The sequence below is a fragment of the Syngnathus typhle genome, linkage group LG21 (genome assembly GCF_033458585.1).
Source record: "Syngnathus typhle isolate RoL2023-S1 ecotype Sweden linkage group LG21, RoL_Styp_1.0, whole genome shotgun sequence".
Lineage (NCBI taxonomy): Eukaryota > Metazoa > Chordata > Actinopteri > Syngnathiformes > Syngnathidae > Syngnathus > Syngnathus typhle.
In genome coordinates this window covers 7,228,818-7,300,906 of record NC_083758.1, presented here as the reverse complement: position 1 = coordinate 7,300,906, position 72,089 = coordinate 7,228,818, and the positions used below count along the sequence as shown (strand labels likewise).

Below are 72,089 nucleotides of genomic sequence, written 5' to 3'. Positions count from 1 at the left end.
CTATTTTAAACGTCTACTTTAGGTCTATAAATCAACCTAAGGGTCTATAAATCAACCTAATTTAGGTGTCTATTTTAGGTCTATATATCAACCTATTTTAGATCTAAAAATCAACCTATTTTAGACCTCTATTTCTGGTCTATAAATCGTCTACTTTAGGTCTATATATCAACCTATTTTAGATCTAAAAATCAACCTATTTTAGACGTCTATTTCTGGTCTATATATCAACCTATTTTAGATCTATTTTAAACGTCTACTTTAGGTCTATAAATCAACCTAAGGGTCTATAAATCAACCTAATTTAGGCTATTATTTTAGGTCTATATATCAACCTATTTTAGATCTAAAAATCAACCTATTTTAGACGTCTATTTCTGGTCTATTTTAGATTTATAAATTAACCTATTTTAAACGTCTACTTTAGGTCTATAAATCAACCTAAGGGTCTATAAATCAACCTAATTTAGACGTCTATTTTAGGTCTATATATCAACCTATTTTAGATCTAAAAATCAACCTATTTTAGACGTCTATTTCTGGTCCATAAATCAACCTATTTTAGATCTATAAATAAACCTATTTTAAACGTCTACGTTAGGTCTATAAATCAACCTAAGGGTCTATACATCAACCTAATCTAGGCGTCTATTTTAGGTCTATATATTAACCTCTTTTAGATCTAAAAAATCAACCTATTTTAGACGTCTATTTCTGGTCTATAAATCAACCTATTTTAGATCTATAAATGAACCTATTTTAAACGTCTACTTTAGGTCTATAAATCAACCTAAGGGTCTATAAATCAACCTAATTTAGGTGTCTATTTTAGGTCTATATATCAACCTATTTTAGATCTAAAAATCAACCTATTTTAGACGTCTATTTCTGGTCTATAAATCGTCTACTTTAGGTCTATATATCAACCTATTTTAGATCTGAAAATCAACCTATTTTAGACGTCTACTTTAGGTCTATAAATAAACCTAAGGGTCTATAAATCAACCTAATTTAGGCGTCTATTTTAGGTCTATATATCAACCTATTTTAGATCTAAAAATCAACCTATTGTAGACGTCTATTTCTGGTCTATATATCAACCTATTTTAGATCTATTTTAAACGTCTACTTTAGGTCTATAAATCAACTTAAGGGTCTATAAATCAACCTAATTTAGGCGTCTATTTTATGTCTATATATCAACCTATTCTAGATCTAAAAATCAACCTATTTTAGACGTCTATTTCTGGTCTATAAATCAACCTATTTTAGATCTATAAATAAACCTATTTTAAACGTCTACTTTAGGTCTATAAATCAAACTAAGGGTCTATGAATCAACCTAATTTAGGCGTCTTTTTTAGGTCTATATATCAACCTATTTTAGATCTAAAAATAAACCTATTTTAAACGTCTACTTTAGGTCTATAAATCAACCTAAGGGTCTATAAATCAACCTAATTTAGGCGTCTATTTTAGGTCTATATATCAACCTATTTTAGATCTAAAAATCAACCTATTTTAGACGTCTATTTCTGGTCTATATATCAACCTATTTTAGATCTATTTTAAACGTCTACTTTAGGTCTATAAATCAACCTAAGGGTCTATAAATCAACCTAATTTAGGCTATTATTTTAGGTCTATATATCAACCTATTTTAGATCTAAAAATCAACCTATTTTAGACGTCTATTTCTGGTCTATTTTAGATTTATAAATTAACCTATTTTAAACGTCTACTTTAGGTCTATAAATCAACCTAAGGGTCTATAAATCAACCTAATTTAGACGTCTATTTTAGGTCTATATATCAACCTATTTTAGATCTAAAAATCAACCTATTTTAGACGTCTATTTCTGGTCTATAAATCAACCTATTTTAAACGTCTACGTTAGGTCTATAAATCAACCTAAGGGTCTATACATCAACCTAATCTAGGCGTCTATTTTAGGTCTATATATCAACCTCTTTTAGATCTAAAAAATCAACCTATTTTAGACGTCTATTTCTGGTCTATAAATCAACCTATTTTAGATCTATAAATGAACCTATTTTAAACGTCTACTTTAGGTCTATAAATCAACCTAAGGGTCTATAAATCAACCTAATTTAGGTGTCTATTTTAGGTCTATATATCAACCTATTTTAGATCTAAAAATCAACCTATTTTAGACGTCTATTTCTGGTCTATAAATCGTCTACTTTAGGTCTATATATCAACCTATTTTAGATCTAAAAATCAACCTATTTTAGACGTCTACTTTAGGTCTATAAATCAACCTAAGGGTCTATAAATCAACCTAATTTAGGCGTCTATTTTAGGTCTATATATCAACCTATTTTAGATCTAAAAATCAACCTATTGTAGACGTCTATTTCTGGTCTATATATCAACCTATTTTAGATCTATTTTAAACGTCTACTTTAGGTCTATAAATCAACCTAAGGGTCTATAAATCAACCTAATTTAGGCGTCTATTTTATGTCTATATATCAACCTATTTTAGATCTAAAAATCAACCTATTTTAGACGTCTATTTCTGGTCTATTTTAGATCTATAAATAAACCTATTTTAAACGTCTACTTTAGGTCTATAAATCAAACTAAGGGTCTATAAATCAACCTAATTTAGGCGTCTTTGTTAGGTCTATATATCAACCTATTTTAGATCTAAAAATCAACCTATTTTAGACGTCTATTTGTGGTCTATAAATCAACCTATTTTAGATCTATAAATAAACCTATTTTAAACATCTACGTTAGGTCTATAAATCAACCTAAGGGTCTATAAATCAACCTAATTTAGGCGTCTATTTTAGGTCTATATATCGACCTATTTTAGATCTAAAAAATCAACCTATTTTAGACGTCTATTTCTGGTCTATAAATCAACCTATTTTAGATCTATAAATAAACCTATTTTAAACGTCTACTTTAGGTCTATAAATCAACCTAAGGGTCTATAAATCAACCTAATTTAGGTGTCTATTTTAGGTCTATATATCAACCTATTTTAGATCTAAAAATCAACCTATTTTAGACGTCTATTTTTGGTTTAAAAATCAACCTTTTTTAGACGTCTATTTTTGGTTTAAAAATCAACCTATTTTAGACGTCTATTTTTGGTTTAAAATTCAACCTATTTAATACATCTATGTTTGGTTTAAAAATCAACCTTGTTTAGTCAATTTTTGGTTTAAAAATCAACCTTTTTTAAACGTTTATTTTTGGTCTGAAAATCAACTTAATTTTATCTTTATCAGTGGTACAGGAATAACCAATTCACATGTACGGATCAATATGCTTGTTAAACCCAAACAACTTCTGTGCATTATTTATACAACTTACGGCTTGTTCAGACTTCAAAATTCCAAAATATGATCATATTTAATGTTTTTAATTTAGACGTCTAGTAAATTGAGCCAAGATCAAGATTTTGCAAGTTAATAAGGGTTGGGAAACTTTGTTGAATGACCCTACCTCGACAGTTTAGTTTTGACTATTTTAGGTCTATAAATCAACCTATTTTAGGTCTATAAATCCACCTATTTTAGATCTATAAATAAACCTATTTTAAACGTCTACTTTAGGTCTATAAATCAACCTAAGGGTCTATAAATCAACCTAATTTAGATGTCTATTTTAGGTCTATATATCAACCTATTTTAGATCTAAAAATCAACCTATTTTAGACGTCTATTTCTGGTCTATAAATCGTCTATTTTAGGTCTATATATCAACCTATTTTAGATCTATAAATAAACCTATTTTAAACGTCTACGTTAGGTCTATAAATCAACCTAAGGGTCTATACATCAACCTAATCTAGGCGTCTATTTTAGGTCTATATATCAACCTCTTTTAGATCTAAAAAACCAACCTATTTTAGACGTCTATTTCTGGTCTATAAATCAACCTATTTTAGATCTATAAATAAACCTATTTTAAACGTCTACTTTAGGTCTATAAATCAACCTAAGGGTCTATAAATCAACCTAATTTAGGTGTCTATTTTCGGTCTATATATCAACCTATTTTAGATCTAAAAATCAACCTATTTTAGACCTCTATTTCTGGTCTATAAATCGTCTACTTTAGGTCTATATATCAACCTATTTTAGATCTAAAAATCAACCTATTTTAGACGTCTATTTCTGGTCTATTTTAGATCTACAAATAAACCTATTTTAAACGTCTACTTTAGGTCTATAAATCAACATAAGGGTCTATAAATCAACCTAATTTAGGGGTCTATTTTAGGTCTATATATCAACCTATTTTAGATCTAAAGATCAACCTATTTTAGACGTCTATTTCTGGTCTATTTTAGATCTATAAATAAACCTATTTTAAACGTCTACTTTAGGTCTATAAATCAAACTAAGGGTCTATAAATCAACCTAATTTAGGCGTCTTTTTTAGGTCTATATATCAACCTATTTTAGATCTAAAAATCAACCTATTTTAGACATCTATTTGTGGTCTATAAATCAACCTATTTTAGATCTATAAATAAACCTATTTTAAACATCTACGTTAGGTGTATAAATCAACCTAAGGGTCTATAAATCAACCTAATTTAGGCGTCTATTTTAGGTCTATATATCAACCTATTTTAGATCTAAAAATCAACCTATTTTAGACGTCTATTTCTGGTCTATAAATCGTCTATTTTAGGTCTATATATCAACCTATTTTAGATCTAAAAATAAACCTATTTTAAACGTCTACTTTAGGTCTATAAATCAACCTAAAGGTCTATAAATCAACCTAATTTAGGCGTCTATTTTAGGTCTATATATCAACCTATTTTAGATCTAAAAATCAACCTATTTTAGACGTCTATTTCTGGTCTATATATCAACCTATTTTAGATCTATTTTAAACGTCTACTTTAGGTCTATAAATCAAACTAAGGGTCTATAAATCAACCTAATTTAGGCGTCTTTTTTAGGTCTATATATCAACCTATTTTAGATCTAAAAATAAACCTATTTTAAACGTCTACTTTAGGTCTATAAATCAACCTAAGGGTCTATAAATCAACCTAATTTAGGCGTCTATTTTAGGTCTATATATCAACCTATTTTAGATCTAAAAATCAACCTATTTTAGACGTCTATTTCTGGTCTATATATCAACCTATTTTAGATCTATTTTAAACGTCTACTTTAGGTCTATAAATCAACCTAAGGGTCTATAAATCAACCTAATTTAGGCTATTATTTGAGGTCTATATATCAACCTATTTTAGATCTAAAAATCAACCTATTTTAGACGTCTATTTCTGGTCTATTTTAGATTTATAAATTAACCTATTTTAAACGTCTACTTTAGGTCTATAAATCAACCTAAGGGTCTATAAATCAACCTAATTTAGACGTCTATTTTAGGTCTATATATCAACCTATTTTAGATCTAAAAATCAACCTATTTTAGACGTCTATTTCTGGTCTATAAATCAACCTATTTTAGATCTATAAATAAACCTATTTTAAACGTCTACGTTAGGTCTATAAATCAACCTAAGGGTCTATACATCAACCTAATCTAGGCGTCTATTTTAGGTCTATATATCAACCTCTTTTAGATCTAAAAAACCAACCTATTTTAGACGTCTATTTCTGGTCTATAAATCAACCTATTTTAGATCTATAAATAAACCTATTTTAAACGTCTACTTTAGGTCTATAAATCAAACTAAGGGTCTATAAATCAACCTAATTTAGGCGTCTTTTTTAGGTCTATATATCAACCTATTTTAGATCTAAAAATCAACCTATTTTAGACCTCTATTTCTGGTCTATAAATCGTCTACTTTAGGTCTATATATCAACCTATTTTAGATCTAAAAATCAACCTATTTTAGACGTCTATTTCTGGTCTATTTTAGATCTACAAATAAACCTATTTTAAACGTCTACTTTAGGTCTATAAATCAACCTAAGTGTCTATAAATCAACCTAATTTAGGCGTCTATTTTAGGTCTATATATCAACCTATTTTAGATCTAAAGATCAACCTATTTTAGACGTCTATTTCTGGTCTATTTTAGATCTATAAATAAACCTATTTTAAACGTCTACTTTAGGTCTATAAATCAAACTAAGGGTCTATAAATCAACCTAATTTAGGCGTCTTTTTTAGGTCTATATATCAACCTATTTTAGATCTAAAAATAAACCTATTTTAAACGTCTACTTTAGGTCTATAAATCAACCTAAGGGTCTATAAATCAACCTAATTTAGGCGTCTATTTTAGGTCTATATATCAACCTATTTTAGATCTAAAAATCAACCTATTTTAGACGTCTATTTCTGGTCTATATATCAACCTATTTTAGATCTATTTTAAACGTCTACTTTAGGTCTATAAATCAACCTAAGGGTCTATAAATCAACCTAATTTAGGCTATTATTTTAGGTCTATATATCAACCTATTTTAGATCTAAAAATCAACCTATTTTAGACGTCTATTTCTGGTCTATTTTAGATTTATAAATTAACCTATTTTAAACGTCTACTTTAGGTCTATAAATCAACCTAAGGGTCTATAAATCAACCTAATTTAGACGTCTATTTTAGGTCTATATATCAACCTATTTTAGATCTAAAAATCAACCTATTTTAGACGTCTATTTCTGGTCTATAAATCAACCTATTTTAGATCTATAAATAAACCTATTTTAAACGTCTACGTTAGGTCTATAAATCAACCTAAGGGTCTATACATCAACCTAATCTAGGCGTCTATTTTAGGTCTATATATCAACCTCTTTTAGATCTAAAAAACCAACCTATTTTAGACGTCTATTTCTGGTCTATAAATCAACCTATTTTAGATCTATAAATAAACCTATTTTAAACGTCTACTTTAGGTCTATAAATCAAACTAAGGGTCTATAAATCAACCTAATTTAGGCGTCTTTTTTAGGTCTATATATCAACCTATTTTAGATCTAAAAATCAACCTATTTTAGACCTCTATTTCTGGTCTATAAATCGTCTACTTTAGGTCTATATATCAACCTATTTTAGATCTAAAAATCAACCTATTTTAGACGTCTATTTCTGGTCTATTTTAGATCTACAAATAAACCTATTTTAAACGTCTACTTTAGGTCTATAAATCAACCTAAGTGTCTATAAATCAACCTAATTTAGACGTCTATTTTAGGTCTATATATCAACCTATTTTAGATCTAAAGATCAACCTATTTTAGACGTCTATTTCTGGTCTATTTTAGATCTATAAATAAACCTATTTTAAACGTCTACTTTAGGTCTATAAATCAAACTAAGGGTCTATAAATCAACCTAATTTAGGCGTCTTTTTTAGGTCTATATATCAACCTATTTTAGATCTAAAAATAAACCTATTTTAAACGTCTACTTTAGGTCTATAAATCAACCTAAGGGTCTATAAATCAACCTAATTTAGGCGTCTATTTTAGGTCTATATATCAACCTATTTTAGATCTAAAAATCAACCTATTTTAGACGTCTATTTCTGGTCTATATATCAACCTATTTTAGATCTATTTTAAACGTCTACTTTAGGTCTATAAATCAACCTAAGGGTCTATAAATCAACCTAATTTAGGCTATTATTTGAGGTCTATATATCAACCTATTTTAGATCTAAAAATCAACCTATTTTAGACGTCTATTTCTGGTCTATTTTAGATTTATAAATAAACCTATTTTAAACGTCTACTTTAGGTCTATAAATCAACCTAAGGGTCTATAAATCAACCTAATTTAGACGTCTATTTTAGGTCTATATATCAACCTATTTTAGATCTAAAAATAAACCTATTTTAGACGTCTATTTCTGGTCTATAAATCAACCTATTTTAGATCTATAAATAAACCTATTTTAAACGTCTACGTTAGGTCTATAAATCAACCTAAGGGTCTATACATCAACCTAATCTAGGCGTTTATTTTAGGTCTATATATCAACCTCTTTTAGATCTAAAAAATCAACCTATTTTAGACGTCTATTTCTGGTCTATAAATCAACCTATTTTAGATCTATAAATGAACCTATTTTAAACGTCTACTTTAGGTATATAAATCAACCTAAGGGTCTATAAATCAACCTAATTTAGGTGTCTATTTTAGGTCTATATATCAACCTATTTTAGATCTAAAAATCAACCTATTTTAGACGTCTATTTCTGGTCTATAAATCGTCTACTTTAGGTCTATATATCAACCTATTTTAGATCTAAAAATAAACCTATTTTAGACGTCTACTTTAGGTCTATAAATCAACCTAAGGGTCTATAAATCAACCTAATTTAGGCGTCTATTTTAGGTCTATATATCAACCTATTTTAGATCTAAAAATCAACCTATTGTAGACGTCTATTTCTGGTCTATATATCAACCTATTTTAGATCTATTTTAAACGTCTACTTTAGGTCTATAAATCAACCTAAGGGTCTATAAATCAACCTAATTTAGGCGTCTATTTTATGTCTATATATCAACCTATTCTAGATCTAAAAATCAACCTATTTTAGACGTCTATTTCTGGTCTATTTTAGATTTATAAATAAACCTATTTTAAACGTCTACTTTAGGTCTATAAATCAACTTAAGGGTCTATAAATCAACCTAATTTAGGCGTCTATTTTAGGTCTATATATCAACCTATTTTAGATCTAAAAATCAACCTATTTTAGACGTCTATTTCTGGTCTATAAATCAACCTATTTTAGATCTATAAATAAACCTATTTTAAACGTCTACGTTAGGTCTATAAATCAACCTAAGGGTCTATACATCAACCTAATCTAGGCGTCTATTTTAGGTCTATATATCAACCTCTTTTAGATCTAAAAAACCAACCTATTTTAGACGTCTATTTCTGGTCTATAAATCAACCTATTTTAGATCTATAAATAAACCTATTTTAAACGTCTACTTTAGGTCTATAAATCAAACTAAGGGTCTATAAATCAACCTAATTTAGGCGTCTTTTTTAGGTCTATATATCAACCTATTTTAGATCTAAAAATAAACCTATTTTAAACGTCTACTTTAGGTCTATAAATCAACCTAAGGGTCTATAAATCAACCTAATTTAGGCGTCTATTTTAGGTCTATATATCAACCTATTTTAGATCTAAAAATCAACCTATTTTAGACGTCTATTTCTGGTCTATATATCAACCTATTTTAGATCTATTTTAAACGTCTACTTTAGGTCTATAAATCAACCTAAGGGTCTATAAATCAACCTAATTTAGGCTATTATTTGAGGTCTATATATCAACCTATTTTAGATCTAAAAATCAACCTATTTTAGACGTCTATTTCTGGTCTATTTTAGATTTATAAATTAACCTATTTTAAACGTCTACTTTAGGTCTATAAATCAACCTAAGGGTCTATAAATCAACCTAATTTAGACGTCTATTTTAGGTCTATATATCAACCTATTTTAGATCTAAAAATCAACCTATTTTAGACGTCTATTTCTGGTCTATAAATCAACCTATTTTAGATCTATAAATAAACCTATTTTAAACGTCTACGTTAGGTCTATAAATCAACCTAAGGGTCTATACATCAACCTAATCTAGGCGTCTATTTTAGGTCTATATATCAACCTCTTTTAGATCTAAAAAACCAACCTATTTTAGACGTCTATTTCTGGTCTATAAATCAACCTATTTTAGATCTATAAATAAACCTATTTTAAACGTCTACTTTAGGTCTATAAATCAACCTAAGGGTCTATAAATCAACCTAATTTAGGTGTCTATTTTAGGTCTATATATCAACCTATTTTAGATCTAAAAATCAACCTATTTTAGACCTCTATTTCTGGTCTATAAATCGTCTACTTTAGGTCTATATATCAACCTATTTTAGATCTAAAAATCAACCTATTTTAGACGTCTATTTCTGGTCTATTTTAGATCTACAAATAAACCTATTTTAAACGTCTACTTTAGGTCTATAAATCAACCTAAGTGTCTATAAATCAACCTAATTTAGGCGTCTATTTTAGGTCTATATATCAACCTATTTTAGATCTAAAGATCAACCTATTTTAGACGTCTATTTCTGGTCTATTTTAGATCTATAAATAAACCTATTTTAAACGTCTACTTTAGGTCTATAAATCAAACTAAGGGTCTATAAATCAACCTAATTTAGGCGTCTTTTTTAGGTCTATATATCAACCTATTTTAGATCTAAAAATAAACCTATTTTAAACGTCTACTTTAGGTCTATAAATCAACCTAAGGGTCTATAAATCAACCTAATTTAGGTCTATATATCAACCTATTTTAGATCTAAAAATCAACCTATTTTAGACGTCTATTTCTGGTTTAAAAATCAACCTTTTTTAGACGTCTATTTTTGGTTTAAAATTCAACCTATTTAATACATCTATGTTTGGTTTAAAAATCAACCTTGTTTAGTCAATTTTTGGTTTAAAAATCAACCTTTTTTAAACTTTTATTTTTGGTCTGAAAATACACTTAATTTTATCTTTATCAGTGGTACAGGAATAACCAATTCACATGTACGGATCAATATGCTTGTTAAACCCAAACAACTTCTGTGCATTATTTATACAACTTACGGCTTGTTCAGACTTCAAAATTCCAAAATATGATCATATTTAATGTTTTTAATTTAGATGTCTAGTAAATTGAGCCAAGATCAAGATTTTGCAAGTTAATAAGGGTTGGGAAACTTTGTTGAATGACCCTACCTCGACAGTTTAGTTTTGAGTATTTTAGGTCTATAAATCAACCTATTTTAGGTCTATAAATCAACCTATTTTAGATCTATAAATAAACCTATTTTAAACGTCTACTTTAGGTCTATAAATCAACCTAAGGGTCTATAGATCAACCTAATTTAGGCGTCTATTTTAGGTCTATATATCAACCTATTTTAGATCTAAAAATCAACCTATTTTAGACGTCTATTTCTGGTCTATAAATCAACCTATTTTAGATCTATAAATGAACCTATTTTAAACGTCTACTTTAGGTCTATAAATCAACCTAAGGGTCTATAAATCAACCTAATTTAGGTGTCTATTTTAGGTCTATATATCAACCTATTTTAGATCTAAAAATCAACCTATTTTAGACGTCTATTTCTGGTCTATAAATCGTCTACTTTAGGTCTATATATCAACCTATTTTAGATCTAAAAATCAACCTATTTTAGACGTCTACTTTAGGTCTATAAATCAACCTAAGGGTCTATAAATCAACCTAATTTAGGCGTCTATTTTAGGTCTATATATCAACCTATTTTAGATCTAAAAATCAACCTATTGTAGACGTCTATTTCTGGTCTATATATCAACCTATTTTAGATCTATTTTAAACGTCTACTTTAGGTCTATAAATCAACCTAAGGGTCTATAAATCAACCTAATTTAGGCGTCTATTTTATGTCTATATATCAACCTATTCTAGATCTAAAAATCAACCTATTTTAGACGTCTATTTCTGGTCTATTATAGATTTATAAATAAACCTATTTTAAACGTCTACTTTAGGTCTATAAATCAACCTAAGGGTCTATAAATCAACCTAATTTAGGCGTCTATTTTAGGTCTATATATCAACCTATTTTAGATCTAAAAATCAACCTATTTTAGACGTCTATTTCTGGTCTATAAATCAACCTATTTTAGATCTATAAATAAACCTATTTTAAACGTCTACGTTAGGTCTATAAATCAACCTAAGGGTCTATACATCAACCTAATCTAGGCGTCTATTTTAGGTCTATATATCAACCTCTTTTAGATCTAAAAAACCAACCTATTTTAGACGTCTATTTCTGGTCTATAAATCAACCTATTTTAGATCTATAAATAAACCTATTTTAAACGTCTACTTTAGGTCTATAAATCAAACTAAGGGTCTATAAATCAACCTAATTTAGGCGTCTTTTTTAGGTCTATATATCAACCTATTTTAGATCTAAAAATCAACCTATTTTAGACCTCTATTTCTGGTCTATAAATCGTCTACTTTAGGTCTATATATCAACCTATTTTAGATCTAAAAATCAACCTATTTTAGACGTCTATTTCTGGTCTATTTTAGATCTACAAATAAACCTATTTTAAACGTCTACTTTAGGTCTATAAATCAACCTAAGTGTCTATAAATCAACCTAATTTAGGCGTCTATTTTAGGTCTATATATCAACCTATTTTAGATCTAAAGATCAACCTATTTTAGACGTCTATTTCTGGTCTATTTTAGATCTATAAATAAACCTATTTTAAACGTCTACTTTAGGTCTATAAATCAAACTAAGGGTCTATAAATCAACCTAATTTAGGCGTCTTTTTTAGGTCTATATATCAACCTATTTTAGATCTAAAAATAAACCTATTTTAAACGTCTACTTTAGGTCTATAAATCAACCTAAGGGTCTATAAATCAACCTAATTTAGGCGTCTATTTTAGGTCTATATATCAACCTATTTTAGATCTAAAAATCAACCTATTTTAGACGTCTATTTCTGGTCTATATATCAACCTATTTTAGATCTATTTTAAACGTCTACTTTAGGTCTATAAATCAACCTAAGGGTCTATAAATCAACCTAATTTAGGCTATTATTTTAGGTCTATATATCAACCTATTTTAGATCTAAAAATCAACCTATTTTAGACGTCTATTTCTGGTCTATTTTAGATTTATAAATTAACCTATTTTAAACGTCTACTCTAGGTCTATAAATCAACCTAAGGGTCTATAAATCAACCTAATTTAGACGTCTATTTTAGGTCTATATATCAACCTATTTTAGATCTAAAAATCAACCTATTTTAGACGTCTATTTCTGGTCTATAAATCAACCTATTTTAGATCTATAAATAAACCTATTTTAAACGTCTACGTTAGTTCTATAAATCAACCTAAGGGTCTATACATCAACCTAATCTAGGCGTCTATTTTAGGTCTATATATCAACCTCTTTTAGATCTAAAAAATCAACCTATTTTAGACGTCTATTTCTGGTCTATAAATCAACCTATTTTAGATCTATAAATGAACCTATTTTAAACGTCTACTTTAGGTCTATAAATCAACCTAAGGGATATAAATCAACCTAATTTAGGTGTCTATTTTAGGTCTATATATCAACCTATTTTAGATCTAAAAATCAACCTATTTTAGACGTCTATTTCTGGTCTATAAATCGTCTACTTTAGGTCTATATATCAACCTATTTTAGATCTAAAAATCAACCTATTTTAGACGTCTACTTTAGGTCTATAAATCAACCTAAGGGTCTATAAATCAACCTAATTTAGGCGTCTATTTTAGGTCTATATATCAACCTATTTTAGATCTAAAAATCAACCTATTGTAGACGTCTATTTCTGGTCTATATATCAACCTATTTTAGATCTATTTTAAACGTCTACTTTAGGTCTATAAATCAACCTAAGGGTCTATAAATCAACCTAATTTAGGCGTCTATTTTATGTCTATATATCAACCTATTTTAGATCTAAAAATCAACCTATTTTAGACGTCTATTTCTGGTCTATTTTAGATTTATAAATAAACCTATTTTAAACGTCTACTTTAGGTCTATAAATCAACCTAAGGGTCTATAAATCAACCTAATTTAGGCGTCTATTTTAGGTCTATATATCAACCTATTTTAGATCTAAAAATCAACCTATTTTAGACGTCTATTTCTGGTCTATTTTAGATCTATAAATAAACCTATTTTAAACGTCTACTTTAGGTCTATAAATCAACCTAAGGGTCTATAAATCAACCTAATTTAGATGTCTATTTTAGGTCTATATATCAACCTATTTTAGATCTAAAAATCAACCTATTTTAGACGTCTATTTCTGGTCTATAAATCAACCTATTTTAGATCTATTTTAAACGTCTACTTTAGGTCTATAAATCAACCTAAGGGTCTATAAATCAACCTAATTTAGGTGTCTATTTTAGGTCTATATATCAACCTATTTTAGATCTAAAAATCAACCTATTTTAGACGTCTATTTCTGGTCTATTTTAGATCTATAAATAAACCTATTTTAAAAGTCTACTTTAGGTCTATAAATCAACCTAAGGGTCTATAAATCAACCTAATTTAGGGGTCTATTTTAGGTCTATATATCAACCTATTTTAGACGTCTATTTCTGGTCTATAAATCGTCTATTTTAGGTCTATATATCAACCTATTTTAGATCTAAAAATAAACCTATTTTAAACGTCTACTTTAGGTCTATAAATCAACCTAAGGGTCTATAAATCAACCTAATTTAGGAGTCTATTTTAGGTCTATATATCAACCTATTTTAGATCTAAAAATCAACCTATTTTAGACGTCTATTTCTGGTCTATAAAACGTCTATTTTAGGTCTATATATCAACCTATTTTGGATCTAAAAATCAACCTATTTTAGACGTCTATTTCTGGTCTATTTGAGATCTATAATTAAACCTATTTTAAACGTCTACTTTAGGTCTATAAATCAACCTAAGGGTCTATAAATCAACCTAATTTAGGCGTCTATTTTAGGTATACATAACCTATTTTAGATCTAAAAATCAACCTATTTTAGACGTCTATTTCTGGTCTATAAATCAACCTATTTTAGATCTATAAATAAACCTATTTTAAACGTCTACTTTAGGTCTATAAATCAACCTAAGGGTCTATAAATCAACCTAATTTAGGTGTCTATTTTAGGTCTATATATCAACCTATTTTAGATCTAAAAATCAACCTATTTTAGACGTCTATTTTTGGTTTAAAAATCAACCTTTTTTAGACGTCTATTTTTGGTTTAAAATTCAACCTATTTAATACATCTATGTTTGGTTTAAAAATCAACCTTGTTTAGTCAATTTTTGGTTTAAAAATCAACCTTTTTTAAACTTTTATTTTTGGTCTGAAAATCAACTTAATTTTATCTTTATCAGTGGTACAGGAATAACCAATTCACATGTACGGATCAATATGCTTGTTAAACCCAAACAACTTCTGTGCATTATTTATACAACTTACGGCTTGTTCAGACTTCAAAATTCCAAAATATGATCATATTTAATGTTTTTAATTTAGATGTCTAGTAAATTTAGCCAAGATCAAGATTTTGCAAGTTAATAAGGGTTGGGAAACTTTGTTGAATGACCCTACCTCGACAGTTTAGTTTTGACTATTTTAGGTCTATAAATCAACCTATTTTAGGTCTATAAATCAACCTATTTTAGATCTATAAATAAACCTATTTTAAACGTCTACTTTAGGTCTATAAATCAACCTAAGGGTCTATAGATCAACCTAATTTAGGCGTCTATTTTAGGTCTATATATCAACCTATTTTAGATCTAAAAATCAACCTATTTTAGACGTCTATTTCTGGTCTATAAATCAACCTATTTTAGATCTATAAATGAACCTATTTTAAACGTCTACTTTAGGTCTATAAATCAACCTAAGGGTCTATAAATCAACCTAATTTAGGTGTCTATGTTAGGTCTATATATCAACCTATTTTAGATCTAAAAATCAACCTATTTTAGACGTCTATTTCTGGTCTATAAATCGTCTACTTTAGGTCTATATATCAACCTATTTTAGATCTAAAAATCAACCTATTTTAGACGTCTACTTTAGGTCTATAAATCAACCTAAGGGTCTATAAATCAACCTAATTTAGGCGTCTATTTTAGGTCTATATATCAACCTATTTTAGATCTAAAAATCAACCTATTGTAGACGTCTATTTCTGGTCTATATATCAACCTATTTTAGATATATTTTAAACGTCTACTTTAGGTCTATAAATCAACCTAAGGGTCTATAAATCAACCTAATTTAGGCGTCTATTTTATGTCTATATATCAACCTATTTTAGATCTAAAAATCAACCTATTTTAGACGTCTATTTCTGGTCTATTTTAGATTTATAAATAAACCTATTTTAAACGTCTACTTTAGGTCTATAAATCAACCTAAGGGTCTATAAATCAACCTAATTTAGGCGTCTATTTTAGGTCTATATATCAACCTATTTTAGATCTAAAAATCAACCTATTTTAGACGTCTATTTCTGGTCTATAAATCAACCTATTTTAGATCTATAAATAAACCTATTTTAAACGTCTACGTTAGGTCTATAAATCAACCTAAGGGTCTATACATCAACCTAATCTAGGCGTCTATTTTAGGTCTATATATCAACCTCTTTTAGATCTAAAAAACCAACCTATTTTAGACGTCTATTTCTGGTCTATAAATCAACCTATTTTAGATCTATAAATAAACCTATTTTAAACGTCTACTTTAGGTCTATAAATCAACCTAAGGGTCTATAAATCAACCTAATTTAGGTGTCTATTTTAGGTCTATATATCAACCTATTTTAGATCTAAAAATCAACCTATTTTAGACCTCTATTTCTGGTCTATAAATCGTCTACTTTAGGTCTATATATCAACCTATTTTAGATCTAAAAATCAACCTATTTTAGACATCTATTTCTGGTCTATTTTACATCTACAAATAAACCTATTTTAAACGTCTACTTTAGGTCTATAAATCAACCTAAGTGTCTATAAATCAACCTAATTTAGGCGTCTATTTTAGGTCTATATATCAACCTATTTTAGATCTAAAGATCAACCTATTTTAGACGTCTATTTCTGGTCTATTTTAGATCTATAAATAAACCTATTTTAAACGTCTACTTTAGGTCTATAAATCAACCTAAGGGTCTATAAATCAACCTAATTTAGGCGTCTTTTTTAGGTCTATATATCAACCTATTTTAGATCTAAAAATAAACCTATTTTAAACGTCTACTTTAGGTCTATAAATCAACCTAAGGGTCTATAAATCAACCTAATTTAGGCGTCTATTTTAGGTCTATATATCAACCTATTTTAGATCTAAAAATCAACCTATTTTAGACGTCTATTTCTGGTCTATATATCAACCTATTTTAGATCTATTTTAAACGTCTACTTTAGGTCTATAAATCAACCTAAGGGTCTATAAATAAACCTAATTTAGGCTATTATTTTAGGTCTATATATCAACCTATTTTAGATCTAAAAATCAACCTATTTTAGACGTCTATTTCTGGTCTATTTTAGATCTATAAATTAACCTATTTTAAACGTCTACTTTAGGTCTATAAATCAACCTAAGGGTCTATAAATCAACCTAATTTAGACGTCTATTTTAGGTCTATATATCAACCTATTTTAGATCTAAAAATCAACCTATTTTAGACGTCTATTTCTGGTCTATAAATCAACCTATTTTAGATCTATAAATAAACCTATTTTAAACGTCTACGTTAGGTCTATAAATCAACCTAAGGGTCTATACATCAACCTAATCTAGGCGTCTATTTTAGGTCTATATATCAACCTCTTTTAGATCTAAAAAATCAACCTATTTTAGACGTCTATTTCTGGTCTATAAATCAACCTATTTTAGATCTATAAATGAACCTATTTTAAACGTCTACTTTAGGTCAATAAATCAACCTAAGGGTCTATAAATCAACCTAATTTAGGTGTCTATTTTAGGTCTATATATCAACCTATTTTAGATCTAAAAATCAACCTATTTTAGACGTCTATTTCTGGTCTATAAATCGTCTACTTTAGGTCTATATATCAACCTATTTTAGATCTAAAAATCAACCTATTTTAGACGTCTACTTTAGGTCTATAAATCAACCTAAGGGTCTATAAATCAACCTAATTTAGGCGTCTATTTTAGGTCTATATATCAACCTATTTTAGATCTAAAAATCAACCTATTGTAGACGTCTATTTCTGGTCTATATATCAACCTATTTTAGATCTATTTTAAACGTCTACTTTAGGTCTATAAATCAACCTAAGGGTCTATAAATCAACCTAATTTAGGCGTCTATTTTATGTCTATATATCAACCTATTCTAGATCTAAAAATCAACCTATTTTAGACGTCTATTTCTGGTCTATTTTAGATTTATAAATAAACCTATTTTAAACGTCTACTTTAGGTCTATAAATCAACCTAAGGTCTATAAATCAACCTAATTTAGGCGTCTATTTTAGGTCTATATATCAACCTATTTTAGATCTAAAAATCAACCTATTTTAGACGTCTATTTCTGGTCTATAAATCAACCTATTTTAGATCTATAAATAAACCTATTTTAAACGTCTACGTTAGGTCTATAAATCAACCTAAGGGTCTATACATCAACCTAATCTAGGCGTCTATTTTAGGTCTATATATCAACCTCTTTTAGATCTAAAAAACCAACCTATTTTAGACGTCTATTTCTGGTCTATAAATCAACCTATTTTAGATCTATAAATAAACCTATTTTAAACGTCTACTTTAGGTCTATAAATCAAACTAAGGGTCTATAAATCAACCTAATTTAGGCGTCTTTTTTAGGTCTATATATCAACCTATTTTAGATCTAAAAATAAACCTATTTTAAACGTCTACTTTAGGTCTATAAATCAACCTAAGGGTCTATAAATCAACCTAATTTAGGCGTCTATTTTAGGTCTATATATCAACCTATTTTAGATCTAAAAATCAACCTATTTTAGACGTCTATTTCTGGTCTATATATCAACCTATTTTAGATCTATTTTAAACGTCTACTTTAGGTCTATAAATCAACCTAAGGGTCTATAAATCAACCTAATTTAGGCTATTATTTTAGGTCTATATATCAACCTATTTTAGATCTAAAAATCAACCTATTTTAGACGTCTATTTCTGGTCTATTTTAGATTTATAAATTAACCTATTTTAAACGTCTACTTTAGGTCTATAAATCAACCTAAGGGTCTATAAATCAACCTAATTTAGACGTCTATTTTAGGTCTATATATCAACCTATTTTAGATCTAAAAATCAACCTATTTTAGACGTCTATTTCTGGTCTATAAATCAACCTATTTTAGATCTATAAATAAACCTATTTTAAACGTCTACGTTAGGTCTATAAATCAACCTAAGGGTCTATACATCAACCTAATCTAGGCGTCTATTTTAGGTCTATATATCAACCTCTTTTAGATCTAAAAAACCAACCTATTTTAGACGTCTATTTCTGGTCTATAAATCAACCTATTTTAGATCTATAAATAAACCTATTTTAAACGTCTACTTTAGGTCTATAAATCAACCTAAGGGTCTATAAATCAACCTAATTTAGGTGTCTATTTTAGGTCTATATATCAACCTATTTTAGATCTAAAAATCAACCTATTTTAGACCTCTATTTCTGGTCTATAAATCGTCTACTTTAGGTCTATATATCAACCTATTTTAGATCTAAAAATCAACCTATTTTAGACGTCTATTTCTGGTCTATTTTAGATCTACAAATAAACCTATTTTAAACGTCTACTTTAGGTCTATAAATCAACCTAAGTGTCTATAAATCAACCTAATTTAGGCGTCTATTTTAGGTCTATATATCAACCTATTTTAGATCTAAAGATCAACCTATTTTAGACGTCTATTTCTGGTCTATTTTAGATCTATAAATAAACCTATTTTAAACGTCTACTTTAGGTCTATAAATCAACCTAAGGGTCTATAAATCAACCTAATTTAGGCGTCTTTTTTAGGTCTATATATCAACCTATTTTAGATCTAAAAATAAACCTATTTTAAACGTCTACTTTAGGTCTATAAATCAACCTAAGGGTCTATAAATCAACCTAATTTAGGCGTCTATTTTAGGTCTATATATCAACCTATTTTAGATCTAAAAATCAACCTATTTTAGACGTCTATTTCTGGTCTATATATCAACCTATTTTAGATCTATTTTAAACGTCTACTTTAGGTCTATAAATCAACCTAAGGGTCTATAAATAAACCTAATTTAGGCTATTATTTTAGGTCTATATATCAACCTATTTTAGATCTAAAAATCAACCTATTTTAGACGTCTATTTCTGGTCTATTTTAGATCTATAAATTAACCTATTTTAAACGTCTACTTTAGGTCTATAAATCAACCTAAGGGTCTATAAATCAACCTAATTTAGACGTCTATTTTAGGTCTATATATCAACCTATTTTAGATCTAAAAATCAACCTATTTTAGACGTCTATTTCTGGTCTATAAATCAACCTATTTTAGATCTATAAATAAACCTATTTTAAACGTCTACGTTAGGTCTATAAATCAACCTAAGGGTCTATACATCAACCTAATCTAGGCGTCTATTTTAGGTCTATATATCAACCTCTTTTAGATCTAAAAAATCAACCTATTTTAGACGTCTATTTCTGGTCTATAAATCAACCTATTTTAGATCTATAAATGAACCTATTTTAAACGTCTACTTTAGGTCTATAAATCAACCTAAGGGTCTATAAATCAACCTAATTTAGGTGTCTATTTTAGGTCTATATATCAACCTATTTTAGATCTAAAAATCAACCTATTTTAGACGTCTATTTCTGGTCTATAAATCGTCTACTTTAGGTCTATATATCAACCTATTTTAGATCTAAAAATCAACCTATTTTAGACGTCTACTTTAGGTCTATAAATCAACCTAAGGGTCTATAAATCAACCTAATTTAGGCGTCTATTTTAGGTCTATATATCAACCTATTTTAGATCTAAAAATCAACCTATTGTAGACGTCTATTTCTGGTCTATATATCAACCTATTTTAGATCTATTTTAAACGTCTACTTTAGGTCTATAAATCAACCTAAGGGTCTATAAATCAACCTAATTTAGGCGTCTATTTTATGTCTATATATCAACCTATTCTAGATCTAAAAATCAACCTATTTTAGACGTCTATTTCTGGTCTATTTTAGATTTTTAAATAAACCTATTTTAAACGTCTACTTTAGGTCTATAAATCAACCTAAGGGTCTATAAATCAACCTAATTTAGGCGTCTATTTTAGGTCTATATATCAACCTATTTTAGATCTAAAAATCAACCTATTTTAGACGTCTATTTCTGGTCTATAAATCAACCTATTTTAGATCTATAAATAAACCTATTTTAAACGTCTACGTTAGGTCTATAAATCAACCTAAGGGTCTATACATCAACCTAATCTAGGCGTCTATTTTAGGTCTATATATCAACCTCTTTTAGATCTAAAAGACCAACCTATTTTAGACGTCTATTTCTGGTCTATAAATCAACCTATTTTAGATCTATAAATAAACCTATTTTAAACGTCTACTTTAGGTCTATAAATCAAACTAAGGGTCTATAAATCAACCTAATTTAGGCGTCTTTTTTAGGTCTATATATCAACCTATTTTAGATCTAAAAATAAACCTATTTTAAACGTCTACTTTAGGTCTATAAATCAACCTAAGGGTCTATAAATCAACCTAATTTAGGCGTCTATTTTAGGTCTATATATCAACCTATTTTAGATCTAAAAATCAACCTAATTTAGACGTCTATTTCTGGTCTATATATCAACCTATTTTAGATCTATTTTAAACGTCTACTTTAGGTCTATAAATCAACCTAAGGGTCTATAAATCAACCTAATTTAGGCTATTATTTTAGGTCTATATATCAACCTATTTTAGATCTAAAAATCAACCTATTTTAGACGTCTATTTCTGGTCTATTTTAGATTTATAAATTAACCTATTTTAAACGTCTACTTTAGGTCTATAAATCAACCTAAGGGTCTATAAATCAACCTAATTTAGACGTCTATTTTAGGTCTATATATCAACCTATTTTAGATCTAAAAATCAACCTTTTTTAGACGTCTATTTCTGGTCTATAAATCAACCTATTTTAGATCTATAAATAAACCTATTTTAAACGTCTACGTTAGGTCTATAAATCAACCTAAGGGTCTATACATCAACCTAATCTAGGCGTCTATTTTAGGTCTATATATCAACCTCTTTTAGATCTAAAAAACCAACCTATTTTAGACGTCTATTTCTGGTCTATAAATCAACCTATTTTAGATCTATAAATAAACCTATTTTAAACGTCTACTTTAGGTCTATAAATCAACCTAAGGGTCTATAAATCAACCTAATTTAGGTGTCTATTTTAGGTCTATATATCAACCTATTTTAGATCTAAAAATCAACCTATTTTAGACCTCTATTTCTGGTCTATAAATCGTCTACTTTAGGTCTATATATCAACCTATTTTAGATCTAAAAATCAACCTATTTTAGACGTCTATTTCTGGTCTATTTTAGATCTACAAATAAACCTATTTTAAACGTCTACTTTAGGTCTATAAATCAACCTAAGTGTCTATAAATCAACCTAATTTAGGCGTCTATTTTAGGTCTATATATCAACCTATTTTAGATCTAAAGATCAACCTATTTTAGACGTCTATTTCTGGTCTATTTTAGATCTATAAATAAACCTATTTTAAACGTCTACTTTAGGTCTATAAATCAAACTAAGGGTCTATAAATCAACCTAATTTAGGCGTCTTTTTTAGGTCTATATATCAACCTATTTTAGATCTAAAAATAAACCTATTTTAAACGTCTACTTTAGGTCTATAAATCAACCTAAGGGTCTATAAATCAACCTAATTTAGGCGTCTATTTTAGGTCTATATATCAACCTATTTTAGATCTAAAAATCAACCTATTTTAGACGTCTATTTCTGGTCTATATATCAACCTATTTTAGATCTATTTTAAACGTCTACTTTAGGTCTATAAATCAACCTAAGGGTCTATAAATCAACCTAATTTAGGCTATTATTTTAGGTCTATATATCAACCTATTTTAGATCTAAAAATCAACCTATTTTAGACGTCTATTTCTGGTCTATTTTAGATTTATAAATTAACCTATTTTAAACGTCTACTTTAGGTCTATAAATCAACCTAAGGGTCTATAAATCAACCTAATTTAGACGTCTATTTTAGGTCTATATATCAACCTATTTTAGATCTAAAAATCAACCTATTTTAGACGTCTATTTCTGGTCTATAAATCAACCTATTTTAGATCTATAAATAAACCTATTTTAAACGTCTACGTTAGGTCTATAAATCAACCTAAGGGTCTATACATCAACCTAATCTAGGCGTCTATTTTAGGTCTATATATCAACCTCTTTTAGATCTAAAAAATCAACCTATTTTAGATCTATAAATGAACCTATTTTAAACGTCTACTTTAGGTCTATAAATCAACCTAAGGGTCTATAAATCAACCTAATTTAGGTGTCTATTTTAGGTCTATATATCAACCTATTTTAGATCTAAAAATCAACCTATTTTAGACGTCTATTTCTGGTCTATAAATCGTCTACTTTAGGTCTATATATCAACCTATTTTAGATCTAAAAATCAACCTATTTTAGACGTCTACTTTAGGTCTATAAATCAACCTAAGGGTCTATAAATCAACCTAATTTAGGCGTCTATTTTAGGTCTATATATCAACCTATTTTAGATCTAAAAATCAACCTATTGTAGACGTCTATTTCTGGTCTATATATCAACCTATTTTAGATCTATTTTAAACGTCTACTTTAGGTCTATAAATCAACCTAAGGGTCTATACATCAACCTAATCTAGGCGTCTGTTTTAGGTCTATATATCAACCTCTTTTAGATCTAAAAAATCAACCTATTTTAGACGTCTATTTCTGGTCTATAAATCAACCTATTTTAGATCTATAAATGAACCTATTTTAAACGTCTACTTTAGGTCTATAAATCAACCTAAGGGTCTATAAATCAACCTAATTTAGGTGTCTATTTTAGGTCTATATATCAACCTATTTTAGATCTAAAAATCAACCTATTTTAGACGTCTATTTCTGGTCTATAAATCGTCTACTTTAGGTCTATATATCAACCTATTTTAGATCTAAAAATCAACCTATTTTAGACGTCTACTTTAGGTCTATAAATCAACCTAAGGGTCTATAAATCAACCTAATTTAGGCGTCTATTATAGGTCTATATATCAACCTATTTTAGATCTAAAAATCAACCTATTGTAGACGTCTATTTCTGGTCTATATATGAACCTATTTTAGATCTATTTTAAACGTCTACTTTAGGTCTATAAATCAACCTAAGGGTCTATAAATCAACCTAATTTAGGCGTCTATTTTATGTCTATATATCAACCTATTCTAGATCTAAAAATCAACCTATTTTAGACGTCTATTTCTGGTCTATTTTAGATTTATAAATAAACCTATTTTAAACGTCTACTTTAGGTCTATAAATCAACCTAAGGGTCTATAAATCAACCTAATTTAGGCGTCTATTTTAGGTCTATATATCAACCTATTTTAGATCTAAAAATCAACCTATTTTAGACGTCTATTTCTGGTCTATAAATCAACCTATTTTAGATCTATAAATAAACCTATTTTAAACGTCTACGTTAGGTCTATAAATCAACCTAAGGGTCTATACATCAACCTAATCTAGGCGTCTATTTTAGGTCTATATATCAACCTCTTTTAGATCTAAAAAACCAACCTATTTTAGACGTCTATTTCTGGTCTATAAATCAACCTATTTTAGATCTATAAATAAACCTATTTTAAACGTCTACTTTAGGTCTATAAATCAACCTAAGGGTCTATAAATCAACCTAATTTAGGTGTCTATTTTAGGTCTATATATCAACCTATTTTAGATCTAAAAATCAACCTATTTTAGACCTCTATTTCTGGTCTATAAATCGTCTACTTTAGGTCTATATATCAACCTATTTTAGATCTAAAAATCAACCTATTTTAGACGTCTATTTCTGGTCTATTTTAGATCTACAAATAAACCTATTTTAAACGTCTACTTTAGGTCTATAAATCAACCTAAGTGTCTATAAATCAACCTAATTTAGGCGTCTATTTTAGGTCTATATATCAACCTATTTTAGATCTAAAGATCAACCTATTTTAGACGTCTATTTCTGGTCTATTTTAGATCTATAAATAAACCTATTTTAAACGTCTACTTTAGGTCTATAAATCAACCTAAGGGTCTATAAATCAACCTAATTTAGGCGTCTTTTTTAGGTCTATATATCAACCTATTTTAGATCTAAAAATAAACCTATTTTAAACGTCTACTTTAGGTCTATAAATCAACCTAAGGGTCTATAAATCAACCTAATTTAGGCGTCTATTTTAGGTCTATATATCAACCTATTTTAGATCTAAAAATCAACCTATTTTAGACGTCTATTTCTGGTCTATATATCAACCTATTTTAGATCTATTTTAAACGTCTACTTTAGGTCTATAAATCAACCTAAGGGTCTATAAATAAACCTAATTTAGGCTATTATTTTAGGTCTATATATCAACCTATTTTAGATCTAAAAATCAACCTATTTTAGACGTCTATTTCTGGTCTATTTTAGATCTATAAATTAACCTATTTTAAACGTCTACTTTAGGTCTATAAATCAACCTAAGGGTCTATAAATCAACCTAATTTAGACGTCTATTTTAGGTCTATATATCAACCTATTTTAGATCTAAAAATCAACCTATTTTAGACGTCTATTTCTGGTCTATAAATCAACCTATTTTAGATCTATAAATAAACCTATTTTAAACGTCTACGTTAGGTCTATAAATCAACCTAAGGGTCTATACATCAACCTAATCTAGGCGTCTATTTTAGGTCTATATATCAACCTCTTTTAGATCTAAAAAATCAACCTATTTTAGACGTCTATTTCTGGTCTATAAATCAACCTATTTTAGATCTATAAATGAACCTATTTTAAACGTCTACTTTAGGTCTATAAATCAACCTAAGGGTCTATAAATCAACCTAATTTAGGTGTCTATTTTAGGTCTATATATCAACCTATTTTAGATCTAAAAATCAACCTATTTTAGACGTCTATTTCTGGTCTATAAATCGTCTACTTTAGGTCTATATATCAACCTATTTTAGATCTAAAAATCAACCTATTTTAGACGTCTACTTTAGGTCTATAAATCAACCTAAGGGTCTATAAATCAACCTAATTTAGGCGTCTATTTTAGGTCTATATATCAACCTATTTTAGATCTAAAAATCAACCTATTGTAGACGTCTATTTCTGGTCTATATATCAACCTATTTTAGATCTATTTTAAACGTCTACTTTAGGTCTATAAATCAACCTAAGGGTCTATAAATCAACCTAATTTAGGCGTCTATTTTATGTCTATATATCAACCTATTCTAGATCTAAAAATCAACCTATTTTAGACGTCTATTTCTGGTCTATTTTAGATTTATAAATAAACCTATTTTAAACGTCTACTTTAGGTCTATAAATCAACCTAAGGGTCTATAAATCAACCTAATTTAGGCGTCTATTTTAGGTCTATATATCAACCTATTTTAGATCTAAAAATCAACCTATTTTAGACGTCTATTTCTGGTCTATAAATCAACCTATTTTAGATCTATAAATAAACCTATTTTAAACGTCTACGTTAGGTCTATAAATCAACCTAAGGGTCTATACATCAACCTAATCTAGGCGTCTATTTTAGGTCTATATATCAACCTCTTTTAGATCTAAAAAACCAACCTATTTTAGACGTCTATTTCTGGTCTATAAATCAACCTATTTTAGATCTATAAATAAACCTATTTTAAACGTCTACTTTAGGTCTATAAATCAACCTAAGGGTCTATAAATCAACCTAATTTAGGCGTCTATTTTAGGTCTATATATCAACCTATTTTAGACGTCTATTTCTGGTCTATAAATCGTCTATTTTAGGTCTATATATCAACCTATTTTAGATCTAAAAATAAACCTATTTTAAACGTCTACTTTAGGTCTATAAATCAACCTAAGGGTCTATAAATCAACCTAATTTAGGCGTCTATTTTAGGTCTATATATCAACCTATTTTAGATCTAAAAATCAACCTATTTTAGACGTCTATTTCTGATCTAAAATAGGTTGATATATAGACCTAAAATAGACGCCTAAATTAGGTTGATTTATAGACCCTTAGGTTGATTTATAGACCTAAAGTAGACGTTTAAAATAGGTTTATTTATAAATCTAAAATAGACCAGAAATAGACGTCTAAAATAGGTTGATTTTTAGATCTAAAATTGGTTGATATATAGACATAAAATAGACGCCTAAATTAGGTTGATTTATAGACCCTTAGGTTGATTTATAGACCTAAAGTAGACGTTTAAAATAGATCTAAAATAGGTTGATATATAGACCAGAAATAGACGTCTAAAATAGGTTGATTTTTAGATCTAAAATAGGTTGATATATAGACCTAAAATAGACGCCTAAATTAGGTTGATTTATAGACCCTTAGGTTGATTTATAGACCGAAAGTAGACGTTTAAAATAGGTTTATTTTTAGATCTAAAATAGGTTGATATATAGACCTAAAATAGACGATTTATAGACCAGAAATAGACGTCTAAAATAGGTTGATTTTTAGATCTAAAATAGGTTGATATATAGACCTAAAATAGACGCCTAAATTAGGTTGATTTATAGACCCTTAGGTTGATTTATAGACCTAAAGTAGACGTTTAAAATAGATCTAAAATAGGTTGATATATAGACCAGAAATAGACGTCTAAAATAGGTTGATTTTTAGATCTAAAATAGGTTGATATATAGACCTAAAATAGACGCCTAAATTAGGTTGATTTATAGACCCTTAGGTTGATTTATAGACCGAAAGTAGACGTTTAAAATAGGTTTATTTTTAGATCTAAAATAGGTTGATATATAGACCTAAAATAGACGATTTATAGACCAGAAATAGACGTCTAAAATAGGTTGATTTTTAGATCTAAAATAGGTTGATATATAGACCTAAAATAGACGCCTAAATTAGGTTGATTTATAGACCCTTAGGTTGATTTATAGACCTAAAGTAGACGTTTAAAATAGGTTTATTTATAGATCTAAAATAGACCAGAAATAGACGTCTAAAAAAGGTTGATTTTTAGATATAAAATAGGTTGATATATAGACCTAAAATAGACGCCTAAATTAGGTTGATTTATAGACCCTTAGGTTGATTTATAGACCTAAAGTAGACGTTTAAAATAGGTTTATTTATAAATCTAAAATAGACCAGAAATAGACGTCTAAAATAGGTTGATTTTTAGATCTAAAATAGGTTGATATATAGACCTAAAATAGACGCCTAAATTAGGTTGATTTATAGACCCTTAGGTTGATTTATAGACCTAAAGTAGACGTTTAAAATAGATCTAAAATAGGTTGATATATAGACCAGAAATAGACGTCTAAAATAGGTTGATTTTTAGATCTAAAATAGGTTGATATATAGACCTAAAATAGACGCCTAAATTAGGTTGATTTATAGACCCTTAGGTTGATTTATAGACCTAAAGTAGACGTTTAAAATAGGTTTATTTTTAGATCTAAAATAGGTTGATATATAGACCTAAAATAGACGATTTATAGACCAGAAATAGACGTCTAAAATAGGTTGATTTTTAGATCTAAAATAGGTCGATATATAGACCTAAAATAGACGCCTAAATTAGGTTGATTTATAGACCCTTAGGTTGATTTATAGACCTAAAGTAGACGTTTAAAATAGGTTTTGACTAGGTTTGCGATGAGGCTGGAATCTAAATTTCAATTTCCCTTTGCAAATGTAATCACAATAAAAACTAACAAAATAAAAACAATATTAGAAGAAATTCTGCCTAACTAGTAAAACTCGTTTAAATCAATTCTTCACAGAATCTCTGAGCATTGTTATTCTAGTGTGTCCTCTCAAGACACTCGGCATCTAATTTTGTAGTGGGTGTACTTCCCCCCCCCCCCCCCTAAAATATTGCTTTTATTTAAGCAAGGCAACCTCTTCCAGGCCCTTCACATCCATTTCGGTCTTGATTGAGCTCTCTCGGACGTCACCCGGACAAAAACAACTGTTGGAGTGCCTTTGAATTTGCATATTGCCATACGGCAGCGTCGTTTGTTGCTACTTTCACGAGTGTCCATCCGGCCTCCTCCGTTTTGTGCCCTCATCAACCTTAACTGGCGTGAACAAACATCACGGCGATCATTATGCAGATGGCGGCGCCCTTTTGTGCTAAACTTTCGGAGGGCCATTATGACTGTCAGTCCAAATAAATGTATGAGCACCTCATATTATATACAGCAAAAGCTACAAAATGAAAAATAACTTTTTTTTTTATTAAATCAGACTAGTCAAAACTGGTCAAATATTTTACGATATTATTAAAAGTGAAGACAATTTGCAATTCTAGTAATGACACACCAATTTGATGCACAATTTGTCTTGGCGGGCCACATCAAATGATGTGGCGGGCCCCGTCTGGCCCCCGGGCCTTGAGTTAGACACCTGTGTGTGTGCTAAAGTGTCGGCAAAAAACACAAATATGAAAGTCAAGGTAGCACTTTAAGGGTTTTAAGTAGCATCGCATTGCATTTGAGTTTTGACAACAGAGTAATTATAATGGGGGATTGAAAAGGGGTGTGTAGACTTTTGATAGCAAGTGTATCATCTATGCAGCGTATCTTACAAAGGCGATTTGCCAGAATAAAAGAAAGCCTGGTATATGGGTCAGTTGACGCAATCGCCGGCCTCAATTTTGCACCCAGCTCCAAAACGGTGCCCGTCAAAAAAAGAGGAAACTCACAATGCTTAAAATCTCCATGCCCCTTTCACTTGGCCATACTTTGAGGAATCAATCGCCAAACGTAAACAGAAGCTCGTCACCAAAGAGTTAAGAACCCTGCAAAATTACAGGTGATCTATTTTTTTTTTTCTTACTGCATGATTTATTTATTGCATTATTTTTATTTATTCGTGTATTTATTTATTTATTTATTTACAAACTCAACTGAATTCCCTTATGTGTATGCAGAGTTTAAAATGATTACTAATTACTACTTGCCTACAATAGGCTCCTTTTATTATTATTATTATGATTATTATTATTATTACATTTGGACATGATTGACCATGATTTTGACTTATATCTGTACATCCCATTTCACGGGTTGGTTGCTGGTTATTTCTCCCATAATCAAAATATCATACCAATATCAACACAGTTTGTGTTGGCTCGTCATCCAGGAGTGGAAGGTCAGGATGACACAGCAGGAAAATCTTCCTCCGGCATAAGTTCCTCATGTGCCACTTCCTCATATTTAGTCAGCTGATATTATTGACATTTTGGCGGGTGAACTTCTCCAACGGGGACATGTGGGATCTCTCGGCAGACTGGACACACGCACACAAAAAAAGATCAGGATGAGTCGGCAAAATGATGCATCTCAATTGTGTCGGTGACTGCAGGTGATTGAAATGCCTTTAAAGGTGAAGCAAAGCTAAACAGGCACACAAGAGTCGCCAAAGATTTGCACGCCATCGTCGTGTGTGCACGTGTGACTTGTTGCACGCTATTATATTTGCACGGGGCACACACACACACGCACCGTTTTGCAATCTGGTCACTCATGTCTGAGTCACAGCTAATTTGCCAAGTCATATGGGGAACTATCTGTCTGTGATGGTTGGATGTTGCGACACCTAGCGGCCAATCTGGGCATTGCTTGCAGTGCTTCATTGGCGGGTTTCCAATAAATAAATAAATAAATAAATAAATAAATAAATAAATATTCATAATTTCCATAATTTATGTATAATTATTACTACTACTACTTTTGTTATTATGTCCTTTCATTAATAGACAACAACGTGTCTAAATAAAATTAGCATTCATAGCTTTGGTTTGGCTTGACAGCGGAAGAGACAGGAGTGTTTTGACGGGGCGTTCAGGAGCAAAGCGATGTGCGGGAAGAATGTCAACATTGTCTGCTCGGAGGCACCACTTCAAAGCCGGGGTGCGCTAACCTCCTCTCAGCGGTGGCGCGCTCTCTTGACCGACGCAAAGTGAAAGTGAATGCTCATCCACGGTCTGCAGCCTCTTCCTGGGACATCTCTTTCAAGTCCCAAAATGGATCTGATTGACTGGTTGGACCAAAGTCCACACGAAAACAAGCGGTTTGTTGTTTTGCCAGAAACCGATTTTATGTGACTCCATCTTGCCCTCAGTGTGCTAGCTAAACCAGTATAAGTCAAATGATATCAGACTGTAAAAACAAAATGGCCGACGTCTGTTTTGCGTCGCGGGAAGTTTCGACCTGAACTGTTGGCACCTTGCCACCTGATCAGCATACCTTCAGTTTCACAGTTGGATAAAAAAAAACAGATCATTACGACATCACAAGTTAAGGACAACGCAGCGCCATTGTCCTCGTGTCGTAAAACCGTTCAGCAGGTTACGCTAACTAATGAAACAAGACGGAGGAAGGAAGGAACACCTCAGGCCGGGTCGTTGTTGTAACGATGCCTTGCTCACGGGCGAACAGAGAGGCTCACAAAGCCCGAGACAAAGACGGCGCTTCAACCTCCCCCGTACAAACGCCGCCGTTGTTCCGACGCGAACGCCGTGACGGGAATGCGGCGAGGTTGCAGAATGACCCCACAGGTTCTCACAGTCTCGCCAGCGTTGTCCTCACAATGTCGTCCGCAAAATGAAGGCTACAGACAAATGAATATTGGTTCTTATAGAATTTTGAATCCATTTTTTTCCAATTAAATCCGATTCCGTTTTGATTGGATGCATGCTGCTGGTTATTCTTTTTATCCCATTGAGATCTTCAAACCCGTGCATGCAAATTAGGTTACTGGCAAAACTCAACCGCTGACGAGTCCCAGTAACTCGCATCAGAAGAAGAATTCAAAGACAATCAAGTGATTGTGTCACATTTCATGTCCGTTTTCAGACATGTTTCCATCAAACCAGTGCATGATGGGTCGGCGAGATGCCCGACAGACTTTGTGGAATTCTGGAGCGCTGCAGTTCTACACCGCATGGCCCAGCACCAATGGCTACGGGTTCCCGGCTCGCTCTCCTTACCACGGCAACATGCAATCATCTGCTTTGTACAATGCCCAAAACACATGGAAGGTAAGCAAAATAATAATAATCGCCATGATGGCAGATTTTTTTTTAAAGACACTTTTATGTTGTCATTGCAATAATCACCACTAGGGGGCACGCATCCTAGTGTGTTACCATTGGGAATGAGAATGGAGAAATCCGCTCTATTTTCCTCGCTTTGATGCAAAATTGAGCCTGAATCCTGCAAGCGCTGGCGAAAAAGCGCCAAATGACTCCCCGACCAACCACGGCGAGAAGGGAATAGAAGATCCAGACGGGGCGACATGAATCAGATTTAGAAAGGAGGAGGAAAGAGAAAACATCCCCACGTTAGATGGGTGACTGATAGACTTCAAAGCATCTGGAGGAGGTCTTTCATGTGCATAAGTTGCTGTGGCCAGCATGTGTTTGTATGAACCTGAAGGAGCAAGCAGGAGGAGGAGGAGAGGATGGGCAGGACTCGTGAGAATATGCTCAGGTGCAAACGTCCTGCTTGAACATGGAAATAAAGCCTTGAAGAATTCATCGGACATGTTCTCATCTCCAGAAAATGCAATGAGTCAGCAAATATTGAAATTGACGCAACATCTCGCATCGATGGCTTAGCGATTCGAGCCAATTTTTTAAAACAGGATTTCTAGCTGCTGGATGTCACTTTGAAATCACAAGTAAACATGGCCGCCACGCTTGGGACAAGTGCGAGTTTGTTGGGTTAAGATCTGCGGTCACGGTGGCGAGTCGGCGTGTCATCGGGCGCCGTGGGACAAACCAAAGTTTTTCAACAAATTCAAGCGTGCCTTGAACGTACTGTAGTCCGAGTCTGGTTCGGGCCTGGTAACTGGACACGTTGAGCTAGTTTGGATCAAAGTCAAAGTCAGCTTTATTGTCAATCTCTCCACATGTCACAACACACAAAGAGACCGAAATTACGTTTTTCTCTATCCCACGGTGACGAGACACATATCACGATAGACATACATGTACGCGACACCATATAAAAACAAGAAGGCAAAAATTCTAACAATCAATAGTAAGAGTGATGAATAAATAATAAATAAACAGATAACACAATAAATAACGGAGCCAGCAAGCATAGCGCAAAAGTAAAAACATCATAAACAAAAAGGCACAAACAATAAATGAGAGTAATAACAAATAATAAATAATAAGAGCCAGTGTGCATTCAGACAGTCCAGACAGTAAAAGTACAGGACGCCTAACCCTAACCCTAACCCTAACCCTAACCCATCAACTCACCGTAACAAAAAATAAAATAAAATGGAGCCATAGCAACAAGCTAGTGTAGTTCACAAAAAAAAAAGGCCCTACAATCAAATTGTTGTCCAAAATCAAATTGGACTCGGAACAAATCTTCCCCGTCTGTTCTAACCCTCAAATATCTGGCATGCAGCGCATACCGTCAATTGAGTTAGCTAATGAAATCAAGCTTCCGTTTTAAATAGTCCTCCGTGCCGCTGACCAGAGTTCCCGCGGTGACAAACGACCTCTATAAAAAGAAACATCTAAATAAAGCAACCCAAGAATTAGGAAGCTCACGAAAAACCTTTCGTCTCTCCGCAAAATACTTTTTTTAAAATTCATTTTAAGCCATTCATCTTTTCCCAAAGGCTAATTGGTTAGCATTTTTTCTTTTTTCGACTCACGCATCACAGCGCCCCAGTTGACCCTTCCCCGGCTACTTGCACACTGACACAAAAGAGAAAAAAGAAAAACACTTTGGGATGAAACATATCATAATCCCTCGTTGTAGGCTGAGGTGCTGGTGCTTGGAAAGGGGGGGGGGGAGGAAAATGTGTGTGGGGGGGCGATCTAAGGCCACCAAGATAGCTTTTCACAGTGTCCAGACACACGGAGAGACCTCCGGGAAGGAAAACTGTTGTGAGGTGTTGGCATGAGACTCCGTATGACACCCCTGGGAAGAATTAGCCACCAATGCATGCAAAGAACGCAGGATGATCATTAAATCAAATTGATTGTCGTCCACGGCAACCATGGATAAAGATTGGCATTGAGCTTTTAGGCATTGCAAATCATAAAAGTGAATAAACTAACAAGCATCTTTAGCGAAACGAAGCCTTTATGTTTGATGGCTCATTAAGAATGGAATGTAAGATTCGGAATGGACAAAAATTATATCAAAGGGGGGAAGGGCACTTATAAAATAGCGTGATACGATCTTAAAGCAAATGCACCAGATGGACAAATGTAAATAATATTAATAAATAAAATGATAAAAAAAATGAATCATAATAAATATAAAAAATATATATAATAAATAAAGATATAAAAAGGATCATTAAATCAAATTGATTGTCGTCCACGGCAACCATGGATAAAGATTGGCATTGAGCTTTTAGGCATTGCAAATCATAAAAGTGAATAAACTAACAAGCATCTTTAGCGAAACGAAGTTACATGCCTTTATGTTTGATGGTTTATTTAGAATGGAATGTAAGATTCGGAATGGACAAAAATTATATCAAAGGGGGAGAGGGCACTTATAAAATAGCGTGATACGATCTTAAAGCAAATGCACCAGATGGACAAATAATATTAATAAATAAAATTATTAAAAAAAATGAATCATAATAAATAGAAAAAATATATATAATAAATAAAGATATAAAAATGATCATTAAATCAAATTGATTGTCGTCCGCGGCAACCATGGATAAAGATTGGCATTGAGCTTTTAGGCATTCCAAAACATAAAAGAGAATAAACTAACAAGCATCTTTAGCGAAACGAAGCCTTTATGTTTGATGGCTTATTAAGAATGGAATGTAAGATTTGGAATGGACAAAAATTATATCAAAGGGGGGGGGCACTTATAAAATAGCGTGATACGATCTTAAAGCAAATGCACCAGATGGACAAATGTAAATAATATTAATAAATAAAATGATAAAAAGAAATATAAAAAATATATAGAATAAATCAAGATATAAAAACGACGGATATTCCATCACTCTGGGGTGGGCGTGGCCAAGCCCTCTCGCATCCTCAGTTTTGTTGCGATTACCGCCACGGACGGACGGAGCAGGTGTCTAGAAAAAAAATTCCACGGCCATTTGAAAACTCCCCGGCCCATACCGGCATCCTTTAATCCTATTAGGCCTAATTGAGTGAAGTCGACAGTCTTTTTCACTTAAACTATGTTCGCAGACTAATAGGATTCAAAAGGGAAGGGAGGGGAGGGGCGCTAAAAGGTACAATGAGTCATAAATGGTGGCCGGGCTGAATCGGACCGTGCGGGTCGGGGACCGGCTCGGGGCTTCACGCTGGTTCGGTGGGTTCTGTATTTACGAGGGAGGGAGGGAGGGGGGGGTCTCCCTGGAGGCTAGATAAGCTCGGAGTAGGGCGGGAGGGGGTGTAAGATTCACATAATTGGTATTCAGGGACCCCTAGTGTGTTTGTGTATGTTTACTACACAATAGAGACATTTAAACCAATAGCGATGTGATCGTTTTTTTTTTTTTGGCATTCAAGTCATAAAGAATGATGTGGATTAAAAGCATCAGGAAGTGGAACAATGCATTTGTTCCTCTGCTAAAAATACGGGTTAAATATTGGAATTGTGTTGGCCTTGTGATGATAAAATGACTCGTACCTTCACGGATGCTCCACACTTGTGACCATTCCGTGACGCCGTCTTCGGAATTGAGACGAGATTGGTGTTATGGAGGTCAGAAGGAGTCAGCGTCAGAAAAGACTTCCAAAAGGTTTGAAGAGACAACAGGAGGAAGGACAGCAAAGGCTTGTGACCTTATTTGGCCTTCCTAAGCATTTTTTTCCAATACATACTGATAATGTTGATAATTAGCAAGGTCATTTTCGGGTTTTAATTGGAAGGCAGCCAGGCGCCGTTCCCGTCTGACATCCGAGGACGAGATGCAGGGATTCCCAGAGTCTATGGGATAGCAAAACTGTGATGTCTATCTTATAATCACGTTAAAAATGGAATTGACATTACAGACAATAAGTTTTTCCTAATGGGATTACTCTGTTATCACTGGGCAAAATCGAATTTCATTCGGTTTCCTGCTTGTCTCGTTTGAACGTCTGTCTTTATCAAACACGAGCGTGTATATAATAGTTGAAAGGTCATCGTCAAAAGGCTCCTCCTTCCCGTGCGGGACAATGTGACTCGCAGTTACCCTAAACTGAGCAATGCGTTGCCAATGGCCCGTTAAAAATGGCTCAGACTGTGACAAATCCACAGGCACAAACCCGCCTCTGTAGTTCTGGGAACCTGAGGAGCTCCACGCGGACGTACGTGAGAAACCACTGCCAGTCGGAAATGTATCAAAAGATTTTTTTGGGGAGGAAATCATTCGGATGTCAAATGGAGGAGCCTCATTAAAAGGGACGGAATGCGTGTGAGGTCTCGTACTTCACCTGACGAGGCCTCGGCTAGCCCCCAATACGCCCGACATTCGTAGCGGCGTCACGTTTGAAAATGTGTCAAGATTACACACACAGCATTTTTTATTTTATTTTTTTAATTCAAAGCAGCGCCATCAGGAAACGTCAATCTCGTGCCGTCCTCGCGTCGAGAGAGAGACCAAGACGGCTAGCGCAATTAGCCACGTGACCCCCGACCCTGCTCGGAATAATTAATGAATAACAGAAAGGGATAAAGACAAAAAGCGCAAAAGCGGTCTGCCTGAGCGGCGGGCTGGGCATAATACATCCAAGAATGCCGTTAATTGGCCTTGCGGCTTTCATTCCTTGCCCTATTTCTTTCAATTCATTGACTCAAAATAATGGGTTCAGGTTCATTATCAACAGGTCAGAAGCTCTGGGAGTGCCCAAATTCTACAGCCAAGGCTTGCCAATCAGAAGTCGCCGGCGCATGCGGACATGTGCGAACGCTAACGCTCGCGCAACAACGTTCATTCCCGTCATCCCTTTTGGAAATTGGACGTGCGTGTTGTGGTGTTGGGACACCATGTTGGAATATAACTGGTATGGGCAGGTACGTACGTGACACATGACCGTGACGCACCTACTTTGCATAAATAACGAGAAAGACGGGCGGGTCACGCGGATGATCGCCCATACAAACGCTGGCGTCTGGTTTTATTTGAATGTCAAATTTTACGACGGCGCCGTGTGGCTGTCCCGCAGAAAGAGCAGCTTTGTTATCTATATCATCATTAAGATTTCTCATCTGGAATGATGTTGAGCTTTCTGGTACATTTGAAAAAAAAAAAAAAGAAATCGAAGACTGTTGTAGCTGAAGTTGTTTGACAAATACCGTTTTATTCCATGTATAATGCGCAAAATTTAACTGCAAATTTATTGTCCTAAAATCTGGGGTGGGCATTATACATGGGTACAAAAAAAACAAAACAAAACATTTTTTATTATTATTTTTTAATATATTTTTTTTATCCGGATATGATACGGAGGCCGCCATTACAGATGCGCTTTCTTCTCTGCTGTTCACTTCAAACACAATGCTCTGGTATCAGACGCTTGCTCGATCATCTGCTCGTTTGCGGTCACAATGTACCCTACACAAATCCGAAACATTTCTTCGCTATCGAGTTTGCTAGCGCATGCGCAGTGATACTGACCGGCAGAATAACATCCGGTTGTTCCCAAAGATGATTTTTTCTGAAATAATTTTACGTTTACGGACTTAAGTAGGAGTCAAAATTTGGGTGCGTATTATACATGGGTACAGGCTTTTTTCCAGCATGCCATTTTTAGGGTGCGTATTATACATGGGGGCGCATTATACATGGAAAAAAACGGTAATAATGATTATGCACAACTTTCCGGAACTAATTTTTTTCACAATGATGTTTTAATACGGTATTCCGACTTTTTGGCGACTGAAACTTTGCGTGCCTCCGACACGTGATTGGTTCAGACGTGTAAAGTATTTCGCTCGGTTTAATTGCAAGGTTTCCCATACCTGGGTGAGTCATGTCAAGCAATTAATACCCTGAAACAGGCTTTTAATGTGAGTCTTTTGGTCTCTCGGGCTCCCCATTGTGATGAAAAAGATGGGTGTCGTCTCACGTTAGCCTCGCGCAGGTGTAAGCGCAGATGAAGAGATAGACGGCGGCGGCGGCGGCGGCAAAGCCCATCAAGAGAGCCACACAGACAAACATCAAGGCAGAGAAGATGAGAAGGAGACGGAGTGAAGTGCGCAAATATGTAAATGGCGACATATTTTTTAAGAAATGACTGATGAGAGGGAAAGTTTGAGGTTATTCCAGGTTGTTTTTTTTTAGCTTTATTGGCGCACAGGCATTAAGTTAGCTTACTAAAAGTACTGCATAGACAAAGTGGCTCTCCATTTTGATATCAACTTTATAAAAATCACACAAAAACATTGGCAAGGGCTAGTTTCCTTTCAGATCCCAGAATATCTATTAAAACAGGAATCGCACTTTCTTGCGGAGTGCCCCAAGGGTCAACTCTTGGTCCTTTTTAATTTTTGAAATGTCTTCCTGGTTTAGCCCCTCAATGGCTCTATGTTTTGAGGGTTGACTAAATTCCCGCCATTTTGTATGTTGTAAATGGCGCTCTGTGCTTTTGAACGTTTTTGGGGAAGGCCTTGAAGGCTGGCGCTAAGATAGCCTAGCCGAGCAAAACACAAGCCGCTCTTTGTATCCACAGCGCAAACCGTATAATATTAGTTCGGGTAAGGTCAAAGCTTGATTTAATTTTCTGCTTAGTTCTCATTAAAAAGCTATTGCATTATTTCATTTGCCACAATCGAGTTAAAAGCAAAGTCGGGGAGGGGGGGGGGAGGTGTAATCAACATTTGTTCACCCGAAAAGCTTTTGAACAGTGCTTCACAAATGCAGTTAGGGTGAATACGATGCCATTTTTCATGTCACTTCAAAGTTGACAATTCATTCATGGAATTTTTTTTTGTTTTTTGCTGCCGGTTTCAGTTATTCCAATTTGCCTCGAAATAAAAGATCCGTTTTGATAATTTGACTAACTTCTGTGCTCCGTTAAATCTTCTCGAGCTCCCTCGTCTCTTATGATCTCATTTTGGGTTGCTTTCATTGTACGATCGGAAGTGTACGAGTGGTCGGCCATTTTTTTTTTTTGCCCCGCAGTAAAATCGAGATCCCGGCTACAATATTTATTTTAAAAATGTACGTTTTTGGCAACGGTGAGGCCGAATTTCAAACCGACAAAACATTCCCCTGATTGGGATATTAACAATAAGCACACAGTTTCCCCCGTGTCATCCGGTTAAAATGGCTTCTATATTTAATTCATACGAGGATCATTAAAAGTGCAGCGGTGCCGCGTGTCCATTACGCATTCCTTTTCTAGCAGGATAAAACAGTCGTCAGATGTGCGAGCCGCACTTTGATGCAAGGCCTCAGAAGCCGGGCCGGCTGTTACAAGAAGTCCCTGATGTTTAAAACATGCCGCGTGCGCCGGCCGGGCCACTAACAAAGGTGAGCACTTGTGGCTCCGCCCCCCCCCCCCCCAAAAAAAGTGGAATTTTCATTCAGCAAGTGAAGAAATCAAAATGCACAGCAGGGAAAAAAAAATCGGCTATATTAACAATCAAAATTTTGTTCACTTCCTGTTGAACTACCGTATTTTCCGGACTATAAGGCGCACCTAAAAACCTAAAATTTTCTCAAAAGCCGACAGCGCGCCTTATAGTCCAGTGCGCCTTATATATGGACTAAATTCCTAAATTTAAACTGGCCCAAAGCATTGTGTCATGAAATCAATCATAAGTGGCCCGCTGAAGACCATTCATGAATCATGACTCAAGACTATGGATCATTATTTTGTGATTATAAAGTAATTTGTTGCGTCTGAAGTTGAAATAAAAAAGACGAAATGGAGAATGATTTGATTTGGATTAAAAATCTGACATGATGCATTAATGGTGCGCCTTATAGTCCGGTGCGCCTTATATAAGGAAAAAGTTTCAAAATGGGCCATTCATTGAATGTGCGCCTTATAGTCCGGTGCGCCTTATAGTCTGGAAAATACGGTAATCACAAAATTGCCATGTGCTTTTCGTCGAAGAACGGACAAGGAATACTGATAAAAACTAAACGTGATCAAGCGTCATAATGATCAATGAAATGTGATTTGCAGTCAGGCGCCCGGCGGTGCTCACGTGGACACGCGAGTCAAACATGAGCCTCAGATGGCGGCGAGACATTCCTTTGGTCACGGTGGTTAAAATAATGCCGAGATGGATGCGCATTAATGGGAAACTTTATCAGTGGCGGCCATATTTGCTTACTGTGTAAACGTTAAATGGAATTGCTTTACCGAGTCGGGAGAAATAAGTCAGAGGAAAGCTTTGGATTTTTCTCAGACTTTTTGATATGTGTTTCTTTTTAACTCATTCAGTGCCATTGACGGTTATAGACGTCAAAGACTGTGTTGGCAGTGAATGAGTTAAAGGCGGGGGGGGGGTGTCGTAAAAGTTGTTTTGTGTGAGTGGGGTTATCTGGTCTGCTTGGAAAAAAAAAAAAAAAAAAAGGCCTGACAAGGGAAGTGGCTGTCATGGAGATAACCTGGCAGAATGTGCTGAATTTTCTGCAGGAAGGAAAAGTGCGGCGATGTGCATGCAGAAGCAACTTATTAGCATCTCGCTAGCCCAACCGCCGTTGGTGTTTCTGCTTCTGTCAGGTTTTTTTTTTCCCTCAAACACACACACAGAGAGGAAGCGGCCCGTGTTGCTCCGCGAATAAGCTGATGTGTCATGCCTTCCTTTCCTCGCTGATATTTCTGCAAAGTGCAGGAAAGAGGCTGCCGGTTCTCTTCTTCTTCCTCTTCCCTCATCTCGCTCGGAGAGCTCGGCTCTCGAATTTGCGCTTTGCACTCGCCGATGGGAGAAAGCGCGGGCGCCATGAGTCGACGTTGCGTGGTCAAAGTGGTCGCATTGACGGAGATTCAGCTGCTGCAGGTAGGGGGCGAGACTGAGGGGGGGGACGTAAAGAAATGCCGCTCACTCGTGCTCCCACCTTCGGAAGTAACTACAACAGCGTAAAGGTAAAGCGTTACCATCCGCTTAGCTTGACTAGCTAGCTCGAGAAATGAAGCTCTTTTGTCAAACATAAGGCTCGGGGGCCCCATCTGGCCCCGCTGGATCATTTTATGGGGCCTGACAAAATTTGCCATGATTAGTACTCCCAGACATCTGTTTTAATTTTTTTTTTTTGAAACAAAACAACTGATTCAAATCAGAACTCAACAATAACAAAGATGTCGCTCGTGTTAGCCCATAATGGGTTCACGTTGGCCGGTCTTTCATAAGCTGCTGGATTTTTCTGAAGTGAAAGGAGAACTTAAGCAAGACTGAAACTTTGTTGCACAAGAACATAAGCCCTACAATAACTTTGTTTTGATTTCCGAGTCTAATCTTATCCTGAGTTACGAAGGCCACGACGGAGTTTTTGCATTTTTTGCCCAGCTTAGTTTGCGTCATTCCGTTTGGGCTCCCTTGTTTGGGTGACAAAAGTCTTTCGGACAAAAAAAAAACTAAAGTCTCTACAACTTGCAAAGGAATTGACTGACGCCAGCTTTCGTTGTTGTTGCTCAATTCGATATTGGAGCCACTTAAAGTTGGCATGTCAGGAAAAGTGTGCGAATGCCTGCAAAACAAAAAATCAGTCAGTGAATTCAAACACTGCCACAATTGTTGCAGCAGGTGCCAAAGAGAAACACTCAAGTGTCTCAAACCCCCCAAAAATCCCAAACTTGGGCCCAGATTGACTGAATTCTTCTCCCATTGCTATCCCAGCGAGTGTGTGTGTGTTTGTGTGTGTGTGTAGGACCGCTGATAATCCTCTGGCATGTCCTCTTCACACTTACACAGACGCACCATTGTGGAGTTCAGCTTCGGTGACTGAAGCACCGTAACCTCTCCAATCTAATCAGATTCCTTTAAGTGGATAACAAGCGCGTCTCCGTCATTTACAGTAGCGAGAATGGCAAAGTGAAACCAGAACAGTCAGCTCACACACACGCACGTATAAGTGTGTGTGCTGCGTGGACAAGCTCCGACTTGCCCGTTGGAAAAAAAGAAGATAGACTAACAACCGGCATCTTGTTGAGAAAGATAAGAGTTCTCAGTGACCACTGACAAGACGAGCATTGTGGCGAGGATGCTCAAAATTGATTTGCACCGTATGGTCAGACTTCATATTTGTCGACAAATGATTTACATTTGAAAAAAAAGCAGACTTTCCTCCGAGCACCTCAATCTGAAACTTGTCTGTGTAGTAATTTAAGGAACTCGGTGTCCCAGTGAGGAACTAATACTACCTTGTGTCGCTTTAAAAATGAAGAGAACCTAAAGGTTTCGTATTACACCGGGAATTCTGCAATTAGGTTTATTCGTGATAATATCGATAAGACGGTACGGGAGGAACTGAGACAAAAACTCCAGAAATAACCGAAATGTAGCATTGAAGCTAACTGAACACAAATGGCGTCACGCAGCCTCGGAACAAAAAGCCCCGTTATTATTCCTAAGAGCGGATATCCTGAAGATTGCGTCATCAATGCAACGGTTAGCAAACATTCTTCTGAGAAAGAAAAAAAAAAAACATATCGGTGTTCGACCAGTCAAAAAGGTCAAGCGGCAATTCTTGTCATCGATTAACTGAGTTCCGTCATGGAAAATGATCCTCATTGAGACAAAGTTCAGGCGAGTTCAGATCATTTTCTTTTACCTACGATAGACATTTGTATTTCAAACTCTTGCTTACAATACACACATTATTCGATGATCTCTAAATAGTTCGCGGGCCATAAAGTCACGACAGAGAGTCGCATTGTCAATAGAATAATTCATCGAAATATTACTTCTGAAAATAGTCCACATAGGACCTCCAAATTGTTTTATTGTCGGCGTAACCGATCGTTCTGAGCTCTCCGCATTGACGGCGACAAACGACTAAAAATGGCATTAGTGGAGTTATTTAAAACCCCGATGGGAGAACAAGGGTCATTTGTGCTGCCGCAAACCCCTGGAGGAGGCAAAAGAGGACCTCGGGAGGTGAGAGCCGATTGGCCGCTCAGGCAAAAAGGGGGCGGTCCTAGCGAATGGCAGACGTCCCGCAGTGATGAAACCCCGGGTGATCTGACAGCTGGGCCATTTGAAGTGATTGTCATGCTATGCAACATGAAGGCTTATCCCAAGCTTTGGTCCTAATTAGTTCACTTAGGGGCCCCTTTATAAAGACAAGACGAGGGACACCGAGTCATTAAGGAGCCAGAAGATCAACAGGAGAGCAACGGGCAGAAGAAGCAGACTCGCATCCTTAAACTTGTCTTTGCTGCTCCGAGCAAACAAACTCAATCGGAAGACTTTTTGAGAATGCCACACTTATCTGACTGCGGCTACTACACCATGCGGGATGCGACAAGAGCTTCAAACGTAAGAGCGTTGAAATTCAGTCTTGGTTTTGGTCAACTGATCGTACGTGTTTACGGTAGATCTCGAGAATGATTGTCGGTTCTATTATGAGTGAAGTCGTTTCCGAGAAAATACAACCCAGCTGTTAGGCTGCGTAGAAATGACAAAGTCGTGACTCACGACCAGTTCTGCATCCCCAGTGAGATCATCTGCACCTGTTAGTCACAACGTGTCCAACTTCTGCAGGTACAGAGCCAACTGGACAACACCAAGTTCCACCTCCATCAGAGCCAGAGCCAGCAGGTCAAGCAGTACCTGACGCTGGGTTCAAAGTTGGCCTCGTCGGCGGCGGCGCAGGGCCACGCCGTGCCCCACCCCCACGCCCCCGGCCAGCCGCTACCCACCGTGCCCATCATGAGGAACGGACACATGGGATCCGTCAACGACGGCAGCAACCCCGACAGCCCCGTCACCCTAATGACCATGGCCAACCACGACGGCGAGGTGAGCGGCTTGCGCAGAAATGAAAGTTTGTTTTGCTGACTGGAAGGAAGTGAAATTGCTCGGGGGACGAACTCACTGACACATTTTCCCGTCATTGGCATTGAAAGCATTCGGATTTGCGGTTATTTCGGTGATTACTGCGAGTGACTCTTCTCAGTCCTCCCACATTCTTTTATCCAGATAAGAGGGAAAGGTTGTTTGGGGGAAAAAATACTGTCCAGGAAGTCCATTTATCTGATGTGCTGGTCAATAACTTCAGACTTTGTCATCTCTGACGAAAGAGTCTCTCGCAGGAGGAACTTTGATGACGGACGTTTTTCCCAAAACAATGTGCTAACTTAAGACTTTCCCTCGTTCAGGTGGACCTCAACACTTTTCGAGTCTCGGTCTTTCATCCACTCTTCTGACTTTTGTTCTTTTAGTTCCCAATGGATGAAGTGATTGATGATCTGATCAGTCTTGAATCGGGCTTCAAGGATGGAGGCTTGGATTGCATGGAGTCGAACATCCTGATGCAAAACAATGTAAGTCCGGTAGGATCTATCATCTCCTTTTTTTAAAAAAGGTAAATGGGGACACCAGAAATGGAAGGTGGCAGCTTGGGAAAAAGTGAGAAGCCTGGTCTTGGGGGTGAGGTTGAAGGGGGGCGCTATCTTTGAGGTCAGCTTAAGTCGAGAGATGAGTCAAAGTTCATCAGGGCTTAGCAACAGTTCTCACATCAGTCAAGAAGATCATTGCTGGTCAAGTAAAGCCTCCAAAGTTGATACCAATGAGACTGAATGACGAAATCTTTCTGCTGGACAACGACAAATCCAGAATAAGGTCAGTGGGAATGGAGTGATGAATTCGAAGAGCAGCAGGAAGGATCATTCTGATTGATAAAGTGACATGGATAGATACCACAACAGTGGAAAGGCGGGGGTGGCGGAGATAAGGCCTGGTTAGTCAGCTTCAAACGAAAATATTCTCGGGTTCTTAACACGAATGGGAATGCTCGGGAATGACGTTGTGACCGAATATATTAGTCAGACCGATTTCTCACATTGTCAACGCAACGCGTTCAGAAGTTATGGGAGGAATCTTTTCGATAAGCTTTCCTCCTCTCCTTCTTCCATCTCGAGGAGAGAATGAGGGCGGAAAAATGTTTTGTTTCTTCAGCCCGGAATACTCAAGGCGGGACTTTCACATGTTCCCATAAGTACACAAATGCAAATTAGACACGCATGTGGTGGCTGGCACGACACATCTTGAAATCCAGAACCATCCGTAAAACGTAGAAAAACAGTTTTGCTGTTGACCCAGCATCAAACCAAATGCTATTTCAAAACAGAGCCCATCTCTGTGTAGGGCGGAAGGGGTTTGAAAATGGGGCATTAGCCGAGGTCAAAGGGCGGGAGACGTCTGAATGGAGGTCGTGGTAATCAACTTTTTTTAGGACCTTTCTTGGTGTTAAGTTGTTTTGACTTGCGAGGGGAGGATTCTTCTACTCAGTCCGATTGGATCCTCCGAGTGACCCATTTGTTTCTTTTTGTTACCAACAGGTGTCCCTCAGTAGCAGCATGCTGGACGTGTATGGGGGTGAACAAGGTATGAACCCCCCTAACGGTGGACTGAGTCCAACATCTAACCCCACAAAGCTCACAGTAAAAAGGGAATACACAGGTATGAACTCATACCATAGTCTTAACAAATACGAGCAATTTGATAATGACAAAGTCTAATATAAGATAACAAAAAATAAACTAAAAAAAAGGTTCATTTTTTTTCATGAGCTATAATTTCTCCTAAATATATCAACATGATTGAAATCCTGTTGGTTTAATAAAAAAAGAAAAAAAAAAGAAAACTAAATAAAAAAAGCTATTCTACACAATTTATCCGAAATATATCAACCTAATTGAAATCCTGTTGGTTTAAAAAAATAAATAAATAAATAAAAAAAGCTATTCTACACAATTTCTCCTAAATATAATAAGCTGATTGAACCTGATTGAACTAAAACTACACAATTTCTCCTAAATAAATAAACATGATTGAAATCCTATTGGTTTAGAAAAAAAAAATGAAAAAAATAAATAATAAAAAAGCTATTCTACACATTTTTTCCGAAATACATGAACCTGATTGAAATCCTGTTGGTTTAAAAATAAATAAAAAATAAATAAAAAAGCTATTCTACACAATTTCTCCTAAATAAACCTGACTGAACCTGATTGAAGTAAAAAAAAAAACACACACAAACACACTGAGACATGTGAATATGCTGCATCAAGCAAAGAGGCCTAAACCATTTGGGAAATCCAACGTATGCCCGGAAGAAGCCTCCATTCTCAGTGGAGCGCGGGCACGGAGAGGACAATCTGCACCTCCACGCACTCCAAATTGTCTTGATTGAATCAACAAATTGCCAAATCCAATTTCAACTCCTTAATTTGCAAGAATGTGAACACAAATATAAATGCGCTGGCATTTTCTTGCCCCTCTCCAAGGCCGCTTAGTAAATTCGCCTTAATTACCGAATTGGCCCTTCTAAAAAAGTGCTCGCTTTTTGTCCACAATGAGCTGCAGACATGGAGCAGGAGATAAACTGGGCTCTCATTCATTCTGTGCGTGAGCGAGTGTGTGTGAGAGAGAGGTCAAGCCCGCCAAGGCTAATGCACGGGCGGAGACGCTACATTGGGGCCGACCTCAGTGTCTCCCTTGACTGGACCTTTTTGTCCGGGTCAGACCGCGTGGCTAATCCATTTGTAATATCATTTTTCTTTGTCTCCCCCCGCAGAACACGACACACGGGTCATGGCCAAGGAAAGACAGAAAAAAGACAACCACAATTTAAGTGAGCGCCAGAACCGCCGTCGATTAACCCGCCGACTGATTAACCCGCCGACTGATTAACCCGCCGGCTGATTAGCTTAGCTTCAACTTGCTATTTGTTGACTTTCAGTCGAAAGACGGCGAAGATACAACATCAACTACAGGATTAAAGAACTGGGGACGCTCATACCAAAGTCAAACGACCCGTAAGTTGTTTCCCTACGAGCTTTGGATTGGAATCCGCCGGCCATCTCAAGCAATTGAACTCTGGCGGACATTTAAATGGAAGGTCGGCCATGTCACGGCGGCGCCATTAAGGCGAGATAAAGGAGATTAGTAGCTTTGATCCAACTGGGCTCTCCACACCTGCAGAAAAAAGGACAATTTCACTACCTTGCCTTTCAAAAAAGGAGGTAATCTTGAAGTTGCCTTATTCAGCTCACCCCCCCCATGGGGATTAATTTTAGACACGAGGAAGTACGAGAATGGACTTTCTACATTGCTACTTAATTATTCTATTAAAGTCTCTTCAGAATCCCATGTAAGGACCAGGGATGAATAATTGCCATGTGTAAATCATCATTTCTTATAAAAGAGTGTGGGGAGGTTAAAAACATCCACCGATAGAGAATTCTAGTGGTTTAGAGAGGAAAAAAAAAAAAGGTTATCTTGAAAATTTGGTCTTTTTTTGTGCAGCGACATGCGCTGGAACAAAGGCACCATCCTGAAGGCTTCGGTGGAGTACATTAGGTGGCTGCAGAAGGAGCAGCAGCACGCTCGCGAGATAGAAAGTCGCCAGAAGAAGCTGGAGCAGGCCAACAGGAGGCTTATCCTCAGGATTCAGGTAAAGCAAGACAAGAAAAATGCTAGTTCATGGATGTGGGTGCTTCTCAGGAAGTATGGTCCGACCCACATCCGCAGTCCTATTTTTTTGGTGGGTAAACAATTTTGTTTTCCCGCAGGAACTTGAGATCCAGGCACGGGCGCACGGCCTCCCGAACATGGCGAGCTCGTTGGGTACGACGGAACTGAATTCGCACCTCCTCAAGCAACAGCAGTCGTCCCCCCAGCCCCAGCAGCCGCCTGTCTACCAGGAAGACCCCAACGGAGATTATCTACAGCGGATAACCGTGGTGGCCGGAGTGCCGTCCATCTCGGTGCCGCAGGACCACGTGGCGGGCGCCGACGGTTGCAGCACCTTTTCCGACCCGCTGTCCCACTTTACCGAAATCTTCAGCGCCACTCTCAAAGGCGAGCAGCGGCTGGATGAGATCCTGATGGACGAGGCGCTGTCCCCGTTCGGCGCCGACCCGCTGCTGTCGTCCGGCTCGCCCCGGGCCGCCTCGAAGGACAGCAGCCGCCGCAGCAGCTTCAGCTCAGGGGAGGGCGATGAGCTATAATGCTAAAGCTAGCCGGCTTCACAAGGCTTCACGGGACGTTTGCTCACCAACTTTTCTGTATATATTGTACAGCTCATGGACCTCCCGGCCTTTCCAGCAGAAACAGACCCGTATGAAAAAAGGGAGAACCGGAATTTTTGTTTTTTTGACGACACTGCAGTAGCTGTACACTGACTTTGACTCCAAAGAACTGCTGAGATCCTGTCAACACTGATTATTTTGTTTTTCCTCAACGTGCCTTATTTAGTCGTCTTCACTGTCATGACTAACGCTGTGCCTTTTCAGGTTTTTATATTTATATATGCTTAACTCGTGTAATCCTAAAATATATTTACAGTGTATATGCTAACATGCTACTTTTTTATTCACAGTAGGGGTGGGGAAAGTATAATAAACCCCTTTTTTTGATACATATGCCGTCTTGTTATTATTCGAAGATTGAAACTTTACTGGAATAGATTAGCAAAAAAAAACAAAAAAAAAACCAGGGAAGTTCCACGGTGAACGCGAAGGTGGCTGATTGGGAATGCGAGAATGAGGAAGCGGATAATAAAGACAAGTAGTACTACAGTTGATGAGTACTGCGAGCTGATGAGGGCGCATAATGACGAGAAAAATGAAGTGGTAAGCTCACAGTGAGGCGGGCTGCCGATAGTTGGCAGAAGTACGCTTGATTGAAAAGTACCCAGAAAGACTGTTGCCATTTATACAGAAGAAAATAATTTGTGACATTTTGAGATTACTTTGCCATTTTCTTAGAAAAAGTAAGTCTCGCAATTCATTAAAAAATAGGGAATATACACAAAGAAAGACAAATGCTGCTGTCGGCCACTACTCACACTCACGCGTAGACTCAAGTTGTGGATTACATTTGAAAAATAGACAAAAGCACTTCCCGACTTCCTCCAGCATTTCAAAGACAACACGTGGACAAAGTTGAAGGCTCGTTACACGCGAGGGCTTCAAACGGGATTTGTGGTCGGATGAGGCAATGGTGACATCACAACGGGGGAGATCACGCTTGATCAAGTCAAGTTAAGACTCTGCCAGTTCACTTGAAAGCAACACAAGGTTAAATAGCCTCAATAAAATACTTGATCTGTGCACAACATAAAAGCTGTTATATAAAGTCCACCAGCAGGTGGCAGCAATGCACTGCGCAATGCACGGCAGGAGTGTGCACAGCACATTCTTTTGAACCACGACGCTAGTCAAAGAGCTTATTAACCATCGAGGGTTCAAGTGTGAATTTAGAAGGATTTCATACGAAAAAATAAATAAAATACCAAATAATTATTAAAGAAGATTTTTTTTTTGTTGGTAGACTACTTTGCACAGTTAGACAAATTGTTTGGGTTCATAAAAATATGAACTGTAGTTTATACATTTATATAATACGCATATATAAATGGATATGAATGTGGCAAATAAAACATTCTGGGGGCTAATTAGGGACGTTTTTTTTTTGGTCTCATATTTGGACCAATGTCTGTTTTGAATATATGGATTCAAACAAAAAATAGTTTGCAATTTGGAGGTTACTTATATCCTCCGAAAAAAACAGAAGGCCCTTGTGGTAGAATATTTTTGTTTTCTTACTTGTAGCAATTTTTTTTGCATTTTCAACAGCAAAACGAGCATTTTCAGCGCAAGTCTAATCCTATCAAAGATGTTTTTTTCCCCACCTACTAGATCCAATTCAGCGTCGCGATATGCTCACTCCTGCATAAGGCCTGACAAATCTAAGGCAGGGAGGGGATGTCGTGAACCCCTCAGCCGAGGGGCGCCCTGTCACCAAAACGACGCTGTCAGAGTCGGCCTGCGCCGCCGCCGCGCTCGCTAGCTAGCGGGCTCTCACCTGTCGAGCCTGCCACCGCTTCCACTTAATCACCTCCCGCGTATGCACGTTGTCTGCACGCGTGCGTCAATGCACGTCAAGGCACGAAAGCAACCTTAAAGGCCCTCAACTGGATTTGGAATGACACATCTTATGCGCAAATTACGAGCAGCACGAGTTGGAATCATGACACGGGAAGCCACCGAGCGTCACGTGTCCATTTCCGGCCGTGAGTCGCAGATGCGTGACAAACAACAATATCCTGCCTCTCAAACGGCCCATTAACTGTGGAAATGACACAAAGGTTAAGGTCATTAAGTCATCCCATGATGCTAGGAGCCACTTTGGAGGAAAAAAATCAAATAAGGTGCTAGCATGTCCCCTAGCGCATTTATGGAGCGACCGACAGTAAAAGAAAAGAAAAAAAAAAGAAGAAAAAACAAAGGGGCGGCCGGGCCTTTCCGAAACGCTATAAAATTAATGCGATTTCCAGAGTATTTTTTTTTTTTTTTATGAATGGCGCCAGATGCCAAATCCATAACTTCAAACAAATTGACTCGCAATTATTGGTTGCGGTGCACCACTTCCAGATGTGCAACAGATGGGGGCCGGCGTGACCCAAGGTGTCTCGCCCCGTGCTTTGTGTTATTGTGCTGTAAAACAGACGTATGCACGCCTGCGCCTGCGTTTTAAATCCCAGTGTGGGCTGGAGGTGAAGGGAAGGACAGGGGGACACACAAACGATTCAAAAAAATCAAATAAAAGACGGAAATCTCCATCATTAGGTAAAGCGCCAATAGAGACAATGTAAGCACTACGACAGGCTGAAATTATGTAAAGGCAGATGAGAAATGGAAATGTGATCTCTGCTGTGTTGGGATTAAATTGGGCGAGGGGAGGGGGGGCAATTATGGTGGTTTTTTTGGGGGGTGCATAATCTTACAATATCCCTGCATTCATAAAGAATATTAGATGAGATAAGAAGCGGAGTTTTAAATGAGAGGGCTTTTTTTTTACTAAAGTCAAAAGTAGTACTTGCAATTACTCTGATGATAATTAGCATTTGAATAATTTTTAACAACTATCCCGATTTGATCATTTTCTTGGGTTTAAAAAAAAAAAATTGTGTTATGGACATTTTGTTTTAGCAGACAAATTTCAATATTTGTTACATCGGGATCACCAAAAAAATGGAGAAATACGATTGCCATTTTTTTCAAAATAAGAATTTAGTAGGATTTTGCACAAACACTGACATATCGCGGTTATTTAAAAAAGAGTAGATATGATTTTCTAACTTTTCAAACTAAATTATGACAGTTTTAATGAGAATTTAGTTTTTAACTGTACACTGGAAAAATGTTAGTTTTTTAAATAAATAATCAACAAGACACACACACACACACACACACACACACACACACCTTTGACTTTTATATCGTAACCGGCTGCTAATCCACAGTAGCCAAGCGTCTCCCTGGCCGGTGTCTCACACACTCTCCGACACACTTCCAGCTCGCGTTATCGGCTTGACCTTGGACTTGCTCGCTCAAGAGAGGACCCCGATGGAATGATGTCGTTGTGTTTTTGTTTTATTTCTCCATAATGGACAGTGGGGGCATGATGAGCTTCATTAGCAGAGGAAGATAACGATTACACCCCCCCCAACCCTCGCTTCTGCATTTCGGTGGTCTGATGGCCATCTCGTCTGCATTATTCATTCATCCGCCCACTCTCTCTTCGCAGTAACTCTTTGACTGCCATGTTTTTTCACTTCCCGCCACCCGGCCTTTGGAGCCCGCGTTCATCTATTATAGATGGGTAATTGTTTATTAAATGCAGGCCTGACCCTATTATGCCTATTAGCGTAGCACGATACACTCCTCCATATTTGTCAAGATGGAACAAGAATACAAGGCCGAGTGGGGGGGGGGGAAAGGAAAAAAAAAAGGTGTCAGCCATTGGCCAGCATCTCCTTAGCGATGGAGGCAAAGAGAAAAAGCTTTTTCTCTCATTACCCTGACTCGTAATCTACCTCTGCCCTTTGCGGGCGAATCCCTGCTTCAGGCGTTGGGAGGCTAAAACTCCCCAACTCTGGAAGCGGATTTCTTCCTTCAGATAGGAATTAGCAAGAAAACGTGACTTTTCTTAACTCAGCTGACACTAGAGGTCAGTGTCGTAACAGAGTTGCGACTCGGGCTGCTCTTCCTCGTGAGCTGCAGGCTACAAAAGGAAAGCAATTCAGGTAAAAAAAAAAAAAAAAGGAAATGAATTGAAATGGAACGATTAAGTTCACTTAATTAGTGGCTGGCTTAGGCAAATCAGCTTAGCTTGTATCAAAACGATTATTCCAGACAGCGGCGCTGATTGTGCGGGACGACAGTTGGCCAACATGCGTGCAAAAGGCGTGCAGCTAAAGCACAGCATTGGAAAATGATTAACCGTACTGCTGCTTTATATGTCCATCATCTCGTCGACAATGCACCTGTCAATACATTAAAAAAAAAACACGGGAGGTCTTTTCTTTCTTTTTGTTTTTAATAAAGGCTGAGGTAAGGGCGGGAAACAAAGATATATTATTTCTAGTCAAATAAAATATTTGTTTTAATTAAAATAAAAATCTACCGTAATTTTCGGACTATAAGTCGCACCGGAGTATAAGTCGCACCAGCCGTAAAATCCCCAAAAAAGTAAAAAAAACAAAACATATATATGTATATAAGTCGCTCCTGAGTATAAGTCGCCCCCCCACCCAAACTATGAAAAAAAAACCGCGACTTATAGTCCGAAAATTACGGTAATTAAAATTAAAAGTCCACATATGTCTACATTGTCTATTTATCCTTTAAGCACACGGCAGATGTTACAAATTGGCCAGATTTACGAATAAATATCACCTGGGCCTTGGGAGCATTGTCCGTGCTACAAATGCAAAGTGGAGATTAGCCTATTAGCTCTTGTTAGCGTGTTTAATTACAAATAAACGAGCGCACGGGCGAGGTGAGCTTCACGCGTGTCAACAAAAACGGCAACTAAATGCAAACATTTCCTCGGCGGTGGTTCTCCGGGAGCTTTTTCTGCACGTTATGGAATTTGTCATGTTCAGTCGGAGCTGTCATTGATAGAACAGTGTGCGCTAATGTGTGTAATCTGCTTTGCAACACATCAATTATGATGGATATTGCTCCGGCGCTACGCTTGCAGGCTTTTTTTTTTTTTTTTTTTCATGCCAGCCTGCAGGGGAATCAGTCTTCTCTTGTTAGGCAACCTGTTTAGTAAATAATGATCCACTTTGAGGCTGGCTGATGCCGTATAATGGGATCTGTGTGTGTGTGTGTGTATGTGGTGGTGGCGCTTCGGTGCACAAGGATCAAGCAGACTCCATCAAAAAAAAAAAGAAAAGAAAAAAAAACACTTAATGTGAAAGCTGGAATTCAATCACGCCGCGACACCTTCAGTGATGCGGCCGTATGTAAAATGTATAAATATTATCAGTGGCTTGTTCAAGTATTTCCAGATCTGTCTGAGCTAACAGAGACATTGAAAGTTAAATATTTAGATTTGTACTCTGTCAAGCAAAATTGATTTTTGTTACCCCTCCGCCCTGTTCCTTTGCCAAACTTAAAACTTAACAGGATGTACGCAACCTTTCCACTCATCACATTTTTCTTTTATTTTTTTTTATTGTTGCTCATTTCACAAGCTCTTTATGTCTGGTTTATTTCTAAAAAAAAAAAAAAAAAAAACAGAGGACATTTTGGGAAACTCCCGGCCAGTTTTGTTTTGCTTCAGGTACACTACCGTTCAAAAGTTTGGGGTCACAAAATTGTTTGGGTGACCCCAAACTTTTGAACGGTAGTGTATATATTTATTTAGATAATTATTTATAGATTATATATGTAATCTTCTGTGTAAAAAATCTTATAATATATATGTATAATTATATTCATAGATTATATATAATCTTATACAAATATAAGATATAATTCATAATATTTTATTGTAATAATATTTACACTACCGTTCAAAAGTTTAGGGTCACCCAAACAATTTTGTGACCCCAAACTTTTGAACGGTAGTGTACATCAAGACATAACAACCCTTTAAAACATTCCAACATAACCAAGACTTCTCAACTTGATTTTTTCTCTTTCTACACAAAACAAAGGAGAATCCCTTATACCGCAACAAAAAAGCTTCCAACTCCATTTCCTATCTTACAAAGACATTTTCGACAATTCCAGCTTTCATGGAACATTTTGATCACATCCTTTAGCCCTTCATCTGCTCAAGGTTCATAAAAGCCAAGTTTCACGAGGTTGAGTGCAGGCGAACAGGTGTTACACACCCCTGTAAATGACAAAACGGGATGAATAAGTACTCTAGTAAAAGTTATAAAAGTAGAAAAGGCTCCGCCCTTCCTCTAAGTGGAATGGCTAAGTGTCCCGATACTATTTCTTTTTCAACATCTTTGACAAAATCCTCTCAAAGCAATCTCAACATTTATTTTGGCCGCGATTCCTCAACCATTCAATTAACATAAAGCCAACATTGCAGCAGCTCCTTTTTTTTTCCCAATTCTGACACAAGTTCTACAGCTTTCCTCGGCCCACCAAGTAAGCTGGAGAAAGATTCTCCCTCCGGGACCCGATCACATGGAGATCCCTGTCAGATAGATCTCCACTACGCTGCACTTCAGTCGCGAAGTCAGTCGGTAAGTCAGCACAGGTAACACAGCCAGACGAGAGAGTGAAGGAGGCCCCTTCGGTCCAAACATTTTTTTTTTTTTTAGTCAGCATAAAACCCCTGAGCTGCATTGAGACCAGCACTCTTCCTACATGTGTGTTTCTTGTTTGCCTGCGCAGAAAGTGAGATTTTTTTTTTCTGGCTTTACGTCAGATGGGGGCAGACAGCGATGGGTATTCTATTTACTTGCCGCAAGCTGCTCCCCAATGTCCCATAAAGCCCTCTTGCCTTGCAACTAAGCCAGCCGGGGTTAAAGCTCCCCAGCAGACAGCAAGACTGAGTACCTCCAAACTGTGTGTGTGTTTATGTGTACTGCTCTCTCACTAGCTCCCTCCGGTGTAATGGCTTTATTTATGAAGTGGCGGTTGCAGTAACAGGCAGGCGATAAAAGGAGGAGATAGCGGCCAAAAGCTGCTGAGCATGTGACGGCGTGCCGTGGCTTTGCGAAGATTGATTCTCGGCCAAAGAAAGAGTGGCGGAATATTGATTTTTTTTTTCTTTATTAATGAGTTTATTTCTTTTCATTTATTTAATCTATTTTTATATACACTACCGTTCAAAAGTTTGGGGTCACAAAATTGTTTGGGTGACCCAAAACTTTTGAACGGTAGTGTAAATATTATTATAATAAAATATTAGGAATTAAATATTATAAATGATATCTTATATTTGTATAAGATTATATATAATATATGAATATAAGTATACATATATATTATAAGATCTTTTACACAGAAGATTATATATACGTATAATCTATAAATAATTATCTAAATAAATATATACACTACCGTTCAAAAGTTTGGGGTCACCCAAACAATTTTGTGACCCCAAACTTTTGAATTTTTTCATTTTGTATTTGAATGACTTGACTTTAAACGGTTTTATTGATTTATTTTTGATGACTTGACTTTAAACACGGTCACGGCAAAGTTAACATTTATAATTAGGGATGAGATCATCTTTCGTCATCTTCTCTTGAAATTCTTTAGATAAGGTCCGAGATAAATACCGTGTCGATACGAGACGAAAAAGTCTCAGCTGTCGTCCACGTCACAAAGCGAGTCAAATGAAGGTGAACACTTTTTTTGGCCTGTGTACGATTTACAGCTAAAACAACACAAGCGTTCAGATGCATCATCTCGGTAAACTGCACATTTGTTAGCCGGCTTCTTCTAATCACCGTCACCATGAGATGTTTTGCCAGGTGGACGGACGGACGGGCGGGCGGGCGGACGGGCCCCCGATGCGGCCGCTCTGATCTGAAGCAGCTGCCGTATTAGTCTGAGAAATCAGCCTATGCAAACAAACATCCTGCCTGCTTCGCTCGCATCCCCGCCGCATCTGACGGCCATTCCAATCTTGTATCTGTCTTGAATCAGTCTCAAAATAAGCCCGGGCCAGCTAATAAACAAAACAGGCCCCCGGGTATCATTATTCATGATTAAAAATTGTTTGTAAAAGACATCTGCTGTGTTTTAAGATTGTGAAAACAAGCGCATCAACCGCACGGGTCACGCAAAGGTCAAGCTTCATCGAAAAACTCTCGCAGGCGTAAAAGTGACACAACTCAGGAGTGACGTGATGCTTCGAGCGGTAAACCAACTGCTCCTGGTCTTCCTAGCACTTACTCCCTGAACCTCGGGATGGGACTTCTTCAATCCCTCAAGGTCCTCCAGCACCATCAAAGATGGATAGCACCAATGGACGACATCTCCACCCTTGCGGCGGTTTGGACTTTTAAGTTTATCTCCCAAAGCAGCTTGTGATACTCAGTGGTGTCAAAATCATGGCCCGGGGGCCAGATACAGCCCACTGTATCATTTTATGTGGCCCGAAAAGACAAATTGTGCATGAACTTCACTAAAATGGGCTTTATTTTTGAAAAATTGCAAGCAACTACCGTAATTTTCGGACTATAAATCGCGTTTTTTTTCATAGTTTGGGTGGGGGGGGGGCGACTTATACTCAGGAGCGACTTATATACATATATATGTTTTTTTTTCACTTTTTTGGGCGTTTTATGGCTGGTGCGACTTATACTCCGGTGCGACTTATAGTCCGAAAATTACGGTATTCATTTTTTTAAAAATGTATAAATGGATTCATAGCCAGACCATTCCACGTCTCAGCACGCAGAGACGTTATCACGCCGCCTTCAATCGGCCCTCCGATTAATCTTCGCCGCCGCCGATGATAAATAACGACGCGTCGGTAAATAACGTATTTACTTCCCCGCCGTCCGCGCCACCTTTCTATCCCAGTGGCTTTCCAGTTCAAACCATCATTCAAGGCTTAATTGTACCCAATCACCACTGAAGGTCACTCTGCAAAACACCCGCTATACTTTATCTACCCTGACCAGTGATAGATGCCCCGCCCCCCCCCCCCCATCCCCTTAACACTCGTCTTTGCTCATCACCGGTGATTAATACCCAAAAACCGAAAGCTTGTTATTCTTACGAGGGGAGGCGCCGCCGCCGCCGCCTCCCCTCGTAAGAGAGACGGACAGCGAGAAAGAGATACGGGGAAAAAATGTGACCCCAGAAATCAAAAGTGATAATCCAGAACGCGTGTGTGAGCGAGTGTTAAAGACGGCTGAAGGTCAGGGAGACATTGAGGCAATCACGCTAATGAAAACAAACGAGGGATTCGCTCGGAGGGAAGAAGAGACGTTTCTGGACGACCTCAAAAGAATCAAACACAACAATGCTGGAGGAGAAAGTACAGACGCAAATTCCCCACGGTTCTTTTATTTACATGGTCTCCTAACCTGATGTCTGGTGGCGGCGACACACACACACACACACACACACACACACACACACACACACACTGTACACAAGCAAACACGCATGGCAGTGGCAATATGTGAAGGTTATTCCTGCAGAGGGATGACAGTGTTTATTCAGGGCGAGCAGGCGCATTCTCTGACATTCAGCACGGGGAGCATGATTAATGCCATCATATACGTACTGTAGAAGAAGGAGAAGAAGGAGAAGGAGCTCGCCATCTTACATATGTGTGCCTTGAAGAATACAAATATGCTTTGATAGCTGAAGTGGTTCAAAAATAGATATATTTTTAAATATGTCAATATATTTCAATATTTTTTCCCTAAATATTTCAATTTTCTTGTGTGCCTTGAAAAATAAAAATATGCCTTGATAGCTGAAGTGGTTCAAAAATAGATATATTTTTTAAATACTATGTCAATATATATTTTTCCCCCAAATATTTCAATTTTCTTGTGTGCCTTGAAGAATAGAAATATGCTTTGATCGCTGAAGTGGCTCAAAAATAGATCGATTTTTAAATATTTCAATGTTTCAATATTTTTTCCCCCAAATATTTCAAATTATTTTTTTTGTGTGCCTTGAAGGATAATATGGCAAAAAATGAAATGAAATAAAAATATGCTTTGATAGCTGAAGCGGTTCAAAAATAGACATATTTTTAAATATTTCAATATATTTCAATATTCTTTCCCCAAATGTTTCAATTTTCACGTGTGCCTTGAAAAATAAAAATATGCTTTGATAGCTGAAGCGGTTCAAAATAATAATATATATATATAAAAAATATTTTTAAATATTTCAATATTGTTTCCCCAAACATTTCCATTTTTTTTTGTATAGTTCCACTCTGGAACCTGACTAAAATCAACACCAGCACCCCCAAAACAAGGCACGATGTATAAATAAACAGATTTCCACCTCGGACATCAAAAAACGCTGACGCGGCTTCTCAAATGGATCCTTCCAATTCAGGCAGAAGGCGAGACTTAACGCGCCCGATGAGCCAAGTCAAGCAAACAAACCACCCAAACAGCCGCCCGGAATAAACCGAGTCAGCGCCTCTCTCTCTCTCTGACAGCATCCTGGCTGAGCTCGGGCGCTTCGCAGGAAGCCCTTGAGTTTATTTTTCATACGGAGGGGATTTGGCAGCTATCAAGTGGTGGCAGGCCACTATCAAACACATGTCTGGCTTGTAAACAGGCTGCTGGCTCCTCTCCAAGCTCCCCGCCGAGTTCGGAGCCAACTGGTGACACTGATCCCGCCCCCGACAGTAAAGGGGGGGGGGGGGGGGGTAATGGAGCCTTTAAACATCCTCACCGCCGTTATCTACCGTATTTTCCGGACTATAAGGCGCACCTAAAAACCTAAAATCTTCTCAAAAGCCGACAGTGCGCCTTATAGTCCAGTGCGCCTTATATACGGACTAAATTCCTAAACTGGCCCGAGCATTGTGTGATGAAATCAAGCATAAGTAGCCTGCTGAAGACTATGAATCATGAATCAAAAAGACTATGGATCATTATTTTGTGATTATAAAGTCATTTGTTGCATCTGAAGTTGAAATAAAAAAGATAAAATGGAGAATGATTTGATTTTGTATTAAAAATCTGACATGATGCATTAATGGTGCGCCTTATATAAGGATTAAGTTTTAAAACGGGCCATTCATTGAAGGTGCGCCTTATAGTCCGGTGCGCCTTATAGGCCGGAAAATACGGTATATTGTATTTAAGACGTGTCATGTTGGTGTTGTCTTGGCATGTGTGTGTGTCCCTTTGCTTGTTGTTGACATGGATCCTTTTAGCCTCTAACAGGAGCGCAAGGAAGGAAGCGCTAAGCTGCTTCACACACACACACACACACTCGTCAAAAAGCATTATTCAGCAGGTCAACAGCCACTTTCACCGCGTGTGTGTGTGTGTGTGTGTGTACGCCGTTGCACAGCCAGCGCTTCGGGCTACGCTACTCCCGGAGAAATGATCTTCTCAGACTGCCTCCGTGTTGCCCTCTTTATCCTGACAGGCCACAAATAAATAAGCTCGCCGGCTCTCCCCTCAGACGTGACCGCCATGCCTGACGAGAAGCGTGAGGAAAACACAATCGTATTTTATTGTGGCGAGGGGAGGGGAGGGGTGAGCGGAGAGCGATAAGCACGCCGTGTTTGTTGTATTTGCGCCACCGTGGGAAATGGAGAAAGGGCATGTGAGGACACAACAAGCATTCTCGGTTCTTCTAATACAAGAAATAGAACACGCAAATAAATGAATAAATAAAAGCATACTTACATACCGTAATTTTCGGACTATAAGTCGCACCCGAGTATAAATCGCACCAGCCATAAAATGCCCAAAAAAAGTGAAAAAAACCCATATATATGTATATAAGTCGCTCCTGAGTATAAGTCAACCCCACCCCACCCAAACTATGAAAAGAAACGCGACTTATAGTCCGAAAATTACGGTATGTCATTAATAAAGAATCAATATAATTATATCATGAAATAAAAAAGACCAAATCATGGGATATTTAAATGGTTGCTAATGACAAGCATTTTAAGAAAGAAAAAAAAAAACTGCTCCCCAGCATGAAACTTGCAGAAAGACATCTTTGAAGGTTCTCCTTCAAAAAGCCGCCATGTCCTGCCTGCCACATCAGGGGACTTTGGTTATTAATTGAAGTTAATTTTCTGGGATATCAGTTTGCCAGGCACGTGGGGGAAGATTGATAGCCCCCACGCGGTTACCAAGTGCTGGGATGTGCATGGGGTGGGTGGAGATGCTGTGTGTGGGGGGTTCCTTCACATGCCCGCTTTCACTTTTATCATGCCCAAATCAAATTACAAACATCGGAGGCCAACGTTGGCCGGAGGAGATTTCCATAAGATTCATTAGGCCAAAGACAGACAGAGTGGGCTGGGCAAATATAAAATAATAAATACAGGAGGCGGTGACAGGGATGGCGGGGGGTTGGTAGAGTCATCAGAAGGGGAGGGGGGCCGCCTTTGGATGAAACATGAAGTCAATTGGACAATGGGTAATTAGTGCAAGCAGCAGCATTCTCAAAGGCACGGGGAGGACAGCGGCAGCCAGGCGAGGGGATCTCACTTGGCCCCAGCCATGCGGAGGCCCGTACGCCGGGGCCCGCATTTAATTAGCACCACTTTGATACCCACAGGAGCGCCAGCGGCCCTCAGGGCAACCGAAAGGGTGACTGACAAGCGAGCACCTCCGGACAGCTCCCTCCTCTCCAATTATAGATGCGCCAAGCTGAGAGGATGCTGGCTTAAATCAAAATATATATTTAAAAGAAAACATCTTACAGATGCATGAATGTGTGCGCGGCCGCCGGTGGCTGCCAAACAAGGCAGCGACCACGCCGGCTGGCAGCGGCTTCTTCCTATTTGCGCGTTCCAAATTGGCATTTGGATTCGGAACGGAGCTTCAGATGCCCTGAAGGCGGCGAGAGACTAAAATCGCTCACCTGGCTTGAAAATGAGCATTGCGGGGAGGATGACAGAAAAATTCATCGAATCACGGTTAAAATTTGATTGATTTAATTTTTTTTTTTAAATACATTTTTATGTGTATATTTTGGATTTTTATAAACAAATTTTTCTAAAATAAAATGTTTCAAGAATTTCAATTCAAAACAATTTGGAGAGAAGGAACACGAATAACACCAAAAACATACAAAGCTAACAAAGACACACCAGAGCACGATGTGCAATATTGATGAGTTTTTTTTTTTTCTTCTTCTTCTTCAGCCCTGCACTAGTTTTATTTTTAATGCGCGGGGATGCATGTGCACCGACACGTTTTGCGGTGCTTGGCAAACAAACAAACGCGAGCGGCCTATGAATTATGCAAGCGCTGTGTTTTCATCCGGGCCCAAACACATATTTAGTAAACAAACTGCTTACTCTATACTTCACACCCTGCTTGTGTAAATAATAGATATTCAAAACGTGTTCGGCTTGGTGTAATTTCTTGTATTATTTAGCACGTCGTCTTGGGCGCTCGCTACCTCGACGTCTTGCCAACAAACAAATGAAAACATCAACAGCAGCTTTGTCGCCGTTTTTTTTCTTCTTCAACAGCCTCCTTTTATTTATGAATCGTCGTGCGATAAAATATGAATTCGTACAACACGCGCCTTCCCCGAAAGAATACGCCGTTGTCTCAGCTCGGCTTGTTCTCATCAAACTAAATCAATAGGGATAAATACGGCGCGTAACAATATGGCAACTAATCATACGTGTGTTTGTGCTGTCAAAGGATAATCCCCGTTCTCGTTCTTGACAACCCGGGGACGATTCGGCGTACGGGCGCTTGTGTTGTTTGCATCATTAACATGTGTTTGACTGCGGCTCGCCGTGAAATCGATAGCGCTGGGGATGAGACAAGCGCCGACTGCTAATGGCTGCTAATCTGTGACAAAGAGCTCAAAAACCCAAACGCTTGATCCACTGCACAACTCTCGAGATATGCACAAACACAAAATTAGAGTGTCCGAGCAAACTAGAAAAGTCTGCTAGCTCAATGCTAACATAACATGCAAAACACCATAGACCGGCTAACGGATATTAGCATCGACAAATTAAGTCGCGCACTGGAAAATTGCTACTCGAGTTAGAGCATTTAAAAAAAATATTGAACTGTGTCCATAAGCCCGATTAATTCTGACGTGAATTTCCCAAAGCAGTATGAAACCTCCGCATCAAGTATCGAGCGGGCGATGATGCAACGTCGTTACTCCAGGCCCACCCAACTGGACCGCAACCGCATTTGGCCACTCGTCACACATTGCAGAACGCCGCAGGTAGAGTACAAAAAAACCTCATGACCCGGACACTGCATAGCTGGAGGTGGCCGCTCCCACGTGACCACAGCGACCACTTCACACGAGGCCCTGAAAACACAAAAAGCAGCGCCAGATGGGGCCCAGCGACCCTCCTGTGCTTTTTTTCACGGCAGCTCATTCGCCCGCTCGCTCAACGTATTGATGTGCACAAACTCTTTTTTTTTTTTTTTTGCAAAACTCGCATCCGCTCCCGACAGCTGTCAGACATTACATCCAATCAGTTTGGCCGTGGATTGGCCGTCGGGCAACGTGCCCGGACGGACCGCTGATGGCCTTTATTGGAGATGACAAATTAGAGCCTCTCAAAACACTCCACCATTTTCGGACTAATGCAATTTGTCAGAAACCCCGCTCGCATTCCGCAGAGCAGATCACCTTTCCGAGAGCTGTCAGAGTTACCCTTTTTACCCCCCATTTTTTTTTTGGTTCATCCCGAGAAGTATACGTCATCTCTAAAACAATCTTGTTTTGGGTATACTTTCGATATCAACTGAAATACGATTGAGAAACGATTTCAAAGCAAATGTGATGGATCGGTTGAGATAAATCATTCGAAATATGAGGTCAGAAAACAAAGTGGACCAACAAATGCTACAATTCAGGAATGAGGAGTGGTTAAAATTAGCCTTTTTTTTTTTCGTTTTTCAAATGGAGGCCATCGAGTCGTCCACTAACAGACACCTTATTTATCCCACAGCTGCAAGACATTATCATTTGTTACCGATTCCGTATATCGACCAGAAAAACACGACGTAAAAGCTTCCATATGTTTCTCCAAATTCCGAGCCGAGTGTTGGACACTAAATGCTTTGGAGTCATTTAGCACAAAGTGATTTTTTTTTGTCGAGCGATTCCCGCAACCCCTGCCGACTGTACGCCGCAACAAAAGCCAGAAGACCATGTGGTGCTGACACATGGCGGCGGAATAACGTTTACTCTGCAAATCACAACCACATTGGCTCCGCCTTGTATCAAGGTAGCTTCATCGGCAACTGATAAATACTTGCAACAAGAGAGGCAGGCGATGCTACATTAAAAGCTTTAATGGCTTTCTGCTCGTCACTTAGCGGCTGTAAACACCATGTTGGCAAACTGTGAGCTGCCTGCAGCATGATGTTGGTAAATTCATGAGGACGAGGAGAGGGAAGTGGTTTCCCGCCGACCCCCCTTCCCACCCGGCGCTGGCTCTCGGCCAGGCTCAGACTGCAAGAGCTTGGAAAGTGTCCGTTGAATTTAATCGGACTTACGAATTAAGCAGCAGAAATGATTTGAGTTGTATTAACAGTTGTCACCACCAGATGGCAGCCATAGCTAACGAAGATTGTTTCTTAAAAATTGGAGAGAACAAATTTCATGAGCGATCTTTTCATTACTATTTTTTTTTGCACGTGATGATCTTCAACAAGCTAATCAAATGAAATTAGGAGATCAAATATGGCCAAAAAAAAAAAAAAGGCATGCAACAACCCGTACGGCTGACAACGACAGTGCTGCTCATTTCCTCAACAGTGTGTGTGAACAACCCCTGGCCCCTCTCCAAAGTAACTTTATTAGGGTGGCAGAGTGGAGCCCACTTAACCCCTAATGATGCTTTTATTTGATAGCTTCAATATGAAGAGGAGGGGAGGCAGAAGGATGACAGCCTCCCTCCCCTCCCTCCTCTCCACCTCTTCCTGGACAATCTACAGCTGCTGTTTCCTCTCCATCATTTCTCTCTTTCCCCTCTATTAAGTTAAAGTAAAAAAAAAAAATAGGCCAAGGTACCCCCCCCTCCTCCTCCCCTCTCAAGCACCTCCATCCCTGCCCCTCCCCCTTCCCCAGGGTCTTACGTGATATTTAACTACGGCTACAGTGGCATTTACTAATTTTAGATGTGCAGAATTTATGTCAGATTCTTATCCGGAGAGAAGAGCAAAGGTGGCTGCCTGCGTGTCCGCTGTGTATACACTGGTATTATGTGAACTATTCACAACACGTCAGCTGACACGGGCGCCGCTGTTTTGTCTGGCGCTTCGAGCTCCGCGCCACAATTAAAGCCTAACCTCAGCATTTGGAGAGGCCGACAGGATGGGGCCAATTTGTTGTCCGTCCGCAGCTCAAGTAGGAGTGGGCGGATAAAGGTAAAGGAGCTGCCAGGTCACTCCGGAGGTTCCGGAGGAAGACGCCGGTGCTTGTGCAAGGTGACGGCTAGTCATTATCAGTCGTGATGGAATATTTGCAATTGTTTGAAGCTTTACCCACATCATAAATGGATATTTTTCAAGTATTACCATAAATGGGTTGATTGCATAAGTCTACACACCTCGGTTCAAATGTTTCTGCGATGTAAAAGGCACCGAGATAAATCGTTTCAAAAATGTGTTCCCACAATTAATAACCTTTTCAAAGAGTCAGCTACTGGAAAAAGTCAAAATAAGCAAGTGATGTGGTTGCACAAGTGTGCACACCCCCTTACAGTATTCAAGGCAGAATTAACCTTTCACATCCAAAGGATGTAAAATGTCTTAACAGTAAATATAGTGAAGAAGATAAAATACTTCAAGAGTAGAAAAACAGCAGTAAGATGAAAGTTGAGGGGTTGGTTAGACGAGGGGGGGCGAGGCGGGGATAAGCGAAAGAACCTAAATAAGGCGTAGGAACAGATTGACCTGTGCGGGCTTAAAAAAAATGAAGAAAAAAAAATCAAATTTCAACAGCATTGTATTCCCTCCCATTTCCAATCTGGCTATTAAGCTTCTTATTGATAGATGGAAGATGAGACCACCCATACCTGGGGCTCATCCCACCGTAGCCCAGTGGGGAGGGGAGGGGGGGGGGGTGCACACATCACACTCGTCGGGGGACTCTTTTACTATTTTGCAGCCAAAGCCAAATCCCCGCGGGTGGGATCCCGCCTCGTCGCCCTGCTCAATAAAATAATTAGCTTCTGCTCGGCCCGACCGTTAATCAAGTTGCTCAACATATGCAAAACCAAAAAGAAAGAGGCGGGGTGACTAGAGAGGATATATTCCTTTTTTTATCCGTCTTTTCACACGCAGAGCCGTGCCACTTTTATCTGCAAAAGTCGCTGATGCCAGTTCTTTTTTTTTTCTTTCCTCTTTTCTTTGCCAGATTACTATAAAACATACGGCGCAGCCCTTTTTAATTTTATGTTTAGTCTACAGGAAATCAGATTAGCGAGGGGAGGGAGGGGGGCGGCGAATCGGCACAAACGCTTTAAATAAATCTGTGAGGTGACAGACAAAGTACTCATCGCATTGAGATTACTTTAAATAAACTTACACTGCATATAATTAGGAGGTGAAACAGCTTTTTTTTTTTTTTATATATACTTATACACTTATACATATATATTATATTTTTAGACTCAATATACTGTGGGAAGATATTTTTTTCCCATTATTATTATTTTTATATATATATATATATATAAATAATAATAATAATAATAATAATAATAATAATAATAATAATAATAATAATAATAATAATAATAATAATAATAATAATAATAATAATAATAATAATAAATGCCATCACTTACTGGTCAGACAAAAGTATTGGAACGGCAATTTCTTTGGTTCATAAAGACAAACGTGCTGCCGTTCCAATACTTTTGGGGGAACGGTCAATAAAGTCGAGCCTCACACTCGATGACTTTCCAAAGTAACTCCAGCCCCAAAACAAAGCCACGCTGCACTATGCAAATGCAGGGAAGGAGTCGCAAAGGTGAGATGCCACTCGAGAGGCCTTGCCTTGGCAAAGCACCGCCGGTAGAAATAGCACTAAAATATGGAGCGCTAATTTAAGGGCTGACACACATTCGGCGTGTCATTTTCATATGTGTAACAGCTAGAAGGTGTTTTATTGTCACCCCTTTTGGGGGTTAATTCCGTAGTTTTGCACCTGCCAAACGGAATAAGATACAATGTTTGATTTTTTTTTTTGTCAATTACCAGGCGGAAAAATCCAGAAAAATCAATTACTCTGCAGATTATTAAAAAAAAAAAAGGAATGAAATGATTTCCTTTTCAAATATATATTGCACAGAAAGTAAAAAATCATCTGAAACCTAATTTCAACACTAACAATGCACAATTAGCACAAATATAAATCTAAGCGGATGGGGTGGGGGTGTTGAAATTTCCATCATGTGTTTTTTTTTTTTTTCTCCACCATGCACACCTAATCACCTCCAAACGGAACATGCCTGTCAATCATCCGGTGGTGGATCCATAATTCCGGCGTTCCCCGGACACACGCACACAACAAGCACACAAGGGCTATGCACAATTAAAGCCGTGGCGGCCGGCGGGATGAGGCAAAGGACCCGAATGCCAGCAAATGAAAGAAAAACAAAACAAAAAAACCCGGATAAATAAAAGAAAAGTGGCGCTCTCATCCATTTTAAATGAAAGGCCGCTATTGATTGGGGTGTGTTTGAAACTAAACAAGCCATATCCACGGCCCCGAGCGCTTGCTAATAATTATTTAGGATCGATTTAGAGAAGCCCTGCTTGGACATAACAAGATAGCGTCCAACCAAAAATGTTCTTAATGATGAATTTTGCAAGCTCCTCAAAGGATTCATAAGCAGAAGCTCCTCAGCCGTCATGCGCCAATCACATGGAAATAAAACCGAGCGGAAGATGATCAGCCCATTTAGCCGGGGCGTCGTAGCAGCCGTCGGGGTCGTGTTCAAACGCTAACCGCCGTCATCATCGTGCTTACCGACAGGTGACGCACTTTGCGTTTAACAACCTTACACCTCAGTGTGTCTATACATACAAACAGGCTCTTAAGTAGCTTGGAAATCAATGACCCCCACCCCCCCCTCCTTTAAAAACAGACACTACTAATCCATGTTTCATATCATGGCAAGGCCACTGTCAGTTTTCCAATCAGAATCAAATGAAAAATTGAAGAGTAATGTAACACTAATCAGGAGCTGTTGTTTACATGGCCCTGAACTATGACCCCAAAAGAGGGGGAGGAGGTTTTCCCAAGAGGCCGTGCAGACGTGTGTCCTGTATGTGTCACTCCATCATATCGTAAGTGTTCAATTCGAATGAAAGGAACACGTTGACATCTAGCGCAGGTGCAATGTAACATTTTTAACGCATTTTCACGATGCCATCAAAGATGCACCAGGAAAACTCAATCCTGGGATCTTATTATATTTCCAATCAATAATCGGAGACGCTCACTCCTTCAGGATCATTCGCTACTCCTGTCTGGGAAGAAATAAATCATAGAAACACATCATGGAGACATTTTTTGGACCAGATACAACTTCCTGTTGTCACTCGCTATTAGCATTAGTCGAACCATCCCCGATTGGTCATTTAGTCATTTTGCATATTTAAAATCGAAAAGAGAAGAAATAATGGCTTCATTCCAAGGCTTCTTCTTCTTCTCACCGTGAGCATGGAGAATATTAGCTGGGACTCGTGGCGACCTTGGTAACATCTCAACCGGGCACTGTTAAAATATAAGCACAGCTCCTACCTGCTGGATGCCTTTGTATTATTAATACGGGGAGAAATGAGATATGGAAACGGTCTGGCCATAGGAGAGGAACCCGGCGGAATTATGGAAACATTTGGAAGATACCGCCCTCCCATCGATAAATAGGACTGAGTGAAACAAAGACAACTTATGGTGGCGGATTATAACTTGTCCCATCAGAAAAAGCTATTTATAGAAGTGCTTTGGAGATTTTCTTTGTCAATGCAAATAACACACTGGAGAACGGCAACAATGAACCAGTAGGACATGTTCACCATGATCCGCTAGAACAATGGCTTTGCTTCATGGACAATTAAAAACAAAAGAGCAATGAGGGGCGGGGTTTCTGCGGCGTGGATGTTCTTTATGGCGCGTGCAAATTGTCCCACTTTTACTGCGCTCGGGCGCCCTCGACCTTAAGGATGGCAGACGCCGATCCGTCGTGCTCATTAGCGACGTATGTCCATGTGCATTACACGTGGTCCTTTTATCCGCTACACCATGACAATTATAACCCCAAAAATTATTCTAAAAAAAAAGGATTTTTCAGTATTCTTTTTTTTTACTATTTTTTATTTTTTTACAACCCAAATTTTTATTTATTTTTCAGTATTTATTTTAATATACACTACCGTTCAAAAGTTTGGGGTCACAAATTTGTTTGGGTGACCCCAAACTTTTGAACGGTAGTGTATATATTTATTTAGATAATTATTTATAGATTATATATACAATCTTCTGTGTAAAAAAATCTTATAATATATATGTATACTTATATTCATAGATTATATATAATCTTATACAAATATAAGATATACTTTATAATATTTAATTCATAATATTTTATTATAATAATATTTACACTACCGTTCAAAAGTTTGGGGTCACCCAAACAATTTTGTGACCCCAAACTTTTGAACGGTAGTGTATTTTTTACAACCCCTAGGCCAACACTTGTAAAGATCATAACCGCAAGTGTTTCTGCACATTGTGGAAAAAGTGAAGAAAGCAAAAAAATAATAATTTGTGTACAATGACGCTTCTTTTCCAAACTTCCCGTCATTTCTCAACCCATGTGACCTGAGAAGCCCTCGCCATCACTCATCCCCCTTGAAAGCCGCTTAATTAAGGACAGCACCATTTAAATCCTCGCTAAAGAGTCTCGCTAGTAAAAATCAAACCGCCGAGTATCTGACAGGCCGCGATACAAGCGACTAAGCAGAAGCCGTTAGCGGAGGAGAAATAATTGCGCTAGGGTCACACCAAGAGGAGCACTTTTAGCGTGTTTACCTCTACATGGTAAGATGTGCGCAGGAAGTCACAAAAACCAGTAGGGCGGCAAAAAAAAAAAGCCATTGTCGTAAACCGTGCTGCGCCGTTTGCTGCAATTGTGGCTTTGACGTGAAAAGGTTACTCAAAAATCAGTTGTAGCCTGCATTTATATCCCCGCCCCCCCCCCGTCTCCCCCACAGAGCGGAATACAAAACATGAATGGCCCAAATATATATATAAATATATAATGCGGCAATTTAGCTAAGTAATTACAGCGTTTTAGCGTGAACTCCCACCCGCCCGCTCCGCCATCACCGGCAAATAATTCCGGCTCTCTGTGGCAGTAATTGTCAGCCGTGTGCACCGAAAGGTCATAGTCACGTCGAGAAAAAGGGAGGGAGAATTAAAGGGGGAGGAAAAGAAAAAAAAAGAAGACACAATTTAACATGAGAGCTAATGGAGAGTGTCACAAGATGTTTACATGCTAAGAAGTGGGAAAAACAGGACTGATTACTTTTAATTTATTGTTATTTTATTCACTTAATTTTATTATTGATTCTATTTATTTTTCATTTTATATTATAGTAAAACATTTCAAGGAAAAACCCTCCAAGGGATCCAAGCAAAATAAATTTGACACATTTATTAAACACAATGACATTTTGCCACATTCATATAAAATGTATGTATATACAGAGGATATAAAAAGTCAATTACCTATTCCAAATCAACACTGATACTGATTTATTTTTATTTATTGTTATTTTATTTACTTAATTTTATTATTTATTCTACTTATTTTATATTATAGTAGAAATTTCAAGGAAAATTCCTCCAAGGGATCCAAGCAAAATAAATGAAATTTTGCCACATTCATACAATATGTATCCGTATATACAGAGGATATAAAAAGTCCATTGCAAATCAACAGTGATACAGTAAAAAGTTGAAGGCAGAGATGATGGAGAAGACAAGCGAAGTCGGAGCCAACGAGAGGGCAGCCCAGCCTTTGAGGTAATTGACTAATACAGTAGCGGGTATTAAAGTCATTGAGTGCCAACAGGGAGCAGGCAGACGCTTGACCCTGAGCCACTTTGGACTAATCTAGCATTCAATCCAGCGTGTAATGACTGCCAGAGCTGTCAATCCTCCAGGCACTCGCTCACACGCCACTGCACGTATACGCACACTTCACACACTTCGCTCCGGTGACAGAAAGGAGTGACCCGATGGATCAAGCGGAGGATCACGCGTCATGGAAAAGAATCATTCTCCTTATTTGGTAAAAAAAAAAAAAAAAAAAGACCAGGGAAGAGGGGGAAAAAGTTTGGGAAGGACGATCCTTCTGCGTAACCTTTGACACAAATTGAAATAAACCCCAAACAAAGCTAATTAACTAGCATCATCGCTGACTTAGCATCAACCAGTCGCCGTCTGATAAGCGTTACGGGACACGTCCCCCTCCCCGGCAAGTACGCTGTCATTGCCATTCATAACACGCATTGGTGTATAAAGAGGGGCCATTAGGGGCCCCAACCTGGGAGCCATTAAATGGTTCTAAAGCAATGTAACATCCTATTAGCGTCAGCGCCGAGACCACAGACCAGAGAGATAACCACTCGACTCGTCCTGCTTCTTCACCTTTGAGGGGTCACCAGTGTAAGGGACCCGGTTGAGGGGGGGGTCCCTGTGCTAACTGCTGCTTTGAATCAGGAGGAGGCTGCTGAATAAGGAGATGCGTGGCGATAGTGGGCCGATGAATTAGGCATGATGCAGGTAGCCTGTAATAGGCCCATTATGCCTTTAGCGGTGTCAAAAGGAGACATGGGAATTAAACTTTGGTCCGCCCGTGTCTACGGGGAGTAAATCAGCATCTTTTTTTTTTTGGAGGGCTGTGTACTGTATAGCTATGCTCTAATAGTTCATGTGAGAAAAAAAACGGCAGCCCCCGGGTCGGGTACAGACGAGCTGGACTCATAAATAAATACTTTCGTTAAACCCACCAGACAAAAAAAAAAAACCTCCAGAAGAGTTCATGAAAAAGAGGGACACAATTGACTGACTGACCTCAATGAAGATCGGTTTTATCGATACTTAGTATCGGTTCATTGCGATCGACTACAAAGCAGAATGGAATTAAAAATGCATTCAAATAATCATAGAAGCACGCTGGTGTCGCGCTCTCTTGGGAGACGCGGTAACAATACAAACTTGGGAAATATGTCAGACTATTGTGAGCTAGGAGGGTGTGTGAAATATGCATCTGTTCATTTCTTCGCTATTTTTCTCCTCCGGATGATGAATAGCGTATTCTGCGGACCCTCTGTGTGCCCTGGCGGTTCTTCAAGGAACAAAGCCATGATGAATGGATCAATGCCAGCGGTCCAGGAAAACAGCTCTTCCGGCCGATAAAAAGGATTTGCCAATGACAATTGGGGGACGGCGGTGACCCGGAGAGTGGGTCTTTGGGGTACGTCCCCCCCCCTCCCCAAGAGGGCCCCCGGTGATGGAGCCGGGATCACCATTAGAGGGAAGATTAAGTGGCCTCGGCTTCCTCTCTCACTTAATTATACATGCAAGTCCTTTGCCTTGGCCCGTCGCATCACCTCGGAAAGAGGAAGGCAGGGCTCCTTTGTCTCAGCCGCCGGCCGCCACTTTGATTGCTTATTGGCTGTCTCTCCTGACAACCGCCGGGCACACAAACGCAAGTCCCATTGGCTAAGGTGTCAGAGAAGTAGAAAAGAATGGCTAGGAAAAGGGGGACAAGACGTGCGGGTTTGGTTGGAGAGTATAGAGGGGTGGGCGGCTAGGGAGGGGGGGAAAAATGTACTTGTCAGGATGGTAGTCTCGGGAGGTGCACTCGTGCCATCCGTCGACACTCGGCTGACAAATATGAGCCCTGGCGCTCGAAAACAAAGGCTTATGAATAAACAACAGGCTGGGAACGGGGCTAATA

The 72,089-nt window shown here is 37.0% G+C and overlaps 1 protein-coding gene across 7 annotated transcripts; it reads left to right on the top strand.

The window, feature by feature from the left end:
• Positions 1-29,690: 29,690 nt before the first annotated feature.
• tfec (transcription factor EC) lies at positions 29,691-48,524 on the top strand. Of its 7 annotated transcripts, none has more exons than XM_061269225.1 (9): positions 29,691-29,793; positions 31,839-32,023; positions 43,641-43,898; positions 44,321-44,422; positions 45,440-45,560; positions 46,678-46,734; positions 46,843-46,918; positions 47,409-47,556; positions 47,675-48,524. In XM_061269225.1, exons 2-9 carry the CDS (start codon positions 31,841-31,843, stop codon positions 48,110-48,112), a joined length of 1,383 nt encoding a protein of 460 aa, XP_061125209.1. In that variant the 5' UTR covers positions 29,691-29,793; positions 31,839-31,840; the 3' UTR covers positions 48,113-48,524. The 7 variants fall into 7 exon arrangements, with proteins under 7 accessions (XP_061125209.1, XP_061125211.1, XP_061125213.1 ...); XM_061269227.1 differs by having other exon boundaries at positions 29,692-29,793; positions 45,440-45,485; XM_061269229.1 differs by lacking the exons at positions 29,691-29,793; positions 31,839-32,023 and adding exons at positions 40,666-40,937; positions 43,195-43,415.
• The last annotated feature ends 23,565 nt before the right edge of the window (positions 48,525-72,089 follow it).

Coding starts and splice junctions, on each gene's coding strand:
- tfec (XM_061269225.1), top strand. CDS start 31,841: ATGTTTCCATCAAACCAGTGCATGATGGGTCGGCGAGATGCCCGACAG. Junction 32,024..43,640: donor ATGCCCAAAACACATGGAAG/GTAAGCAAAATA, acceptor CAACTTCTGCAG/GTACAGAGCCAACTGGACAA. Junction 47,557..47,674: donor GGCTTATCCTCAGGATTCAG/GTAAAGCAAGAC, acceptor GTTTTCCCGCAG/GAACTTGAGATCCAGGCACG.